This window comes from Pollicipes pollicipes, unplaced genomic scaffold (assembly GCF_011947565.3).
Source record: "Pollicipes pollicipes isolate AB1234 unplaced genomic scaffold, Ppol_2.1 Scaffold_6052;HRSCAF=7182_pilon_pilon_pilon, whole genome shotgun sequence".
Classification (NCBI taxonomy): domain Eukaryota; kingdom Metazoa; phylum Arthropoda; class Thecostraca; order Pollicipedomorpha; family Pollicipedidae; genus Pollicipes; species Pollicipes pollicipes.
Genome location: NW_023596805.1, coordinates 11,208,122 through 11,273,599, shown reverse-complemented (window position 1 = coordinate 11,273,599; position 65,478 = coordinate 11,208,122). Strand labels below are relative to the sequence as shown.

General features: G+C 51.0%; 3 protein-coding genes across 5 annotated transcripts in view; 1 reads left to right on the top strand and 2 right to left on the bottom strand.

The window, feature by feature from the left end:
• LOC119104786 (elongin-B-like) overlaps positions 1-446 on the top strand; it is a 7,078-nt gene extending 6,632 nt beyond the window's left edge. Inside the window, exon 4 of the mRNA XM_037228509.1 lies at positions 425-446. Within this exon, the coding sequence (XP_037084404.1) occupies positions 425-446 (22 nt within the window). The remainder of the gene's footprint in view (positions 1-424) is intronic.
• Positions 447-6,097: 5,651 nt separating this feature from the next.
• LOC119104785 (tachykinin-like peptides receptor 86C) lies at positions 6,098-43,364 on the bottom strand. Its single transcript, XM_037228508.1, has 11 exons — positions 43,268-43,364; positions 35,253-35,466; positions 30,034-30,168; positions 24,358-24,438; positions 22,644-22,717; positions 20,300-20,376; positions 16,885-17,001; positions 14,262-14,341; positions 9,306-9,409; positions 6,566-6,696; positions 6,098-6,475 (listed from the first exon to the last, which is right to left on the bottom strand). The coding sequence occupies exons 1-11, from the start codon at positions 43,362-43,364 to the stop codon at positions 6,098-6,100; spliced, it is 1,488 nt and encodes a 495-aa protein (XP_037084403.1).
• Positions 43,365-61,607: 18,243 nt separating this feature from the next.
• The window catches only part of LOC119104551 (elongin-B), a 7,036-nt gene continuing 3,165 nt past the window's right edge, over positions 61,608-65,478 (bottom strand). For 2 of the 3 annotated variants that reach the window (XM_037228272.1, XM_037228273.1), the window contains 4 exons: positions 64,603-64,783; positions 63,546-63,621; positions 62,477-62,595; positions 61,608-61,747 (listed from right to left, as the gene is read on the bottom strand). In XM_037228272.1, the coding sequence (XP_037084167.1) occupies positions 62,489-62,595; positions 63,546-63,621; positions 64,603-64,776 (357 nt within the window). In that variant the 5' untranslated portion in view covers positions 64,777-64,783 and the 3' untranslated portion in view covers positions 61,608-61,747; positions 62,477-62,488. The remainder of the gene's footprint in view (positions 61,748-62,476; positions 62,596-63,545; positions 63,622-64,602; positions 64,784-65,478) is intronic. The other variant, XM_037228271.1, reaches the window with a different exon arrangement.

Here is a 65,478-nt window from a genome sequence, read left to right as displayed (position 1 = left end):
GAGTTTGGTGACCAGGCAAATCGCCTTTATTTGAAATATCAGACAATACCATGAACACGAAGAACACGAAGAGCCCAAAGGTGATTCATAAGTAACAAGACTCGTAAAAAGCCGAGTGAACATGCGCGGCACGCAGGTGAAGGAACTGTTTAAGGCACCAGGGTAAACCTGGTGCCTTAGACCTGGTGAGTTGGTGCCGTAAACCTGGTGAGCTGGTTCCGTAAACCTGGTGAGCTTCTAATCAATGTTAGAAGCTCATTGGTGCGTTAGGTACTGTACCTATTAACGGTCGTGGGGTTTGTTGGTCAGTTCATAGCGCGTAGATGTACTGTCAATGGGGCTGGGACTCGCTCGTGCAAACTTACCCTCCCCCCGTCGCAAACCCTGGCTACGCCCCTGACCCTCACCCCCTCCGCCCGTGTAGCATGGATGACTGCCACTTGTGAACAGGATTATGTAAGCATGTATGTTGCAAAAAGATTATGGTCGGAAAATTTCGCTTGAATCTCGTCTACAAACTGCGCAGAGCGGCATGGATTATGCACGCATTAGTGACTGATTCGGGCTCAAAGATTTCTGCATAAAACGGACGGAATTTTCCTTTTAAACACACGCATACTCATTTCGGCGTGCCGGCGATGTCCAGTCGCATAGAAGGAACTGAACTTGGTCGAAGGCGTGGTTTAACATTGGGCATGAGACTGGCCTTAACTAGATGATCATAATCATAATTATAATCTTGAAAATGATCACATCACATCACCGCAGTCTCCGCATTTATAGTGCTAGTTCAAGAGCAATGGTGCACTCATGTTTTCAGGACAATTGGATCGTTTTTTGAAGAAGTAAAAAATGTCTTTATTGTGTCGTTTCACATTCCTGCAAAAGGCCACCTCACAGGATGGCATCTTGATGCCAACAAACTGCCTTTGATGCCACACACCACTTCAAAATGTTCTCATACGCGACATAACAACTCGCACTGAGGCCACACAATACAGACTTGATGCTACACTGCACGATATCACGATATTACATTTGATACATTACATTGGTATTACACGGCTTTGACGATAATAAACAAGACCAACCACAGCATTTCTGCATGACGATTGCTTTCCGCGTGACGCAGTCGACGTCGCAATGCAACGCCGCGACGCAGGCCATTGCGACTTTGTGACGTCACCGCCTAACGTTAACTAGGCGCCAGCCCGACCAATTTCGCAAGCTGCGATGATGGCCCCTGAACCAGCCCGTTACTTCAGCACCGATTTCTCGTCAGCTAAGTAACTATTCCGCTTTGTTGCCAAGTGCCCGTTCTGGTGATGAGACTCCTGACTTCAGTCGCCTTCCCAGAAACATCGGGACTCTTTCAGCGTCATAGATGGAACAGCGCAGTGGAGCAATGGCTTCATCATTCCGCGAAAGAGTCTTCAGTAAAATGCATATACAGTAAAATCTTCAGTAAAATGCATATACAGACCAAAGGGCTCAGGGCTGGGGCATTAAGGTCATGTAAAGGTTAAGTGTTGTTTACCGACAGCCTTGCTAAGTTATCCAGTGGTGGTCGCTGTGGTTTGGGGAAATGTAAATGACTTGTAATTTGCCGCTGCTATTTGCGAATCTTGGAAGACATAGCTTGTTCGGCTATGACAGCTATGACCCGATCGCTATGACAGCGACAGACAGCCTCTGGCCGACACTTTAGCTTTGTACGCAGTGGCCGTGCCGTAGAATTGCAGAGCAAAATATCGAATATAGACACCAGCTAAATAGGCCGTGCCACTGATGTGCTAAGTTTTGAGCCAACCAACTTAAAAAACAGAGCCAAAAAGCAGGGCGTGCGCGTGCGCGTGCGTGTGCGTGTGCGTGTGTGAGTGTGTGCGTGTACGTGTGCGGGTGGTGCGTGTACATGTGCGTGTGCGTGTGCGTGTGCGTGCGCGTGTGTGCGCGTGCGTGTGTGTGTGTGTGTTGTATGTGTGTGTGTGTGTGTATGGTGTGTGTGTGTTGTGTGTGTTGTGTGTGTGTGTGTGTGTGTGTGTGTGGGTGTTGTGTGTGTGTGTGTGTGTGTTTGTGTGTGTGTGTGTGTGTGTGTGTGTGTTTGTGTGTGTGTGTGTGTGTGTGTGTGTGTGTGTGTGTGTGTGTGTGGTGTGTGTGTGTGTGTGTGTGTGTGTGTGTGGTGTGTGTGTGTTGTGTGGGTGTGTGTGTGTGTGTGTGTGTGTGTGTGTGTGTGTGTGTGTGTGTGGGTGTGTGTGTGTGTGTGTGTGTGTGTGTGTGTGTGTGTGTGTGTGTGTGTGTGTGTGTGTGTGTGTGTGTGTGTGTGTGTGTGTGTGTGTGTGTGTGTGTGTGTGTGTGTGTGTGTGTGTGTGTTGTGTGTGTGTGTGTGTGTGTGTGTGTGTGTGATTCGGGCTTAACGCCGCACTCATCTGCTGAGGCTATATGGCATCGCCCGCCTCTCACCCCGACAGGAAGGGCGGGCAGCGTGGCAATCGAACCACCGATACGGCTGCCTCATTGATCCCCCAGTCTGTTTATCCAAGTGTGCCGACTGCCAGGACATGGACATGGCAAATTCACACCATGAGTCGCGATTATCGATGAAAAGCATTACGATGGATGGGATTTGAGCCCGCGCTCTGCATTCGGCGGGCCCCGACTTGCCTGGCGGCTTGTGTCTTTCACTCTCGCAGTTGTGAATCTCAAATGAGCTCTACAAGACACGGTTTGCTGGAGAAAGTTTATTTCATTACACCGACCTGCAGGGCCCGGGCGTCGCCCACCCAACATGACAATCCACTTGGCGATCCAACATGGCGGTCCCGATCCAACATGGCGTCTCCTCAGGCAGCGTGGTCGCGGTGTGTCGGCGCCGACCGAGGCAGCATCGGTCTCCCCACGACGTTGTTTTCGGATCGACGTCGGTACACTGAGCGCCCTCACATTCTCCTGCGCGGCAACACTCGCCGAAGACGCGACACTGCGTCGTGACGTCACACAACACGACGCGGCCGCAGCGTGACGTCACAGAAAGAGCGGCTCACTCGGCACACCGAAAAGCGATACAGATGCCTTTATGAATGGAGATCATTAACGTATCACTGGAAGATGGAGTGCACATCCGCAGTCGGTAACAAAGTAACGGGGAAGACACGTGGGCACGGCTTGAGAACATCGGGAAAGTGGAGTGATTAGTCGCCTGGTCTCTTGAGTGCAAGACGTCGTGACGTCATCGATTGTCGAGGATACGTTTAACAACATTGGTGACCTTTATGGGTATAACACATGTGACGTATTCAAAACAAATGAAGAGCAGAACTACCAGCTATCAATAAATGCGGACACCTATTCACACGATTGAAATGTACCATCAACCCTGCACGTTGAACTAGATGGAGATGTGAAAAAATGGCATTCAACGTGACATAACTGGATGGCACTTTGCGCATCACCTCGCTCATAAAGGGACCGGCAAAATTTGCAGGCACAAAGGTTCATGGAAGCGTACTTCATTTCCTAATCATTTTATGAACGGCATAAAAACACCCCGCGCCATGACACCTTAGCTGGGATTGAGCCTATAAGCGTCGGTAATTCCCACAGTGCTTAGAAATAGAACATAATAATAGCTGTAGTAAGAGGTTTCCAACCAGAAACAAATCCCAGCACTGGAGACCTTTCCTTCTTTCTGCTTCGGGTGGTACGTGGCTCTCATTATTCTCATGCTAAGCCCTAAATGTGCATATTTATCCCAGGGTAAATATCAAACGGTTGACAAATGAAAATACGATTATAAGAAACAGAAGAATATGCCAAGATTTTTCAATCATTTCGCCCATTTTGTGAGGTTAAGGTGACGCGGGATTTTTAAAGCGACCTCTCAAAATAGTTTTTATTCAAACGGCTGAACATGACGATACTCAATTCCCCCCAATTATAAACGTGTAATTTGTGTGGGCGTTCACCTCTTACACCGCGATAACCTCAACAGGCTGCCGACTTAAAAACAGGTTGCCTATGACAGGACCAATGATCCTTTCAAACATGGCAGCAATTTGGGGATGCAACCTTCAAGTGTGGTTAGTACCACTGGCCGCAGTGTTACGGCGAGGGCAACCAAACGGAACAGTACAGAAGGGACAACCTTTTGTTGCTCTGGACCTGGTTGGGCACAAGTAATTTTTGGATCCTTTTTTCGGCCTCGTTTCGGGACAATCAAGTTAAAAAAATTTCTGGCAGGTGATATCCATTTACCTGTATAAAGTCAAAAACATCCAATTAAGCTCTCATCCTTTTTCTCGCTCTCCTTGTTCTTGTTTCCTAACACAACCAGTTGTTTTTTCAAAGGCCTTCTTCGCAGCGTCTTTTCGCGAGGTACGCAAGATTTTCGCTTGATGCTTTGGTTTTATGCTGAGTGTCTTGGCTTCATCCCCAATATTTTGTTTTCCTGCCGAATGCTTTGGTTTCATGCTTAACGTTTTGTTTTCGTGGCTTGTTTAACGGGCAAACCACGAAAAGAATGAGCACTGTCTTTCAAAGTGAGCTCGGTCTATGCCAGAAAAACAAAACAAGGCCTCATGTGATCACGAGTAAATGGGCAAAACCTGTAAGAGGTGGTGAGAAAATCAGAGAATGCTGGCTTTGCTCCTAAACTAATCACGACGGATCTCTACAAGCCTCTGAGGTAACAAAATGCTTTGACCCTTCCGTGGAAATAATGACTGCTTCCTGCCAGTGCGCTGCACAAGATTCTGCACGTCCACGGACTACGCAAAAAGTTTGAGCTTATCGAGGGGTAATGGTTGGCATGAGCACTATTCGAGCGACTTCTTGAAATCCCTGTCGCCTTGCAAGGCGTCCGCGTTTTGCCAGATATACTGGTCGACGCTAAGGTGCAACGGGCGTGTAACTCACCATAGGCGCGCGCCTCGGCCTGCCGCCCGGTCCGACCGAAGCTGAACCACACAGCGCCAGCTGTTAACGCGATCGGCGCGCCCCAAAACCCAAATCATCATCGCTGGGTCACGCTTCAGACATTCCACTTGCGCGCAGGAAAGCAGGCAACAAACGGGAAAGGAGGTAACAAACAATTCTCCCGTATAGCCCGGCCATGTTTAGCTTGAACGCTCCTAGAGAGGTACAGTCTCTCGCAGGATACAGTACAGTCTCTCGCAGGATACAGTACAGTCTCTCTCGTCGAGGCAGGGTAACTTCTCCCCGCGCAGCGGTAGCCTGTTATGGATATGGGAGCCCAATGATATTCCACAGGTTCTGGTTCAGGTTCAGTCAAGACCCCACCACCGCGATGATAATTTACAGATCCACACCAGGGAGCATGGTGGTAGCCGTGGGTCTAGGCCTACAACTGTCACAATGGTCCACATGGGTAGATAATGATGTATGGGAAGAGTGGCAGTCACCACAGCAACTTCCACCAAAATTAGCATCATTTGTAACATTTTACAACTGTAAGAGATCCTTTGCGGTAGCTTCACCGCTCAAACCGCTCCCTGCATTTTCCGCCGGTCCCTGGGTCCAGACCACAGACTTCAATAATAGCGTGTGGGTCCACGAATGGTCACAACAGCCCGTCGGCCTAAATAAGAGACCTTGACAACGTGCGGATGCGGGTGACAAGCCTGTGAGTTTGGGAACGGTCCATGCACTGGCACAATGAACTGTCGAAGTGGTCTAAAGGCCTGCACCACGATCTTTGATGACGGTTCGCAGGTCCTCGACCACTGAACCCTGCACTGGGTTCGCAGGGCTTTGAACCTCGATGACGATTCACGGGCCCGGACCGTGATATTGGTTCGCAGGTCTGAATCAGATACGGCGAAGGTGAGCGAGAGCATCACAGAACATGTCAGGGCAGAGTCTGGACCTCAAAGGTGCTATCAGCGACCAGCGCGAAGGACACAGTCACCCGTACTTCCACCAAACAGTGAGGGACAAGAAGTGATCGTCCACAACGAATCCAACAACGCAACACGATCCTCACCCGACTCTGTGTTCCACACATGAAAAGGTGGCGCCGCTCAAACGTACAGCCGCGTGCTCGGTGCCGACGCCGCTCACTGCACGCCCGTCCCACGCAGCATCACGGCCGGGCGTCGAAGAAAGCCTCGCTGAGATTGCTGAACGAGTCAGAAGCGCAGTGAGCAAGCCCGTTTGTCGCGACCTCAGCTGTGGATTCCGCCCAGCTGCTGTGGGAGTCGGCCGACGTGTCGTCCAATTCCTTCGCCTCCGCCGGGACCATGGGCTCCTCCTCCCCGCTGACATTTCCGGCCTTACTCAGCTCGTCCCTCCCAACGTCGCCACCCCCGCCGTGCCCACCACGAGCCCCCTCACCGCCTCCCACCGCCGCCGCCGCCGGCGGCGGGGGCCTCAGCAGGAGGCGGACCTGCGCCGCCGGTCGGCATGGATCGGGGCTCGACTCGGGCGTGGCGTACGAGCCGCTGACGTCCGACTCGCGCCGCTGCCAGAGCACCACCGGCCGCTCCCCGGGCGCGCGCGACGAGCGGCGCGTCAGCGACGGGATGGCCAGCAGCCGGAGCGGACCGCCGGCGCCGGCGACGGCGCGCAGCTCCGGAGGCGGCTGCTGCAAGATGGGCGACGCTGCCGAGCCGATCATGGTCGAAGAGGTGCGTTCGAGCCGCGTGCGCTCGGAGGCCACGTGCGAGCGTCGTGACTGGCGACCTGGCGACGGGGCGGGGCGGAGTTCAAGCAGGGGAGTGTGGGGACGGGGGTGGAGTTAGAGCAGGGGAATGAGGGGGCGGGAGCGGAATTAAAACAGGGGGAATGGAAAGCGGCGTTAGAGGTGATGGAGTGGGAGAGTTAGAGCACGGTGAATGGCGGGGGGGGGGGGCGGAGTTAGAGTAGGGAGAGTGGGGGTGGCGTTACAGATGGGGAGTGGAGAGGGTGAAGTTATAGCGGGGGAGTGGGGGATGGAGAAAGAGAAAGGGAGTGGGGGGAGGCGGAGTTAAAGCAGGGGAGTGGGGGGGGGGGGGGGGTGAGTTAGAGCAGGAAGTAGAGCAGGGAACGTGGGGAGGTGGAGTTAGAGCAGGGGGAGTGGGGGCGGCGCTGGCGGTGGGGGAGTGGGGTGGAGCGGGGCTAGAACAGGGGAAGGGGGGCGAGTTAGAGCAGGGAGAGTGTGGGTGCGGGGCGGCGTTAGAGGCGGGGGAATGGGTTGTGACGGAGCTAAAGCAGGGGAGGTGGGGGTGCAGTGGACTTAGAGCAGGGAAATGGGGAACAGAATTAGAGATGGGGAGTGGGAGGGCGGAGTTAGAGCACGTAGAGCGGGACCGGAGTAAAAGTGAGTGGAGAGGGGCAGAACGAGAGGAGAGGGGCAGGAGAAAAGCAAGCAGGCAGGCCATGACATGGGAAAAGCCGACCAGATTATGGCAAGACAGCGGGTCGGGGTCCAGACCAGGCGGCGTCAGGTCGATACAGCGCAACAATGCTAAGTCCATGGGACATGCCAGTCGGGCAAAGATAACGCGGAGTGGGCGGCCAGGACAGGTCAGCGAATGACCGAGAGAGGGAGAGCCAGGGCTGCCGCAGCGGAAAATCAGGGCATGACAGCTGGCATGCCGGAAATCGGCCGGCAATCAGCCAGCAATCAAGGCATGGTGGCAGTGGCTGCCGCAGCGAAGAATCAGGGCAAGAGGAAATGCGAGCGTAGCAGGGTCAGGGCGGGGACGGGCAGGGCCAGAGCACAGTCAGGAGACTCTGAGGAGCCCTCTGACAAAGTCAGGAGACTCTGAGGAGCCCTCTGACAAAGTCAGGACACTCTGAGGAGCCTTCTGACAAAGTCAGGAGTCTCAGACGCAGGCCAGGCAGGGGGAACATTACACCGCAGTACATGAGACCATCACATCTCAGAACATGGAACCAGCACAGCTCAGACTGCAACCATCGACGGAGGTAGAACGGCAGGTAAGACGTTGCAAATCATAACACCATATCACAGCAGATCAAAATAAAACCTCATCGCAGCCCAAAATGCGGTGCAATGGGAATGAAACGTCAGCTCCGACATACAGCAGACGAAGTCCACACACGGGATACAGCAGACCGCGATCCAGGACCTGGACCATTCAGCAGGCCCTAGTCCTGCCTCCCTCTCACAGCCCATGGGGCCTCCCCCTCCCACAGCTTGCAGGTCCTCGCTCTCACGCATCACAGCTCATCGTTCCTCTCTCACGCAGCTCACGGCGCCTCCCTCCCACAGCTCACGGGGCCTCCTCCTCACAACTCACCGGGTCTCCTTCTCACAGCTCAAGGGTCTCCCTCTCACAGCTCACGGGCCTCCTTTTCACACCTCGCGGGGCCTTCCTCTCACACCTCACAGCTCATAAGGCCTTTCTTACACAGTCCACGGCGCCTCCCCTACCCAGCTCACGGGCCTCCTTCTCACAGCTCAAGGGGCCTCCTTCTCACAGCTTACGGGTCTCCCTCTTACAGCTCGGGGGCCTTCTTCTCACAGTTCACAACTCATGGTGGCCCCCCTCACACCGTCCACAGCGCCTCCCTCTCACAGCTCACAGCTCACTGGACCTCCCTCTCACAGCTCACAGCTCACTGGACCTCCCTCTCACAACTCACACCTCGCGGGATCGCCTCGGGATCGGCCCGCCGCAGACGCCAGCGGACGTCGGCCGTATCGGAGGCCATACCTGCGCGGCCCGGCCTCTCCGGGCAAACGCCGCGAATATTAGCGGGGCGATAGCCACCTAGCGCGGGTTATTCGAAGCCTGTTGGCGCGCCGCGACGCCCATATGGCGATCCAGCTACGCGTGGCATGCGGCGATTCGCGGACGTGGGATTGGGTTCGCTGCGATGGAGGGACAGCGGTGGCGCTCCAGAGGAAGACGGAAAGGGACGACGCATTAACTGGTTTGGTGCGCGTGTGCGCGTTTACTGGTTTCGGTGTTTATTTGAGGATCACTAGCGGATAACAGACACTGGGCAGTGTTTGGGCTTATGTGTCATCGCCAAAACTCAATAAAATACAAGTGCGCAAGACTCTTTGCATGGGATGCTTCATCTACTTCCGTTCATTTTAACCACAGAAAAACGTGCAGCCTATTCGAAAAATCGTTTATTCTAAAATCGTATACACCATGCTTTTTTACTTTTAGTTTCGAGATTATTGTATTAATTGATTACATGATTCATGCATTCTTTTATTTGTATCAGATATATTAATATATTTCAAAATATGAATAAACACGGATGTAATGCATTTGTCGGATATAACAGAACGAAAGCTTTCCACACACTATTTGCACGCGCTGGCCTCTTACTTCGGAATCCATTAGTCATATACTGCCGCGGCTCTGTGACGAAGCACTCGAGACTCCTTTTGCTGGCACAGCAGCGGAACAGCTGGCGAAGATAGGCCCGGAACCTGGTGTATGAAATTAACGTCAGTCGGGGATCACGGGTCACGAGATCATTGGGTCAAGGCGTCACTGGTCAGGGGTCACGGGTCACGCGGTCACGGATCACGGGACATGGGATCAATGGGTGACGGGACCACGGGTCACGGAGTCACGGATCACGGGGGCACGGGATCACGGGGTCACGGGCCCCGGTCCACCATGTCCCACCTGGCCGGCAGCCAGGGGCGCATGCCAGACATAGAGCAGCGTGGTCTCGGAAGCCGAGCCTTCCACTAATCTTCCCTGTTTCGTCAGCCGTTGCAAGGCAACGCGTAACAGCCTTCCCGGGAAAACCCTCAGCCAAAATCTACACATCGACCTCGCGTCGACCATCGTCATCGACCTTCGCCTTGGCGCAACTCTAACGCTAGTCGGAAAAGTACGAGCAAAAAGAGATGACCGTTTTGCGTGAGGGTTTGATGTTTTATCAGCTGCTAACGCGTGACGAAAAGTGATTTCAAATACGCGTGTACTCTGGCGACGGCGGGTTCCTACACGCACCTTATATTTTGCGGAGGAGTAACATAATTCCCGCTATTCCTTGAAGCAGATGGCAAGCACGTTTTTAATCATGACCGTGCCATCTCTGAATCAATACGCATATGGACACAGTGAGATGTATGATACTTAACCCAGCAAGTATGTCCACATCCGCCGAGCTCAGTGACGTACAATATGTTCTCAGCCCTCAAGCCGGGGGTCTGTCGATGCTAACTGCACCGCTTTGTTTGCCGAGCGGCAAGACTGTTGAGCCATTATTGTCATTGGTGTGCAACTGCTCGCTTAGCAGTTGCTTCTGCCGAAGCGAAGATGTCAGGTCTGTCAGGATCCGCAAGGGACCCGCTAATTTGGCGCAATGCTGTTCCATAGTCGGCAGGCGATCTTCTCTATACAAAAAATCTCTTGGGCTTAATCGTAGCTGCCTAGATAGCATATCCCAAGTGACATAATGTTGAGCAGAAAGCTTTGGGGATCGTAAAAAGCGTGTGAACATCTCCTGCAAGTGCTAAGCCAAGCTGCTATGCACTACTAAACTACGGAGAAAATTTCCAACAGTTGGTTACCGGAAGGGAGCCTGTGCACAGACTGGAGCGTCACGTGATGGGTGTGGTCGGGTCCGGGTCGGGTCGGGTTCGGGTCGGGTCGTGGGGCCGGGTTGGGTTGAGTCGGATCGGGGGGTCGGATCGGGGATCGGTTCGGGTCGGGTCAGGTCAGGGTCAGGTCCGGGTCAGGTCCGGGTCGGGTCGGGTCGGATCAGGTCCGGGTCAGGTCCGGGTCAGGTCGGGTCGGGTCGGGTCGTGGGGCCGGGTTGGGTCGAGTTGGATCGGGGGGTCGGATCGGGGATCGGTTCGGGTCGGGTCAGGTCCGGGTCAGGTCCGGGTCAGGTCCGGATCAGGTCGGGTCGGGTCGGGTCGTGGGGCTGGGTTGGATCGAGTCGGATCGGAGGGTCGGATCGGGGATCGGTTCGGGTCGGGTCAGGTCCGGGTCAGGTCCGGGTCCGGGTCGGGTTCGGGTCGGGTCGTGGGGCCGGGTTGGGTTGAGTCGGATCGGGGTCGGATCGGGGGGTCGGATCGGGTCGGGTCAGGTCCGGGTCAGGTCCGGGTCAGGTCGGGCCGGGTCGGGTCGTGGGGCCTGGTTGGTCGAGTCGGATCGGGGAATCGAATCGGGGGTTGGATCGGGGCGGGTCAGGTCCGAGTCAGGTCTGGGTCAGGTCCAGGTCAGGTCGGGTCAGGTCCGGGTCAGGTTGGGTCAGGTCGGGTAGCGCGGATCTAATACGGCCCTCGGTCAGTTGAAGAACCACAAGGGCAAGCTCCTGACGCGTGAGTCCACTCGATACGCCTCGTTTGCTCATTGAGGGGCTTTGTAAAAGGTTCAAAATTATATTTCACTTTTAATAGCGAACACCAGCTGGCATTATGCATACTAGCGCAGAAAGGGAGCGAGCAAGATCCACCGGTACAGACAGTTTTGACCGCGTGCGCCGGCGCCATTCGAACGTGTTGCAACATATTACGGCTATCGAGGTCTACGTCACTTTAAAATGACGTTAGCGCATGTGTTGTTTATTCCGCCTCAATTCCACGGGTTACACCGGCGCGGTTTTGCCAACCATTTCGGCTCTGCACCGCATGGGATAGGTTAGAGCTGGGTGTTATCTGGGTCTTAGTTAGATTTGTCTGCGCGCAGAATCACCGGGGGACGAACATGATGTTCAACATTCTTTTGGAAACCGTCAAGGGTATCACTTTCAAAATCGTCGGGGGGGGGGGGGCTCAGCCGAAAATGTTGAGTCCAAAACCTTGTTTCTGCCCGGTTTTCGGCCACTTATATCTGCGTCCTTAGAATTAAGATAATTTTTTGTTTGAGATATTTCGTAACTTAAAAATTGTTTTTGGACTGCCTATTTTAAGTTCATGTGAGCTGGCATTTTGTGAAAAACTTAGAGTGGGGTGTAATTCACCGACAAAATCTTGGTGAATCTCAGAAACCTGATCACTGATGATTACCACGATCACTGATCGTGTTGTGTAACTACCAAAGCAACGAGCATCCGACAAATACACCTGACGCTGTTTGAGTAAACATGCGTTAACTCTTAGTTGGGCCACCCTGTACTTTTAAAAATTGCTGCATACTGAAGTCATTGTTTTGTATCCCAGTACAGGCGTTATCATTTGAAAAAAATGATATTGCCAAACATTTCTAGATTGACTTTCATCTGAAGGGAAAATAATACTAGGTACCTAGAAAAATGAATTTGGTACAAATCGTTATGTTAAAAATAGCGATATACATATTTGCCTACTACCTATCATAACAATAATTAACGTAATTGCTCTGCATTGAGTAGGCCCAGATTTTTTCTCTACGTTCATATGTATTGAGAGGGCTCAGAGGAGTATTCGGGGGTCTCAAGTCAGCATTGGGGGGGGAGGGGGGGAGGGGGGGACAGGGGCTCATGCCACTGGAAGTACACAAAGCGGTGCCTCAGGAAACTGTCGTGTACTCTCAGAAACTCGTCCGTGACACACATTAGGGTATCGCAGGACAATCTCACTGCAAACGGCAATTCATTCTTTCCAAAAAGGATGCATCTCGGCCATTGAGGTGTTGTCATGTACAATTAAGACCAAAATCGCTTAAAACTGGCGAAGACTACATCACATTTTCTAAAGATATAATGACATAAAATAATATAAAAAGCTCTACAGATGCTTTGCTTGAACTGATCGTTTTTATTGCATTGGCTACAGTGTCCTGTCTGGTGACAATGTTTCCACCTTGTGCGGCATGCTGCAGTGGGTTCTGCTCTGCAGGTCCATGCGTAATCCTCCTGCAGCTGTCGGCGCAGCCTCGTGCTTACATCGGAGTCGTCAACAGTAAGTGCTCTGAGGGGTGCGGGAGCGCGAAGGCGCGCAGCTTTAAGGAGAACTCCACGCCCCGATTAAGAGACTCAAGTGGTTCATGAGTGCAGGCGTCGGCTCGAGCACCTTATGGCGTAAGCAAACGAGATGCTTCAGAGCATCAGGTTTTTCCATATAACATGCCCTCCAACAAAAAAAGCTGGAAGAGATAGGTAGTCTGCATGCTCAACTGGTACCTTTGCACGTTATTAGCAACGGCGCCCGCATCCCCTTGCCAATCTGTCGCGGATGTCATATTTTTACTGGAATACAAGCCTTTCAATGAGGCTTTGCTGCATCCTCCTGCCACCTGGACTTCCAAATTGTAAAGATTCGTGTTTCGTTCATACAAATTCTGAACGTGTGTCAAGTGGAAGAAAGCTCATTCAAGTGGCACGACACGTATCGAATGCCGAAGCAGTCTTCATATAGCATGAATTCCAAGTGCCGTGGGAGTGCTCTTATAATCAGTGTTGGTCACAGCCCCATCACAGCAGGCACACATTATTACCAGTCCCAGGAGCATCGCACTGTCCTGTCCGCAGCTTACACCAAGATGGAGAGAACGCTCCACATTTAAAGATACTGATATAAGCGTTGGATATGATGAAATAAGCCCACCTATGACTATTGCTTTACCTACTAAGTGAAAAACTACGCTAGACAGCACATCCTCTGCTTGGTAAGCATGTTCCACAATGCGTCATCGTTTGGTTACGTCATCATACCTTGCGCAACATTGATTGAGAGCCAATTGATGGCCGTTTATTCTGGAAATCGTGCTCAGGAACGCCAGATATGAGTGACTTGACAGTGATATTCATATTGACCTTGGTCGCCACACGGCCAGTGGAATGACAACATTTGAATGACGTTGTTATGGCGTCATGGATATATGGATGACATCGAAAAAGTTTGACATTTTTACAGGCGTATAGCTCAGAAACTATAGGGGTTTAGGTCTTAAAAAGGCCAGAGCTGTAAACTGCACCCAGTGATCTTTAAGGTGACTGTTTTAATTCAAAACTCAATACAAATGTGGAACGCTCCCTTTAAGTTAACCGAAATGATAACGCTGGAAATGAGTAGTTTTCTGTCAGGAGATTGCTGGGGGTCACCGTCAAATCACTGGTGTCTGGAAATTTCTGTTTTCACTTTCGAAATACGAAATCAAGAATCATGCACTCCTGGACTATTGATATTATCTTTTTCTTTAGCGCATGCTATGGTCGCTGGTCGAAACCATGATGTTTCGACATGCGACGTCCGTGGACGTTTCTGAGTGACACGCGAAATGGGCGGCAAACGGTTGGCGCCTTTATCACAGCGCAGAATGTGGACACTATTGACGCGAGTCTTCCACACACTCATTGACCTCTCCGTGATATACAATGCCCATCTCTCAAGAACTGACCTCTTGTTCATCCAGAAGTAGATGAGAGGATTAACCATGGCGTATGACATGGCTAGCCAGTAGAACGCGAGGAACAGGTGCTGAAACACATACGCACAAGTACCGTCACGTTACGTAAACCTCAGCAGCAATCCATGACAGCAGCCAGCGCGCAATTCCGCACTTGAGAGAGGTGCGGCAAAGGCGACAGTGATGAAACGTGCGCTTGCAAGGACCATCATACATCTGGGCGGCTTGCAGCACACCATCTGATCGTGCCACCGCCCGGCGGCACAGCCTAGCTTCCAGGCTGCGCTCGACCGGCCACCGGCCTCAGCTCTGACTCGTAATTGGCTGCGCCCGACGGCACGTGCGTCGTCATCGATTCCTGATTGGCCGCTTCGCTTTTATGCGTGTGTGCTGTGATGCGACTGTTTGTGTTTAGACTGGCATCAGTATTCTCTGTAAGCTCGCCGGCCATGCAATGCTGCTGGTGACGGCGACGTCTCGTTCTAACCGCCGCACCACACAAGTTGTTCTTAAGACAAGACATTTCAAAATAATTTGAAAAGGTATTACATTATTACATGCATTGCATGTTACATGTAACACAAGATACTACTTTTAAAAAAACTTAGGCTGTGTCAAGGTGACATATTTTGTTGACAACGGTTTTCTGGAAATGTGGAAATGCGCGCTACGCTAATGCTCTAAAGTCATGCAAACTTTGTCATGTAATTTCAGACAAAATGCCTTCACGAATCACCAATTTTACAACCCAAGCCTTTAGAAAGCTTTTAAAAGTGATGCTGTGGTTTTCGACACCCTACATTCGACCCAAACTTGACTGACAACCGCCCCGCTGACAACAAAAAACCTCAGCAGCTCACTCTGGGCCAACGAATACTGCCCATGGCCCGTGACTCTACCGAGCCATGTACCGTGCCTGACGGCTCTGAGTATAAGTGGTGTCACCCCCGAACGCTTTTTACGCCGACATAAGCTACCTGCCAGGTCACACTTTCAACGGTGAAGGATACCGATTCAGTAGCGGTAGAACTGAACTGAAGCTATTGCAGGGGCCTTTCAGCAAACAGGGAGACTCGTGGCCTCTTTGATCTCCCGATATTTGACTTCGCAGTGATTACGTTTCCAAAGGCCGGCACACCCACACCTAACAGCCCGAGGGAAGGATGATTAAGGATAAAGCAGCTAGGTCGCGTTCTGCTAGAAAACGAATGCTGCACTGAGCAAGTCTTTACTGACGTCACACCAACAACACTCAGGCCGTCTATTGTAAGGGGGAGGCAAAATGGGTACTAAAGAGGGCCAATGAGAAGCAATGTCGTATAACTGGATGCTGCAAGTGTCGGAAAAATCTTTGGCAACTTGCCAATTACCACAAGGTAGACAGAACAGTAGAAGATGTCGCCCAATTTACCTATCTTCACCTTCAATCGGCTTTGTGCCGCCTCTCCCTACTCAGTCACAAAATCAAGCTCTTAAATGCAGCCGCGAGCTCCAAAAAACACCGCAAAAACCACCGCGTGTGCTAATAAACACATCCGGAGCTGTTGCCGGGGAATACTCGGCCGTTTCATCTACGTCACGTCAGCCCGTGAAACACCGAAGTCAAGAGCACGCCCTCCTCTGTAGCGGGCTGCGGCAAAGCTGGCGTGCATTCTCCGTGGCAACGACCGACTCCCGTTACCAGCCCCGGAGCCGAGCGGCTGCGGACTGGAACGAGCAGCAGGGCGAAGAAATGATCCAATTCGAGCTGGATTTAGGCGCCACCGAGCCGGATATCAAAACGCACAGCCACGCTCAAGTGCGTTGGCGCCCAGCAGCAGTGGTCGAGGCCGGGCGCAATCAACTCGTAGCCTTAATATAACCGACGCTGTGCGAGACGGCACGGGCGGGATCGTCCCTTGTGCCGTACGTCTGGGTCACGTCAGTGGGATGACTCATAAGTGAAAGCTGAAATTTCCAGTCATGGGGTCAAGCACTTTTCTTAAGAATGTTGAGGCAAATCCCAGTAGCTTTTGCCAATTTTAGTGTTAGCTATTGATGAAAAGGAGGAGCCGGCGAATCTAAGTCATCGGCGGTCCCCATGTCAATTCGCCTAAATTTAAATGCCAAAGCACAGTTTCCAGTCATGAAACTGGCTGACAGTTTATTCAATCCATGCATAAGATGCCTGATTTCAGGTGGGAACGTACAGAACTGAGCGAGAGCAGTGCATCTAATATTTTGGTGGGCACCAGTAGGCAGTCCACTACATTCGACGTGAGTTAGAATCATGCATGTCATGATGATACCACATGATGGGGCCTTATCAGGGGGCGAGGAGACCTTTGACGTCGCAGACGTCGTAGAAACTCAAAAGCTTGCGACGTAAAAAACGGACTGCAGAACAGAACGAAAGCCGGACTGACGGTAACGAGAATTTGTAGAAGCTTCGGCTGCACTGAAATTTTTGGAATCAGCGCCAAGATCAGTGGCAGCCATAGCATTCCTGACCAATATTCGTATCGCAAATAGTCGGCGCCAGGTTTCAATGGGAGACACTACATACATAGCACACTATTTTTTATCCGCTCGTGACAGACCTTCGCCGTGAAGGTGTGATAGCAGAGGTACGTACCTGCACGAAGTCAGCCCGCGCAAGGGAGGAGTCATGGTACACGTACACGAAATATGCTTGGTAGGGCAGCCAACACACCGCGAACGTGGTGACCACGATGATGAACATTCTCACAATCTGAAACAGGATTGTCGGCTGAGAGCGTCGGCGCAGATGCGGGAGCGTGATAGTCATCTAGCGAGCATCTTCACCGAGAGGGTCGCTGTTGAGAAAATACACGTGTTTTAGGCTCACATTGCACTGATGTCCTTGGGAATATGCTTGAGTTAGGACACAGTTTGTGTAACAAAATATTTAAACAGGCTTTTTTGAACATTGCATTTCGGCATTATTTATATCCCTTCCTCATACCTTTTCAAATATATGACAAATAGATTTAGACAGTCATAAGGAAAAACCTGAAAAAGTCGCACAGTTTAAAACATCCATCCCCTGAGGCCGCTTTAGTAACAAAGACGACCAGTTTACACTTCGGGCATACAAAGCACAATTTTACACACATATCGTACTCGCCAATTACTCTATAAGTACATATATCATGATGATGTTAGACGTGTTGATGGTACTGATGGTGATTATGATGCTTTTGTTGTTGATGTTCAGCGTTTTCGCTTTTAGCTTAAGTCAACGATATTTTGCATAGAATAAAAACCGATGGAACCATAGGCCCACCCCGCCAAACTCTGCAGCAACATTAATTCTGCCTTATCAGCGAGGGTGACATTCGTGTAGTGACAATTTGACAACACTCCCCTGAAACGCACCATCCGTTTTCGCATGCGCAAATAAGCAGGACATTCAGCGGCAGCTTTTCAAATGCAGACGCTGAAGCGCTTCAGCACTGCACAACTGAGGCGGACTTGGTATAAAGGGGAAATATCTTGGGTTTATTACTCAGAAGTAACAGTATTGGGACTTTCTGGCACCTGGTCTGCACGGCCATATAACGCCCATAACGTTGGGGTTTTTCTCGGCATTATGAGTTGGCAGGGGTTTGCAGCTCTTACACCGACAATAAGTCACTTCAGTGTATGTGAGGTGGCACTGCTTGAGCGATGCTATCAACCAAACATAGGTTCAACCACAAAAATACGCCGTTTCAACCTGCGCTCATCGCCATAAATGATCATGAAACAACACGAAATAAATGCTTCCCAACGAGAGCTGCGAGAAAATCAGAGACCAGCTTATCATTTAGCGAATCGAAAGCACAGATCCTTCAACAGCACTCCTTCATCTCCCAATCATAAGTGGCTATTTGGAAATGGCTATGATGGAATGAAATGAATGAATGAAATGAAAAATGAATGTAATAAAAATGGCAGAAATGACAAAGTTTTGCTACTTTGATTCAGGAAAGTCGCCTTCGAGCAAATTCAAATAGTTTAGTGGACCTTTCGCGTGGAATCCCTAATTACGGAAAGTTTTACCACTAACCGGTCATGGGCTGAATACATACAGATCCATCGCATAAATATTTAAGGATTTTATTGCGAATACCATATTAAAGGTCCTGGTGGCTATCATGACCCGGGTTCACGACGGCAACAGTGTCGAAGAACCCAAAGATAGGATGGCGGGGAAAGCCGGCAGGACGGGCATCGTTCATCGAAAAAGCGTGGAAACAATTACCCTTTCTAGAAAACCAGGCATGGACGCTGGTCCATTTGCACACACCGTGCTCTCCACTCATGACTACCAGTAAACTGTTAAGTGTGTTTACGTAAGTTGTTCAGTGCATTAGCGAGGAACATCATTGACATAAACAGAAGTATTAGCCTCATGGCTCGGATAAAAGCCAGGAGAATGGAAACATAGTTGGTTGATATTTCGGCAACATGTCTTTATCGAAACGATAGCAGAAGTGCTATTGTTTCGATAAAGGCATGTTGCCGAAATATCAACCCAAATATATCTCCATTCTCGTGTTTATTCATCCGGGGAATGAGGCTAGTACTTCTGTCTTATCTATGTCAGGTGTATTTCTCTGAGACTGATTTAGTACTCTCCATATGTGTGACCCTGTTCAGCAAGAGTCAGAAAAGCCGCCGGAAACTACATCGCTGCGAAGGTTGCGGACCAGGGCGAGTATTGCCAAGACCGATTGCACCACAACGTGACAACCTGGCAGGAACTGAAGTTGTCCCAACTTGATTTATTTCCTGCATACCTTTGTGTGGTGATTTTCCGTCCTTACAAAACGAAAGATAATTCTAAAAAAATTCCCCACAAGACTACTTTGAGGTACATTGGAATACAAATTTATTTTGTTTATTACCAATTACATTACATTTATTACCTTGCATTTAATCACAACTTACATTTTTATTACAAATCACATTTTTATCACAACTTACATTTTTATTACAAATTACATTTTTACTACAAATTACAAATTATTTTTTTTAAGCTGCGGTGCCTTTACCGTGAAAGTGTTCGGAGGTACAATGGACATTTGAGATTACCGCAGTCTTCAGTTAAGAAGGGTATGAAAATAGCCAATGGGATGCTTTTTTAGGGAAACAACTGACTTTTGGACTCTCAGACCGGCTTTCAGACCTTGAATTTTTAACCAAACTATTGATAAGCTAAGTACGCACACTGAAAGATTACGTAAGCATGTGAGTAACTGATCGGGAGCAAAATCGCACTGATACGCACTTGTTTGATTATCAGCTCTTGCATACTGAAACAATCAATCGCCCTTGACCGCAACGGTGAACTCCCCTGCATTAGTGCAGTTGCTAGCTAACTAATTTCAGCGGACGGACCGGCGCTCTGTTCGAACTCCGTGACTGGTATCAATGTCCTGCTAGCCGTCTGAGCGTTTGAGCAAGCTCAGTTACAGCGAAAGCGTGCCGATAATAAGGTACTTAGCCAACCAACGTGTCGTTGATCTTAATGCGGTCGACAGTTACGTCATCCCGAGCATGACCGAGCCACAGGCCGGTTTCAAAACCATTTTCATTCCATTTGAAATGTAATGAAACAATAGGTGTAAGTAACAGAGTAGCAGGTGTATGCGCATGAATGTTCAGCGCCACACGCTGTCGCGCACTCTGCTGTGCGAAGGCACCCGCTGCGGCGGTTGCATTAGCATACAGAAACAATGGCCCAAACGGGATTGGAACCCAGGCTCGTTCAGTTACTTAATTGCTTAGTTCGGAGTCCGCAGGGCAAGCTTCTTGGCGAGCACTTCCTTCGGGTTCGAGGTGCCGTGTGCGAATCCTTGCATCTATTGCTGTGTTTTTCTTAAGATAAGGCATTTTATAAACAATCTGAAAATGCAAAGCGTTGCGCGTTGAAACCGAGCACATGCACAGGTGATGCATGAGGCTGACAACGATCTTCTGGAACTGCAGAAGGCCTCTTGGCCGGTTTCCTTATGCTGATGTTGCAACGTTCTCTCCCTCACCTTCCGTTTTGATCTCACAGAAGCCAGCTGACGATCGGTCTGTATGCCGATGCTGCGGCTGCCCCAAAGCTCTCGACCTGTCAAAAAGGGATTTGTCGAGCGCGCCTGGACAGATAAAAGCATATGACGGCTGTTAGCCAGACTTTGTAGCGCGGCAACGGCACCGATAAATCGGAAAACGCACTGATTTCGGGCCATTGGAAAACTCTATGCGTATAGCTGGCACACTTTGTACACATATGTGGAGCTCCACAGCAAAGCCACCAGGGGTCAAACACCTCCAGACCTCATGTTTGTTTACAAAATGAATGACAAACCACAAGCCGGATAATTTGTGCTTTACAGTCAAAGAAAGTTCGGCCGGACGTGATGAAATGTCAGCCTATAGGTAAGTAACCAATGTATCACTTACGCACGAAAATATTTGTACTATAAACTGTAAAACATTTTTAAAAGTCAAGACAAAATTGTAAAAATTGTAAAAATTGTAAAGAGTTGTAGTATGAATTGTAAAAAAATCGCACGTTTCTGAATTCTATGAATGCATAACCCAAATATTGCATACACCATACATCAGCAGCAGTCAAGCGCTGGCGCTGAAAGTGTCACTGATGTAAAATAGGCCTATATAGACATGGCAGCTCATGCAGTAAAACGGAGGATGACTCAGCTGAATCTCAATCCGTCAGGACTCTGTGAGGTCTGTAAAAGCGTGTGTAGAATAAGGTCTGTAAAAGGGCGTGTAAAATGTGGTCTGTAAAAGCATGTGTAATTAAGGTCTGTAAGAACGTGCGTAAAATGACGTCTGTAAAGATGTGTGTCAAATATGATCTGCAACAATTTGATAAGAAGGAGTCTGTAATGGCGTGCGTAAAGTAAGGTCATGAAAAGCGATTTATATCATGCTTGATTGGTCTTGGCTCGGACATTTCATTGACGTTTTTAAGGCAAATGGAGCTGTCAAACATTTAAAAGAAATGCCGCCACGTGAAGACATTTATGTTAGAGCTTTAAACGGTTTGCATTTGCGATCGCTCAACCATTGGTCGACATATGCTCATTCGGCTCATTCGACTCATTTGTCTCACATTGTCATCCTTCGCTTTCATGGGCCGCGTTTCTCAGCATAATCCTGCATCAGATGGTTTCCGGGGTACAGTTTTGTGGAAATAAGCACGGCGCATGCGCAACTTGCGCGCCACGCCCCACTGCAGCCGCTCGTTTCGTTCTGTTCGGCGCACTATCGCACGTGCGCCGTTTCCCGCCACGTACCTCCGCATTTTTGTGGACACCCTCGAAACACTAAGAACATTTTCGTGTCATTTTCGTTACTAGGGCCGAACTTAGCGTGACCTGTAAGCCACATCTTCTCGCTGCGAGGCCAAACCACTGGCCTACGGTAACGCACACAAAAGTCTGCTTGGCGATAATACGGAGAACTAGTGCTGCCACGCGTGCTTAGCCTGTTAGTGACGTGGTTTCAGCCTACATGTTGTCAATTTTCGCGACCCTTGGTGAGACGAATTGATGTCAAATCCCAGCGAGGTCAAATCTTAAAAATGACGTCAAATCAGCCTTGAAACCAGTGAAGCCCAACACTATGCACAAAAGTGGCTGAGATTTGTTAGTGCTGTATCAAGAAGTCATCCACAGTCAAAGCCATACCGTAGCAAACCCTGAAACATTGTCATGATATAAAACAAGCGGGAATGCTGCTGACACATATTTTGCAGTGTGTAATGTGCCAGTTCCATCGTCCATCAAGACAGCAAACGCGAAGCTATTTCGAGTCAAGGTAACGATAGCTCGTGGAATGAGCCCAGGTGGACTCATATTTCCCTTTTGAAGCAAATGGTAGTGTGCCTTGTGTTTCAGCTTTACTCTGCGGACCTGTAGAAATTTGCGCAGGGGCGGCAAAAATGTCTGGAAGCGAAAGCTGAACAGAGCTAGTCTGACCGCCTTTGACCTGAACCAATAAGCCGGCCACAGGAGATATTGCGAAGTTTTCTAATGCTACTGCTTGCTTTAGCAAGTCTAAGGAGGAGCTTAGATCCGCATCTCATGCCAATTAGGCGGTCCAATGTGGCGATAGATCTAGCACCGGCGAAGTTAGTGTTTTTTTAGAGGCACATTCAGCGTATCGAGAACATCAAAGCCTTAGGAAATCCCCTGGTTAATGACGTCCTAGGGGCGTCCCTTGGTCTGGCTCTACTCGCGGCCTGCTGGTGCAGACGCGCGAGCTGCCGCTGCAGGAAGGGGAGAGATTCTCTGCGCAAAAACTGCCGGGTGACTTTTTGCGCGTGCATCGAGCGGGTCTGCCAAAACTCCATATCACCGTGCTTACCGATGATGCAGTATGATACCGCCATAGCTAGCATTGGAAACACGTAGGTGGTGGTGAGAAATACCATGTTGTACCTGCAACACCAGGAAGGATATGCTCAGCAGCAGTATGTAGCTATTTAGAACAGCAAACGGCAGAATCACACGCGATCACAAGCCATGCCGAACCGTCATACACAGGTTCAACACGTCATACACGGGTCAGCACTTCATGCACAGGTGTAACACCTCATACACAGGGTAAACACGTCATACACAGAGTAAACACGTCATACGCAGGGTCAACACGTCATACACAGAGTTAACATGTCATACGTAGGGCAAACACGTCATACACAGGGTTAACATGTCATACGTAGGGTAAACACGTCATACGCAGGGTAAACACATCATGCACAGAGTAAACATGTCATACACAGGGTTAACACTTCATACACGGGGAAAAAACGTTATACACGGGGTTAACACGTTATACACAGGCTGACGTGTTTGCTGACGCTAGCTGTTTTAAGTCTTTTCTTAGCAGCGTTGATATGCAATTAAATGATTCGTTTTATTCAAATACATAGATGTTCATCTTCAAGGCCAATGTCTAAATGCCATCAGTCTGCCTGTGCGCGCTTTGATGTGTATGTGTTTTCCCTCTGACATTCTCAGGGTCCTGCTTTGATGTTTCTTGTTTGACGTTGGAACACCTATTTCACCGAACATCGTCTCAGCGTACAACATATCCAAGAACGCCATTTCGATTGTAACTCCAATAAATTCAGCGCACGTTATACCAAAGCAAATTTTCTCGACGCACATGTCCAAGCTCACTATTTCAAGGTGAATAGTTCCCCTGTAAAGTGACTAGGCAAATAGACTTAGTTCTTTTGTAACATATTCAGAACGCTGCGTCGCATTCTTCTGGCTCATAACGTTTCTTTCATTTCGCCAGCTTTCCATTACGAGGCAATAGTTCTGCAAGGTTTTGGAATTGACACAGGCCCAATGTTAACAGGCAGATGCAAGGGAATGCGGATGACGTAATGGTAATCATTATAATGGCCACAGCTTGGGCCAAAGTATTACAGCAAAAGTGTAAAAAGTAGCACTATCTCAGCTGCTGGGAATGCTTAGTGTTGAAAAGCCGCATTGTAGCATCATAATGCTCTACAACTTGAAGGAAAAAGAACAGTTCATCAGTTCACAGATTTTGGCATGGAAAAACAGAATGGTTTGCTCCAGGTACAAATCTGAACTCATTCCTTACACCAAGCCTTTAAGGGCTATCAGATTAACACGAGCCATACCTAGACCGCGAATGTGGGACTATTCATACCGCTTGCTTCCATTGAAAGGTGCTGGAAATAGTATACGTATGGGAAATGAAATAAAATGTTCGTTCGCCATCCTGCGCCAAACCATGCATTGCGTCAGATGCTGATGCATATGCGTCAGAATCGTCGACCGGCAACGGCGATTAGTGGCCAGGTGGCCGGCCGTTCTTGTCATTTCTGACTTCGTGACATTCCCTCTTTCTACTGAATGTGCTAGAATAGTCCAGCAGAAGAACTGTGTTCGATTTCATAAACTGGAAGGTCTTAGGCCTAAATGATGTTGTAAACGTGCATATTGATTTGTGTCCTGCAATCTGGTTCCCTTAATTAAAAAACTCCGCACAGCGATGAGGCATTCGTTTCAGCGCCGATGGTACTGCCAGCTTCACTCACACGTAGTCTGTGAAGGAGATCATGGGTGGTCCATCATCCCACACGAGAACGCAGCCGTGCCTCACGTTCCCGCCGCTGTACCTGCCGGGCAAGATCGCCGCAGGTCAGGTCAGGTCATGGGTATCCAGGTTAGGACAGATCTGATACCATGTCAGGTCAGGGCAGTAAGAACAACCCCGGCACCAGGTCGGGTCAGGACTGTCAGGGTGAACCTGGCGCCGGGTCAGGGCGAGGCAGACCTGACACCGGGTCAGGTTAGATCACGATTGACGACGCTAGACAAACCAGACCTGTTACCCGTCGGGTCACGTGGTCAGGTCGCATCAGACAAGTACGGGTTAGGCTAGGTTATGATTACATGACCCGGGTTATGCCAAGGACGCTGGATCAGGTCCCCATCCAGACAGGTAAAACCGGGCCATGGAACTTGTTAGGCTAAAAGGGGCCAGGCCGGGGTGGGCTGGAGTGAGATATCGCGGTAAACCTAAACCAAGTCAGTTCATGATCCGCGCCAGGTTAGGCCATACCAACCTTGATCACGACAGGCTCCCATCAAGTACGATCAAATCGGAAAGATCGCCCACCGAATCAGGTTAAATCACGAGTAGTCCTCGAGCAGATCAGGCCAGATCACTGCGACAGCGACAGTGATCATTCGGTGAAGCGATGTCCCGATACACAGCCGCTACCCAGCCGCCGTCAGTCTGGATTAAAAGCCACGATGGGTCCAGAGCGGCAACGACGCTACTGCCTGCCTCCACACCAATATCTGAGCTTCCACGCACGGGAGCACTTCGCACGTTCACCATTCAGCAACATGGATGTGTTATACGAATGGATCGAAACGAGGCGTTGGAAGGACGGGTGGAATATTTGTTTGAACATCGCCTTCCAGTCCTCTCGTACATACAATCACATCAGACTATAGTCAGAACAACCAGCCCATCGGTGACACATGGAGGCTGTGTTTCGCTACGGTAACGTCCTGTTACACATGCGCTGCAGTCTAGTGGCACTAAAACGCACGAACCTTTGAATCAGAGTGTAACTTCATGTGAGCCATGAGCTGGTCGGTGTTACGACCAGCCTTTACAACCTGTTAATTTGAAGCTCGAGGTACATCGCGATCTTCAAGCTTGAACATAAGGGATGCATTGCCAGCCACATGGTCTGTCGACGACTGTCGCTGTTTTGGTCATTGTTGGTCGGGGCGTATCGGTCAGAGGATCCCGTTAATCGCAAATGCGATCCCGGTGCCGAATGCCCTTGTTTTCTATTGGCCGCCGGAGAAATGGCTGAGCCAATGGGGCACCGAAGCTGTTGATAATACTCTGAACGCAAGAGTGCCCCAGCTAAAATACAGTGGTGCTGTGCCAGCTGGGATTTATGTCTTATGTGGAAAGCTAAGCATCTCAAACGGAGTGTCCCACATGTGTATGGGTTTTTGAACTGGAATAGTTATCTTAAAGATCATTCGGTGCAGTTCACAAGCCTGCCCATCTTGAGACCCAAAACCCCCAAGCTTTTGGGCAACGCACCCGCAAAGACGTGCAAACTATTCCGCGCAGACTATTTCGAGGTTTCCCAGTCATCGATGGCGCAAAAATGACGTCATTCACATCCTGCCATTCCCCTGACGGTGCGGCGCTCAGGGTTAATAAAAATATATTTGTCGAGTCGTTGATATCTAGCGTTCATGGGCATGATTTCCAGAAATAAAGGCCACCACTTGGGTCGCAACCCATGGTGTACAAGCTGTGTGAGATTCTAGCATGAATTACGTTTTGTGCTATATAATACAAGAAGTTATACATTTTTCCTAGTTATAACGGGAAAAAGACTTGCAACCGAGCAGCTTAAGAATAACGCAATAACCGTGCATGTGAATGCAAGTAGCCTCCTTAAACTCACGGATAAATACGCAAAAACACCGCGAGAAAAGACGAAAACACGAGAGCCTAACGATATTTGATTCACCACACATCCAGCGCTGCCGCGGGCCACGAGATATTGTTGTCGGGAGAGTGTTGGAGATTGAAAGTCTAAAAGTGAATGTTGTACACGCGCTCCATGGTGCAATAAAACAATAACGCATTGAGCAGCCTATTTGCCTAAAAAATGGGATTTTGTTGTCTGGAACTTTTTTTCCTGCTTGAAATTACACCAATAGCTATCAGTGAGCTTATTTCATAATGTCGGATGTTTGCTTTAATATCTTCGAATGTGGGATATTCCCTTTTAAATGTCAAAAGTTGAGGGGGGAGGGGGGTCGAGACGGGGTCGCCTCAATGGCCAACGTCAACCACAGAGTGGTAAAATTGTACTTTTTGTCGCTGACCGAATTTTTGCAGTCAAAATTATCGCCAGCAGCGTAGAGCGATACCAGATGACATAAAATGGTATGAAGTCCACTTCCAATAGCGTCATCAAGATTCAACCTTTTACCGAGAGCCTCTGTCATCACCACAATTTTCAACATTATGCACGCAACGAAAACGTCCAAGTATACGATGTCATTCAGCTAGTGACAGGATAATTGCTGCTGCTGGGAAAACGGGCGCACCGGCCCTAGTCTATGGACTGGCCCAATCACAACACTTTTCTTCCACCATCAAGATTTTGCTTGGGCCTCAGGTTTAAACTTGATCGACGGCTGGATTTGCTTCTTTGGCCGCAAAAAAACCAAAGACATGCGTAGCCAAGGCAGCTGAGTACCACGTGGCAGAATTTGAACCAGTGGAGTAGTAGTAGAAGTGGTAGTGGTAGTAATAGTAGTAGTAATAGTAGTAGTAGTGGTAGTAATAGTAGTAGTAATAGTAGTAGTAGTAGTAGTGGTAGTAGTAGCAATAGAGGTAGTAGTAGTAGTAGTAGTAGTAGTAGTAGTAGTAGTAGTAGTAGTAGTAGTAGTAGTAGTAGTAGTAGTAGTAGTAGTAGTAGTAGTAGTAGTAGTAGTAGTAGTAGTAGTAGTAGTAGCAGTAGTAGTAGTAGCAGTACTGGAGGATGACGTCCAATATGCGGGCGTCCTCGAGGCCTTCCCCTGATGAAAATCACGGTTGCGCTCCGAGCCCCATTTCACCGTCATGAAACTATCTACCATACCTCGGGCAAGCTACAAGCCTGACGTATGATTTGCGTGGTGGGGTTTTTCGCAGTGCCCCAAAAAAGTAAATTGTGATGTTATTTGTTAGTAGCTTCACATCAGGCTGCTAGTTCTTCCGGAACAACATGCTCGCTCTGACAGGAGGGCGAGGGGGTCGATGCGGCACGCCCCCCCCCCCCTCAAGGTTTTCTGAGGATACCAGTCCAGCATATTGTGCAGTCGCGCTCAAATTTTTGGTAGCCCCTGCGGCATCCATTGCGCGTGTGTGCTTCACAACTAGTATTTATTGTGTGCAGCAATTATGCTAAGGATTTCATCAGGACAATTGTTTCAACTCAACGCTAGCAAAAGTAATAATGATATTGCATCTAGGCAAATGTCTTGCTAAGAAAGGCCAACAAATATGAATGAGCATGAACACAACAGGATGGTTCATTTCCAGAGCTTGCTTGCTGCAGTAAGAGTGTTATTATCAGCAAATGGCCAACATCGTCCTTGCCTGAAAAGCCGCAGTGACGCTTGCAAAGTCGCAGTGTATTGAAAGTCACCACCCATCCCATATCAGTCGCATTGCAACGATTAAAGCATGTTCCTGCTGCCAGAGGAATCACCACATCCAGATCTTTCTCCAGTATTTCATGCCATTAGTTCGGGACACTGAGGGCCGGCTGTTAAAAGCAGCGAATCGGCTGACCGGCAGGACCATAGGAAATGCACCGATTTGTCGCCGACCTGTCACCAAGGCGAACGACCAACCAAAAATCATAGGATATTTTTGTCGCCGGGATGGAATGAAACCAAAAAAGATACCATGGTGTCGTAGGGCTCGGTGAAATTCCTTACGGAAAGGTTTGGTTGTGTTATTTGACGGAACGTGTTACCATGCAGGCACAATATCTATGTATGGAGGCCTCATGCTAGGTTTTGCAGAATGCGCCGTATCATTTATTTTATTTATCATTTATTTATCATATATTTTATCGCTTGGCGCTTCGTGGTGTGAGTTCATATAGATCATTGACGCACAAGCAGCTGCATCGATCAGATATCGTGTATTGATGTTCAGTTGGAGGAGAATCGGGGATACCCTAGCGCCACCGAAAATGCGAGGTAACCACGCGCGCGCGAACCCTTGACTGTGGTGAGGAAAGCGATCACATTTCGTACCAAATTAAAAGTTTCTCTTTACGGCAAAAGACCTAGCTACGTACCACTACCTGTACATGATAAACTTAGCTGCACACACTGAACAATGAGAAAATCTCAGAAATACTTGTTCAACCTACAGGCATGCGTCGGTATTCCGCGCCTTCGTCAAATTGGACAGCTGCGTTCGCCAAAGGCTAATACCGGTGCTGGAAGCGACGCATTTGCTATGCAGATGCCGTGCAGTTTTCATCAGCCAAGCTCGTTCTAAGTCCAAACATGCGAGAATGCTTCAAGCGAGGAATGAACTGCGGTAAGCATCTGTTTACCTAGCAATTGGTCTCTTTCTATTGCCTTTGACAATGTAAATGAAAAGCCTCCACAGTGAGCATGGAATGAAATTAAACTAAACTTGCATGGTTTCGGAACAAAGGGGGTGCACTTGGGTGTGCTCTATGACGTTTATCGTCCAGACTGTAGTCGGTAAGCACAGACTAGTAGGAACGTCCTCAAACTGCCCCATGCGGGCCAAACCCGCATATGAAGTCGGCTCTTCCAGCAATTCCAGGAAAGGTGTGTGGGCATGTTCTCCCCAGCCTTCCTTCGTCCTACTTCACCCTTTGAGTGGTATAGGACAAGATGAAAGAAGGGGACCTACTACGACCTGCTATCTCGCGTCACTGGTTGATCAACACCAGACGTTAGTTTGTCTTCTCCGCTAAGTCGCGTCATTTTCATGACACCGTGCGCATTACCCTTGTTTATCTGATGGCGTTGCTGCGTCTTGTTTGGTTTGTGACCACGCGGCAAAATAGCACCGGATCGAACGGTTTACATCCAAGTGTCCAAGCATTTATATGTCGCAACGTTTAAATAATTGACGTTTTGTTGTTTCCCAGCTGCGACCAATGCGATAAAACCCTGTGCACAAGTAAGCATATAAGCTTCTGGAAAACATGGCGATGGGCCCCGGCTAGTGTTTGAAAAAGTTGAAAAGCTTTCCGTGGTTCTGATAAGGCTGGGTCGGTCAGCGGGCACGCCTTGGACCAGCACCAGCACCAGCACCAGCCACATCACCACCAGCACCAGCCACATGACCTAATGCGCTCACGTTTGTAACGTGGTGTTACATGATCTGCCGAGTGTAACACGGCCACGTGCAGTCTACTGACGTGTGCGACAAATCGGATAACGAGCACTCAACCTGCGAGAGAATCAGAAACCGAGCACTCACACCAGCGAGAAAATCAGATAACGAGCGCTCAACCTGCGAGAGAATCAGAAACCGAACACTCACACCAGCGAGAAAATCAGATGACAAATGCTCGCGCCTGTGAGGTGCCCTTGGGGAGCAAAGTCACGTGCGCAGGAGAATATTGTCCAATTAAGCGAGGCCACGTGTGCCAGACGGACTGGCTGCCAGCACTCACGTGTGCGAGATGACCTGCGAGTAGAGGATGCAGGGCAGAGAAAGCAGAGTGCTGCCGGTCCAGATACCGACAATGCCCACGATGGCTCCACGCTTACTGAGCCGCCGTCGCAGCGGGTGCAGGATGACCAGATACCTGCGGGGAAAACAGAGCGTGTCGGTCTGCCGCAGCACACACGCGAGCGTGCATACACCCCGAGGCGCGGGAGGACCCGAGGTACCTGGCTGCAGAGGTTATCATCCTCCGGCCGCTGACGAATGTCCCGCAGCACATACACACACACACACGCGCGCGCGCACACACGCTCACGGGCACAAAGGGATGCAGGGCGGCAGATGCACACGTGCCTCCTTCGCGTGAAAGGCGGACCCGGCCAGGCGTGGCGGCTGCCTGGCCCAACGCGCAACAGGCATACGGGACTTCAGGAGGACCAAACACGTCTGACACCGCACAAAAACATCTACACTGTTCATCGCTGCTTGCTTGGCGGAGTGCGCTGCTCACCGCTGCTTATGTGATACTGCATACAGCTCACCGCTGATTGAGTGCATCCTCACCGCTAACCCGCACTCAACAACTCCGCACCCAAGTATCCCGGCCCAGCATAAAGCGTAATACATGACCCAATACACGATACACAGTATAACACACGATCCAGTACCCGTCTTAGCACCTGGCCCAATGCACGACCCAACACGACCCCAACACCCGGTCCAACACACGACCCAACAGATGTCCAACACACAACCCCATACCTGCCTCCCTCGAACGCCCCTCCCCCTCCACATACACATGCACGCCGCCCCGGGCTGAGGCCACGCCTCCACGAACAGTTGCCAGGGCTGGTCGAGACGACCCCGCGAAGTGCCCCGAGGCCGGTCAGGATTATTCGGTGCAGACGCTGGAGCAGTCAGCGAATCAATGCTCGGGGGAGCGACAAGCGCTTTCATGGCGGCTCAGAGCAAGCGGCCGCCGGTGAAGTTGGCAGGCTTCCGGCAGTCCTGCCGCCGGGGAACGTGGAGCCATGGGAAGTTCGGGGATGGGCAGGGGAAGTTCGGGGAAGCGCTGATGGGCGGCACTTTGTCGGCCCTCCTCGTGGGCCGGCGGACACAGGGGAGGATCGACAGGACGTGTCTGAGCCATGTTTGCCTGGATGTCGCACACGTGTTCCCGGGTCGAGGACTCGGGTCAAGTCGTGGCAGGTTTTATCGGGCTCGAGGTCCACTCTGGGTGCAGGCTCATCTTTGGGACTGATATGGTCTGACCTGATCTGATCTAAGCCTGATCTGAACCGGATCTGATCTGACTGACCTGAATGACCTGAAACTGATCTGATCTGACCCTGCGCGATGCTGGACGTTACTACCTAAGCCCGAGCGATCCTGAACTGAACTGATCCGCACTGATCGGAGCTGAATCTGAACTGATCTGAGCCTGTGTGACACTGAACGTTTTAAGCGATTATACCTGATATGAGCCCCTGCTCGATCTGAACCTGTTCTGCTATAATCACTGATCGAATCTGATCTGATCCTGATCTGAATCCGATCTGAACCTGATTCGATCTGATCTTATCTAACCTGATCTTATTTAGCCCGATCTTATCTAACCTGATCACCTAAACTGACCTTATCTAGCCTGAATTGATCTAACCTGATCAGATCGGAATCTCATCTGATTAGACCTCATCTGATCTGATCTGATTTAACCTGATCTGAATCTGGTCTACCTGGCAGGCCGGCAGACACAGGCGCGGATCGACAGGGGACTGTAGGCACATGTGAGCCACGTTGACCTGGATGTCACACCGTGTCCCGGAAAAGGGCGGAATAGGGCCCCGGGCCAGGTCGCGGAAGGCTCTTGTTGGACCCGAGGCTCACTCTGGGTGCAGGCTCATCTCTGAAACTGGCCACGTCTACCAGATCAGGAAACCCTTCGTCCCGCCATCAGTCGGGGTGGGGAGGGGAGACGGGAGGGGGGGGGGGGGAGTGCTGCCGTCCCACCCTTACCTGGAAAGGTTAAATGATAAGGTTAACCATACCGCATCTCGAGCAAGAAAGCTGCCTGAACACGTGCTTGCCCACTTGTTGCCTGGCTGTCATTCTCCTGGTTTTTCTCCGAGGAATAAGGCTAATACTACTATCTGCGCGCGGATAGTAGTATTAGCGCGCGGCGGGCACAATTTTTCTGTTCAATGTTCAGCCTGGTCCCGTCATTGCGGACCCCGCGCACGCCCCTGACGCCAGTGCGAAGTGCGCAGCAGCGACGTCATCGCAGCATCTGCCTGCGGGCCCGCAGCAGCTGCTGCCGGCGGTCGCCCAGCCGTATTACCGTCGCTGTCCGTGGCGATGTGTCGCGAGCGTGTTCAGCCTTCAAAGGAGCCGCGCCGACCGCCGCCCTCCCTCGGGCGCCGCCGGCAGGTCACGTGGTGAGGAAGTAGCCGGCAGGAGCGCCGGGCGGCCGAGGTCGGCTCCAACATGAGGCGGGGCAGGTGTGAAATTCCGATGAGAAGAATCCGGCGTAATGGCATGCGCTGGAATGCCCATAGAATGTCGCCGGGCGGGCTTCCTTCGCCACCGGGGTCAAAGGTCATTTTGCCTTGCAGGCTTACGAGCAAGCGTCGATATTGGTTCTTCGGACCATGCTCATGGGTGCAATTGTGAACTTCCTTCACAAAGCCGACGACGTTACAGCAACTGAACTGCAGTTGCTTTTGCTACCCATTGATTTTGTGACCTTTCTTCCATCGCCCGTAAGGCTGCAAAGTATTCCTTGCTCAACCAGGTTTCCGATCCCCACCTGCCTAGTGATACTTGGGTGTCAGCTGCGGCCCTGACCCACTGTGTCGCTCCGTCTCTGCTCCGGTTCTGCTCCCGTGCAACTCCGGCGTTACCGCAGCACTGCCCAGGTGCTGTTATGGTGCTGAAATGGCGACGGCCTGATGGCGCTGCAGCGACGGTCTGGTGCTGCTTGGTGCTGCTCCGGTGCTGTTCCGGCACTGCTCTGGTGTTGCGGTGCTGCCCCGGTGCTGCTCCAGTGTAACTCAGGCGTTCCTCTGGTGCTGTTCTGGTGCTGCTGCGGTGCTGATGTAGCCCTGCTCTGGTGCTGCTCTGGTTCTGCTCTGGTGGCAGTCCAATGTTGCTCCAGTTTTGCCCAGGTGCACCCCCGGTGCTATTCTATTACTGATTATACACTATTCTGGTGCTCCTCTGGTGCTACTCCGGTGCTACTCCGGTGTTGCCCCGGGGTGCTATCCATTGCGGTTCCGATACGAACCCAGCGTCGCCTCGTTGTCGCTGGTTAAGCCCTGGTTATTGTTGGCTTAAAGCCTCATTTGCCCCGTTCCGCCGTGGAGTCGTAGCATTTTGGTCTCGGAATTCTCCGGCATTACCTCCGTGCTGTCAAATAACCGCCACGCTGGACGTTCTTGACGGCTGCCAAACAACCACGCCCTTGACCTCCACAATAAACTTACCCAAAATACTGAAGCCAGACTGAGAGGTGAAATGGTACGTGCTTGTCCAGCGCTTCGTCCATGGCAACACTGCACCCGTGTCCGACAGAGATATATGGGGAGGGAATTCATCAAAAACTACCGTAGTGCATCACAATTTCCATAACACATGACATGCAGCTCTCAGCCAGCAGGACATGCTGGGACAAATTGGCTTTTAAGCTTGACTCCCGACATTTCATAACGTGGGCTAGCGCCCGTGAGCTCGGTGAGTCCACAGCTCGCTCCGGTCGGCCAGCTGGGATTAGTGCCCCTCGACCGCTTAAGGTCATCTCGCTTCCACACCGTCCGCGCCATCAGAGCTCGCGCTCCTACACCGCCGCTGGGAGCATTCCCAAATGTGGCTTCATTCCGTGCCAGCCCCAAGATGGGGTACGTGGCGAGCCAGCCAACGCGCCCCGCGGGTCATCTTTCGCCCGGGGTGGCTCGTGCTCTCACCCCGGCCGGCACATTACTGCCCGCGCCTCTGTCATTGGCACCAGAGCATGACGGCATCGGCATGTGCATTTTCGCACGCTGGGTAATCAGCCGGTTAGCCGAGACCGGTCAATAGGCCAGGCGGTAGACTGAACCAATGGTAGCGTCTCTCAGTCAGATGCTCATGAACATACGAACGCGCTGCACGTGACCCCCAGCAAGGGTCATGACCGTTTCCTGCCGGGGGATCCGTGAGGGCGAAAGGTCATGTCGTTTTCCCGTACGCTCAGTGCGTATTTTGACCAGGGAACTTCCTCCCAGGGAAAACCGCATGGGGGAAGTCACTTCTCGTCGCCGACAGTTGGCTTGGGCGCGTAGTGTCAACCGCGTGTTTGTGAATATCAGGCGAAATTCGCACAGGGTGTCAAACCAACGCCAGGGCTATCAAATCAATGCTGGGAGTTATCATATCAATGTCGGCGGTTATCGAATCAATGCCGGGTGGACTGGCTGATCGGCGCGAGGCCTTAACCCTAAAGACAGGACATCCAGGCATTGCATCAGATCGGTGGTTCTGAAGCGATCAGATCAGATCGCTTCAGAACCACAGATCGAATGATGTATCAGATCGGTGATTCTGAAGCGACTCTGCATGATGGTGAAAAAATTGCCTTGCCTCTCGTCATTTGCAGAAGTCGGATATTTGCGTCGAATATAGCGCAGGATGACTTGCTTACATTGGCCACTTGCCAGCATTTGGAGACTCCAATTAATTATCAGATCGGGGGAGCCCATCATTCATGGGTTATTGCATCATACCATGCTGATGTTCCTTCTGTCAGGCGCACTCGCACGAGCGGATGGAAATTCTGGCCGTTTTTTAAAGGTGGCAAGCTTGGGTAAATTTTAGTGTCTTATTGAACTTTATCGGTGTTGAGCACAGCCAATGCTAGCTGTGAGTACGGTTACTTTGGCCAGATGGAAGAACTTCACTTTTTACAGTCTTAGGGTATGCTCAGCAACAGCAACAGATGAATGCCGAAAGCCTGTGTCCGAACACGACTGAGCTGGTACGAAACTCATGGCTTCACTGCTTTCAGTTAAACAAATCCTGGAAAGTAATAAGAGAAAGCCGGAACAGCAAGAAGAAAAGCCATTTAACCAAAGCGCATCCCTCTCGGTTCGCCATGACAGGTCTCACAATCCTCGCATTCTCCATCTTTGCACCAGACAGAGCACAGCGGGTCGATGCCGCGTCCAACCAGGCTGCTGCAAGACTCCAACTAACCTCTCCAGGGCGATGGCCATCAAGGTGAGAACGCTGGCGGCCACCGTCAAGTTGGCCATGAAGTTGTTCAGCACGCAGTAACTGGCGCCGAACGGCCAGTTGGCGTTCAGCATGTACACGAAGTTGAAGGAGCAGTTGAGGCAGGACATCAAGAGGTTGGCGACGCTCAAGTTCACCAGGAAGTAGTTCGCCACAGTCCGCATCTGGCGATGTGCTGAAACAGCGGCAGAACAAATTGCTTCACGCCTAGTCCAGTTCTGCTTGGTTCTGTTCGGTTTGGTTTATTTCCCGGTTTTGATTCAGCGCGATTTGGTTCAGCTCGGTTTGTTTCAGTTTCATTTGATTCAGTTCGGTTTGGTTCAGTTTGGTTTGGTTCACCTCGGTGTGGTTTAGCTCGGTCTTGTTCAGCTCGATTTGGTTCAGCTTAGGTCAGTTCATGCAATTACATTCGGATTTGGTTCCGTCCAGATCAGCTTATGCAATTACAATCAATTCCACACCTGAGTGCCAAAGAGAAGATGATTATGATTATGATGGCCAATGCCGACAGGCAATGAACATATTTACAGACAGATGAATTGCATTTCTCAATCCGGGTAGGGTCTGCGACTGCTCATCTGGATTGAGCAATCAATTAGGGGTTTATGGATTTCTCCGTGCTTGTTTCAGGTGACGACTAAATTTTCATCTGGATTGACTATACTCTACGGTATACGGTCCATCCTCATTAGCAGTACCACGTGTGCCATCACACATCATGGGGCACCATCCGCTGCCATCGGGTACTATGGCGATAACTAGTGCCACCTCCGATGTTAGGGAAACCCTGGGCCAAGTGCCAAACGAATTGAAAGGAACATGCAGCCTCCTTGGAGCTGAAATGCAACGAGCTGGTGGCATACCTCTGACATGGCGTCGATCTCACGGCAGCGACCGGTGGCTTTTTACAAAGACATTTTTTGTTGTGAATAGCGGCTGTTTTCAAGGCTTTTTTCATGGCCGCCACTCAGGGATCGTCTGATCCGCCTCCTCATAGCAATTTCCACCAGAGGGCTTGATGAAAAACCCCACCTACCTCCAACAAGTTCTAGCGGCAGGAAGTGGTGCAAAGTACAAAGCTATACTTCTATTTCCTATTTCCTACCTATTTCTATCTATCTTCTTCTGTTTCCTACCTATTTTTGGTGAGGGGCTGACCTTAGTGGTGCGAAGTACAAACCTGCATGTATTTCTTGGTAGAAGCAGATTTCACTTTTGCCGGCCTTAGCACAAATAAGCTTCGTTTTTGGCTAAGGCTTAGAAGACATAAGCCTAGAATTAGGCTAAGATGGTGCAACATTCAATTTTCAAACGGACACAAACGGAGGACCATCAAATTCATTCACTGACCAAAAGACAGATCAAAATTACATCTGGTATTTATTCTTCATGTGTTAGAGTCATTTCAGCTACTCAAGGGAATGACGGCGAGAAAAAACCTGGTGGGACAGGAATGGACCACTCCAAGGAGAGACGAAGTTTCAGCTGCGCAAAGCAGCAAAGACCAGGCGAAACATCGCATCCAGTTTTCCAAGTCAGTCATCTGGAATAGTTTGGAACAGTGCCGGAGAATTCCCGCATGATTGCTGCACAGTTGCTTCGAGAGAGATATTTGAGCGCGAAGTCCTGCCGAGGCCATGCGATTTGACATTTGGCTCAACTCGTGTTCCGTTCAGCAAAGGTCAGGCGAACGGTTATTGGACAAGGATTGATGGTTTGCTCCCCGGCAGTGGCAGCAGGATAGGCGCTTTACCTAACATGAGCTAGCCCATGAGCCATCCTGCCAGGTGTTCAGATGACGCACTTATGCCCACATGTTCGCCGCACGGGCCTTCATGGCTTGTCAGGTGGGCTCATGTGGGCTAGATTTCTCGTGAAGGGAGCATACTGATCGCTCAGCTTGTTAAATGCCACAACTCTTTTAAATGCCAGGATTTCGATAAATAACAGAATGCCAGTAAATGCCAAAACACCGACAAATGCCAGAATACTCGTAAAAGGCACTCGTCTGGCATATCAAATGCCAGAATATTCGTAGTACAGGAAAAAGTGTATAAGTCCTGTATCGTAACTACCACAAACTTATCAGTTTTACCTTTTTAACACTTCACTAGCGTAGTTTTACGGAAAGATTGAAACGGAGCACCAGCACCACAGAAAAAAAGCTAAGTGATGCATAATTATTGCATCTTTGTAATGAGAAATTCGAATAACTGTTCGGACTATGGCCCTCGGTGTGACAGCTGAGAAAAGCGCGAACACAGCCGAGTGATAATGTCCTGAAGACGGCATGTTCACAAAGGCGATCACCCTTTATGTAAGGGGTCTACGTGCACGATATCCACGTTTCTGAGCTCGTTGGAGTCTCATTCACACGCATTGGAACCAACCCTAGCCGCGGCACAGCTTCGTTTTCTGACAAATGAACCCGAATCCAGCTCGAACGTCCTCCGCTTTCATCCATTCGTGACCGGTGATCCTCGATCAAGGGCCTTGCCACCGGAGATGGGACTGCAGAGGACCAGCAGGCTTCGCTGACCAGCCACCATCTTGATCACGGAGTTCGGCCTCAGCGGCTTCAGCGGCTTCAGCAGCACAATCAGTCGGAGGTGGCTACCCGCCCATGCCAGGTGCAGTCGACTACCTGTCCACACCAGGTGAAGTTCCCCAGGCAGAGGTGGCCAACTGTCCACAACAGGCGTAGGAGTTTGTCCACCCGTCCACTGTCCACCCGTCCACACCAAATAGAGGTAGCTACCTGTCCATACCAGGTGGAAGAGGCCACCTGTTCCACCAGGTGGAGGTGGCCCCCTGCAATGCGAGATTCGAAGCTGGCTGATACCCCAACGCTCAGCGGGAGAACATGCCAATAAGAGGTCAATCGATGGTGGGTGGCCCAGCCAGTTTGCAATAAGCAAGGGCAGACGCGACAAGTTTTGTGGCATTGCGTGCTGAATGCTTGCACTCGCTATTCTCGGCTTTTCGAGTGGCGCGCCACATTATGGCTGTTGCGGATGTCGGGCGTATATTGCATACTGATATGACCCGTAAAACATTTTGGAAACGCACTAATTAACTGTTCCAAGAACAAGAAATCTGCTACATGTTCTCCACGCTTGGATGGAGAACTGTGATGAAAACAGGAATTTCCCTTACTTTGATGCCTGGAATTCTTTGACGATGTTCGGGACACGACGAAGCGGGGCTATTTGGGTTACACTTTTGAAAGAGTAAGATCCCAGTTTGCCACCAGGGAGGGGAATACCCCTGGCCTCCACTGATCACGAACTGGGGTTATTTGGATCGTACCGTTGAAAGAGTAGGGTCGCAGTTGCACGGGGGGTGTGAGGAACACCCATGGCCTCCTCTGATCACGCTCCTCAGTTGGACGTATTCTCCCCGATTTTCATGTTTTCTCTGCTTCTCAAAGGACCGCAAAATAACATGGCGACATTTACGTCTCATTCCTGTTCGCGTACCCGCAGTTCATTCCAAGTGAATGAGATAACATCTGTTTAGAGCTAAAATTACATGAGGTACGACTCGCGAAGAAGATAACCAAATTGAAATCACGAACCTCGACGTTGCGGTCGGAACACGAAATTAAACAAAGAAGCCGTAAGTCCAAATGCTCATTTAATTTCGTCATGCGCACAGCTCGGCTTGCAGAAGCCGTGGCGATATCGGGCGGTGCCGGAACCGAGCTGCCAGGTATGCAAATGCCCTGCGTCACTCTGACAGCCGGATGCGAGCATGCTAAGGCGCTGACCTCCTCTTGACGCGCTCACACAGGGCGGCACGATCGCAGCACAGCGACCGGATCGCCGGTCGGCCGATCGCAAAGCGCGCGGGGTAAAGGTCGTCACGGGCCCTGAAAGTGGTAACGTCATCCCAATGCTCCACACAGCCACGCTTCAGCCCCAGTGACCATTGATTACACGGTGATTGGGTCACCTTTGTAGACGTAGGCCTAGATGGCCGTTCCGAGAGTTTCGAGAGCTAGATTTCCGTGCTCGTGTGTCGGAAGCAATCGCGGTGTTCAAGTGGTCTCAGTCCAGTATCTCCACAACCGGTGAGGGATGGTGCCAACACTATGCGCACGCCCCCGAGCCAAGTCTGGCTACCAACTGAACCACCTGTTGAACTCAGTGGATGTGCCAGGCAGCGCCCCAACCCCCCTCAAGGCTGAGAGAAAGCGCAGGACATGAAGGGAGTCAATGTACCTTCCGGTTTTGGGTGTAAAATGTCGGAAACCCTTTTAGAGATAGGAATCAGCGGAGTCGTATGCTTTTACCAAGCCTGATGTGTGTTTTTAGTTTCTACCGACAAGAATGTATGACCGTTGGCGAAGTTCAACGGCTTTGTGGCAGACGAACAACGCGGTACATGGTCGGAAATGTTAACATGCAAGGATGACGTTTTTCTTGACGACCTTGTGCCCACCGAGCGTGGCAAGGCTGTTTCTGGCTGGTTTAAAGTTCGAGGAGTGGCGGCTGAATAGTATTAGACAGCAAAATGGGTTTCCTTCTATCGGACATTTTTGATGGATACTTGATCAGGACGATCAGGACTTGCTAAGCGCAGACAACGAAGCGGTCATCAATTGTTCAAGTGGTCGTGGTCATCTTGGCATCCTGTGCCGGCGCCATGGTTATCCGTCGGCATGGGATACCAAGGAACCGTGCGGCAGGCGTGATGAGAGGTCGTAGGCGAATATTTCAAAGACAATAGGGCACAACAAAGATCCCTGAGTGACACCGTGAAGAAACAGAAGCTGAGAACCACTCTGGCGCTAAGTTAAGAGCCTCCTGACACTGTCCATCGAGGTAACTCCGGATGAGTGGCGGACCGCCGCCATGCCGCCGGAGCCCCGTTCCAAAGGCGCCGTGGTCGACGCCGTCAAACGCATTATCGATGTCGATGCAGGTGACAACAGCGACACGCTCCGTATTGACGCGACGCGTCAGCGCTCGATGGACTGAAACGGGCCTAGTTTACTAGCATATTTTAGAGGGCAAGCAACAGGGATGCGTTAGATTACTAGCAGTGTCACGAGATCCCGGCTTCTCAGCCTGAAGAACCAAAGCCACCTTTCAAGAGCAGGGGGAACAGGAGACCATTGAGGCGTTTGCTCATTTTGCGGGGCTAAGCAAACGAGCTCCTATGACAGCGAAGCATTGTTTCAGTGCGTTCGGTGGTAAGGCATCAAGCCCAACGACTTTTGAAGAGGATAGATCACTCATTGCCTTTAAAAACTTGGACGAAGCCGCCAGACGCCACGTAAAGCTGGGGTTTTGACGTGCGACGGTAGCCCCTCCCCCGAAGGGGGGCCTACCGGTGCTGCCCACCGCATGCTCTGCCATAAAATTTGCATCCGATCATGTTTTCTTGGTCGAGGAGATAGGTCTGAAAGTGCAGTTCGACCCTTGGCCATGTCCACAAAAAGACCAGGAGCAGAAGTGTCAGTTGTAAATAAAAGACAGCCGGCGCACAGTGCTATGCTAGAGGACCCGGCCTGTTAAGCGGTTAAGACACCCTGTGCCTAATACAAGCCATGGAACTATTAGATACTTTGAAAAAACATAGCTGCATAAAAGCCTGACATAGCGTATTGACAATTAGTGCAGCATGTAAAAAGATCCTTACGTCCTACGACCACTCTTTCTTCAGCAAACGACTAAATCACTGAATAGACCGATTGCCTATCAACAATAGCATAGCAACAGCCTACATATTTCTTCTTAGCTCGCTGTTTGTCAACTTGGTGATCTTCTAACACCCACCTGTTGCCCCTACCGCATGGCGCCAATGCATACTTTGCTCTCGTCCATCACTACGGATTTTTCGTAGCCGTTCGCCAATGCTGATGATCTGCGCTCAACATTTGCGTCCAATTTTGCGCCCGAGAATCCGCGGCCGTTGGAGAGCGCCGCCGGTGCGGGGTGTTGAGCCGCCCGTGCCCGGCACCTGCGCGCGCTAATTAGACGAGCCGAGATGAGGATCGTTAAGGCGAGGGGGAGAGCGCCAGCTGTGCTTACCCCCAGCACTTCCGGGACGGCGGCGAGATGGCCACCAGGGATTGCCCAACAAACCGTCGGGGGTTTTGCCCGGGGTGCGTGGGGTGGGTAGGGGAGGGGACGGTGCGTCCAGCCCACTTGAGGCTTCGGATTGATTGTCAGTGATACCCATGTGCTGTGCATATGTCCCATACCTATGTGCTATGCATAGCGTATGTGCCATGTGCTGGCAGTTGGAACCGGCGAACTCACTCAGATTCCGCCCGAGCTGCAGGGCTAGCCCACGTTACTCTACAACGGTGCTGAAAAAACTTAAAGCTCCCGTCACAAACAAGATAAACATATTTTGCCAAAACGGACACGCCTTGACCGAGCTGTTGAAGAACAGCAGAGACCGTCCTTGGACTGTCCAGTGTCTCGTGGGGTGCAACAGCATGGTGAAGGGCCGGCCGAGGAGATTTCATTCGCTTTGGCCGTTAGTTGCCCTTGGACATTTTGGTGAGATAATTATCTGGGCCTTCTCAGCTCGTGGGGAGGCATATTGACTGACCGCCGTGAGAAAGGGAGGACAGGAGGTTCAGGAGGGTTGGGGGGAGTGGGGTGAGAGGAGCGAAGTGTTGTGGATGTGCCGTGACCACGATTCATAACCAAATGTGCCTGTAAAAGTACGATGTCCGCACTAGGTCGTGTGGATTATGCACCGAAGTAAAAGGTGTAAAATCCGAAATCACACGTACCTGGATATTGTGACACCAAAGTGTTGTCGGGTCATGCCAAATTGATGTTCACGATACCAAAACAAGTAAAAATTACAAGATGAAATCACAAAAAAACGAGAATGTTGAAACATGCCAGTTATTTAGATGCCTCCTATGCCCGTGTGCACGAAGCGAACTGTGCAATAAACTGGAAAAGACAAAAGGGCTGGTTTTGCCAAATTGATGTTAACAATATCAAACCAGACGTCAGCGCTTTGAAAAGCGCTTTTCTGATGAAATGGAAAGAGCCGGGAGAGAATGGGAGGGTACGATCCGCTTCCTAACTCGTAAGAAATGAGCACGAAAAGCTGTCAGACAAAGCCTCTGAAAACAGAGTACCACCGACAGCTACCTACTAGCGAGCAGTGTCTTGAACATCACCAATGTCCTACCACCAACAGTGTCTTGTCTACAGCTACCACCACAGTGTCTACAGCGTCAACAGTGCCAACAACTGCTATCAACAGTGGTCCGGCGAACCGCTGGATTGATCATTTCCAGGTATGCATTATCATATCACTCTTATGATTTTATTTATTACATTACGTGTTTCCAGTTGATCATTATCTGGTTAGACTTCTTATATCTTAATTGCACTTTCTTTGATCATAGCAATGCATCGCCGATGGCCCCGATTTCATGATTACTTTTGCCGGTTCCTCCGAACCCATAGGCTTTACCTGCGGGGTACACTCGATTATCTGAAAACTGAGCTGCCATCATTTACGGAACCATTCAGGGCCTACAACATGTGACTAGAGCACATGCAACGAATGAACTGACGTGATGACGTACAGCGATCAAAATCAACGCTAATGCAATACGATATAGAAACATCCTTACCTCACCAAAATGTCCTGCCTCGACTCGCATTGTAGGGCGGATTATTTTTCCAAATAATCGGTCGGAAATGACTCTAAGATTTCCGTTCCGAGGACAAATACGTGGATAAAGGGGGGCTCTGCGATTAACGTGCCGACGATGTCTCCGGAGTAGGCTACGTGAGAACGTCTTATAGGTTACCACAACGATGACGACTCTCGAGCTGCCTCATCAAGGACTACTCTCATGCAACTTCAAAGACGTCGCTTCCAAAGATTGCTCACCAATAACAACTTCTAACAGACATGCCAAGGACGCCTTTCGCAATAATGAACTGAGCAAAATCCTACCTCACGGCACGTCTCTGGATTCAACTCACCGAGGATGATCCAGCAGACGATGATGTTGCCGCCGATAGCCACCAGCAGCATCAGAACGAAAGCCGTCATCCACACTGCCCACGGCAGCCAAGCCATCTCAAAAGGCCTCATATCACCGCCGCACGCCACGTCACCGTCCATGACGTCAGCGTCGTCTGCCGTGACGTCAGAGCAGTTGGTGACGTTCCCACAGCAGCCGGCTGCCGCCATCTTGGTTTGAGGATTTTTGATGGCGAGCGGAAGCCGCGCGAGGAATGTTGACGTAGGCGACGCTCGCCAAGCCAGGCGCGTGGAAGCTGCCCTGAAGCTCTAGGACGAGAGACTGCAAGTCCTGGTGGCTGTAGCTCCTGGTGGCTGTAGCTCCTGGTGGCTGTAGCTCCTGGTGGCTGATCGTGGCTGAGAACGTGCGTCCCGCCGCAGGTCGAAAGGTGCGAGGAGGCGTCGCGGCAGACTGAGCCTGGGAACGAGTGGGCAGCGGAGTCATCAGCGGATGAACTTGACGTTGTAGCGGAAAGAACGTCATGCTTAACGTTATGTTATGGTGACAGTGAGCGGTGTGACTACGTTTCCTGTCAGCAGGTCCGTAGCGGCAGTACTGATGCTACCCAAAGCTTCTGCAGTAGTCAGCCGTCAATGCTCACTTCAGCATTTGCCGTTTTTGACGCGCTGCAAAAGCCGAAGGATGAGTGCAACAATTGCAGGTGCTTAAGGTGTCGCTCTGTTTCGGATATCTGTACACACAAAAAAACTGATACAGATATTGCGTGGTGCTGCAAGAAACAACATGTCTCGACAGTTTTTATTTCTCAGCTGTCCTTCGATGGCCAGGAGCATGCATGTCTGCTAGGCCAGGTAATAGAATGGTGGAGATGATTTTCGCATAGTTTTGGCTTGGACGGGAGCCCTAGAGTAGGTGCGCTGTATCACCAAGGCGGCGAATCGCCCAAAGAGCAACCTTGAAGCACAGTGTGCCGAAACCTGTCAGGCATTAATGACAATTTTGGCATCCTTTGTTTCTTTGTTTGCATCAGGTAATGGCACTGCTGTGTGATGCACTGCTCGGACGATTATCGTAGGAGTGTAGACCCACCACTCGGCACCTACTCCCCGAAAGAGAGAAAGCAAGTGAATTCATCTGTCATCCGCACCAACAGACGAGACGAACACCATCACCCGATGTATGTCTGTCAATGCGTTAGGCCGCACTTCCGCTCCACTTATGCGCACCCACACATACATACGGTCGCGCATGCGCACATGACGCGAACCACTCCGTGATCCCGGCGGTTTTCGACGCGATAAGTCGTGCTTCAGTGCGCGACCAAGCCTAGCAGAGGGCGGTCGCACCAGGGCACGGGGGGGGGGAGTTATGCTGTGCAGCGGCTCAGTCATCTAAACGCTTCCCTCGCACCTTCGTGTGTGACCTTGGGACGAGCAGATCTTCATTCTGGCATGGGTGGCGGTCTCTGGTTTAAGAAAGCACCTAGAACTCACTGGCCAGCGTTTCCGGCTCACCGGAACGCAGCGTCTTGCGGAGAAGCGTCAACACGTGGAATTCGGCCAGATCTTTCGCAGAGAGCCAGCCGGGATTACACCTCTATACCAGAATCAACGTTATTTCGCGAGGAGGCGTAACCTGTATCGTTGTGGGTCGCCAAGAGGGCAGTTTAGTCGCACTTCAACTCTATACAAACAGCTAATAACCTCTACAGCGTACGCACGAGGTGGAAGGAACCCCGCGTCGCTCGCTTTGACGCCTGAGGCGTATTAGACCTTGTAAGGCTTCCACAGCCAAGTGGTAGCTGGCCGTTGGCGCATGTTCTTTAGCTGAGCCGCGTACCCCGCTGGGGAAATTGATGGGGCTGCGCCGGAATAAGCAGCGGCGGCGGCGCCAGTTCTGTCTCCATTTGGCGCGCTCGTCTGGAGGTGAGCGACCACTCAGAGCGGCGGTGCCAGGCCATTAGCGGGGGCCTCTGTCGGAAGGCACCTAGATTCCTACGAGCGGGATTGCGTCGGTGGGGTCGATGCATTCCACAAGGTGCCTCGATGTGCTGACGAGTCGAGCTTTTTCGAGCCGAGATTCGACATTTGATTCTATTCGAGATTCGAGCACCAAGATTCGTATCGAGGTCACGGTTCGGAGGGCTGGCTGACCAGATGTTGGCTTTTTAGTTTGCTTCTAAGTTGGGTGATGGGTGGAGTGATAAGTTGGTTCGTTCGTTGATTAATTGTTTGACCATTTATTTTCTTGGTTGGTTTGTCGGTTGGTTGGTTAGTCGGCTGGTTGTTCGGCCGTTAGGTTGACTGAATGGTTGGCTGGTTGATTGAATGGTTGGTTGGTTGGTTATTGACTGGCTGGTTGGTTACGTAGGTGAATGGTTGGTTGGTTGGTTGGGTGGTTAGTTGCTGTTTGCTTGGTTTAGTTGCAGATACCAATAACCCCTGCTTGCAAGGATTATCAGTTAATTCTCAGACCATTATCGTCAGCTGGATTACAATGTAGACCTCAATTCAGGAAGAATGATTGCAATCCTCAATGCAAGTTTTGCACAGTTTTGCAATGGTAACAAATCATGGTTAAAAGCAAACGTTGTTACAACTTAAATGCCCTCACTATAGATGATTATGGTTTGGACGAACGTAACCCAACTGATGGCTGGTGTCTACGCTTTTTTGTCACCCCAGGATAGCGTCTCGAAAATGTGCCTCTATGAGAACAATCTCCCAGCTTCTGAAACTTCCGTCGTTATCTTCTGGGATGGCGCTCTGATTACTTCAAATGGACTTTGAACATTGACCTCTCATTGACCTTGAGCTTGAACTTGACCTTGACCTTTATATTTATTTTGCGCATTGACCTTTCAGAGGCGAAGCACCGTCAGCTTGTTGTGTGATTTCGACCATGATCGTTCATTGGACACCAGAACTGGGGATAACCACTGAAGGCGCTGGAAGATATCCCCTGTGACGATGCGCCCTAGTAGCACTGGCCAGCTGCCCGGTATCCAATGAGCGTCTCAGTGGGCCAGAGAACGAGGTCACATGACACGATGCTGATGTCGATAACGACGGGATGAGCCTTATCAAAGATATTGGGTTCTGCGGACAAGTACACTGATGGCCTCGTGCCGATGAGAACAACCGGGCAAAGCTGAATAACACTATACGTATAGATACAGAAAGAGTGTGCATTTCTAAGGGTAGAGTAGAATCGAGCGTGGACGGTAAAATTTAGGATTACTTCAGTGTACTAAGCAAGCATATTTCCATTAAAACTGTTTATGACGTCACGTACAATCCTCACAAAATGAGCGCAATCCGAGCTCTGCAATTGTGACATTTCATTTTCACTTAACCAGGCGGGTTGTTTAGTGCTGCACATCGAAGCAAACCCATTCTTCGTCTAGCACCACAGACACGGTCCGCCGCCAAGAGCCGACCAAAAGGTTCTGCGCTCTCCCCGCCCCTCACGACTCCCTCGACCCGGGCCCGCCTTCTTAATGGTGATCCACTTCACTTGGAATTCGGCCGAAGAATTGTGCAAGATCGGCGAGATGGCATCTCACGCCCAGTGCCGAGCCAACCAAGTCTGTGGTCAGCAAGAGCAAACAATGCGAAGGCGGCAGAGCCACCTCGTGTGTTAGATGCAACCTCAGCCTTTCGACCTTGCGACCCCAGCCACAAAAAGTTAACAAGTTCCAGGACCGCGACCAGGGCGGACAAACGAGCCTCAGCGAGACAGACGCAGGGCTCAATGCCTACGGACAGAGCGCACGATCTCGCGTGCTCCACCGCTGGCCCGCGGCCCGACGGGTCAGCGTGCTGGGCTCCGGACGAGCGACCAGCTCCACCCAGCGCCGCGACCAGCGCGCTGCCCGCTCTCGCCACCCGCGGCGGGCGGCGGCCGGAGAACGTCGGCCCGGTCCGACGCACCGGAATTGGTCGCTAGAGCAGGGAGAGATCACTGGTGCAGGGAGAGGTCACGGACGCCGGGAGAGGTCACTGGCGCAGGGGGAGGTCACGGACGCCGGAAGAGATCACTGGCGCAGGGAGAGGTCACGGACGTCGAGAGAGGTCACCAGTGCAGGGAGAGGTCATTGACACGGAGAGAGGTCACTGGCGCAGGGAAAGGTCACGGACGCCGGGAGAGGTCACTAGTGCAGAGAGAGGTCACTGGCGCAGGGAAAGGTCACTGGCGCAGGGAAAGGTCACTGACGCGGAGAGAGGTCACTGGCGCAGGGAGAGGACACTGACGCGGAGAGAGGTCACTGACGCAGGGAGAGGTCACTGACGCGGAGAGAGGTCACTGACACAGGGAGAGGTCACTGGCGCAGGGAGAGGTCGCGGACGCCGGGAGAGGTCACTGGCGTAGGGAGAGGTCGCTGACGCGGAGAGAGATCACTGGTGCAGGGAGAGGTCATTGACGCGGAGAGAGGTGACTGGCGCAGGGATAGGTCACTGATGCGGAGAGAGGTCACTGACGCAGGGAGAGGTCGCCGGCGAAGGGAGAGGTCACGGACGCCGGGAGATGTCACGGACGCCGGGAGAGGTCACGGACGCCAGGAGAGGTCACGGACGCCGGGAGAGGTCACTGGTGCAGGGAGAGGTCGCTGTCGCGGAGAGAGGTCACTGGCACAGGGAGAGGTCACGGACGCCGGGAGAGGCCACTGGCGCAGGGAGAGGTCGCTGACGCGGAGAGAGGTCACGGACGCCGGGAGAGGTCACTGGCGCAGGGAGAGGTCACTGACGCGGAGAGAGGTCACGGACGCCGGGAGAGGTCACTGGCGCAGGGAGAGGTCACTGACGCGGAGAGAGGTCACGGATGCCGGGAGGGGTCACTGGCGCAGGGAGAGGTCACTGACGCGGAGAGAGGTCACTGGCGCAGGGAGAGGCCATTGGCGCAGGTGGCACACCTCAGGCACCGGAACAGCTCAACGATGACCAGGCGGGCTGCGATGACGCAGAGGTCATGTCGCTCTCGCAATGAACATGTCGGAGAGAAATCGAATTTGCTGCGGGGGCATGTCGGTCGAAAGTAAGGTGATACTTGGCATGTTAAACAAAGTACCGACAAGATGGCCGAAAATGAGGCACTGGCAGCCCGGCAAATAATGTACTGTGTTGGAAATTGATGTTATATTTGAGGATGGCTGACACCATTTAATGGCGGTTAGTCTAAGCAATGGTAATGGAAGCCATTCAATAAAAAATGAAAGCAGCCAATGACAGCTGGAACCATTCGATGACGATCAAAACTATTCGATAACAATTAAAACCATTCGATACCAATTAAAGCAAATTCATTGCCCAATGAAATGATTTAATTGCAACTGAAACCATAGGGTAATAATGCAGGCCAGGTAAGTGCCATTGAAATAAGCCAATAACAATCCATGTGACGGTTTTAAGACTGCTCATGATGGCTCTTTTTTCCCAGGGGGAAAACGGAAACACTTCCTGTAAGAGTATGACCAGCCCCGAAAAGTTCGTTATTGCGCTCCAAAATTTCAAGCCTAAAGACGACAAATATTGAGTCTCAGTATTTTGCAAGAGGTACAGCTCCATTGGTTCCTGTACCCGCCTTTCCCAACAGGGAGAAGTGATAGCAATGCTGTGGATGGAAACCAAGTAATTAATTATAAAGTAACCAATAAATTACATTTGAGATGCGGACAAGAGCAAACAAAGGGACGGACGGTTGAGCTGGGGGCGGGGGAGGGGGCTTCAGCAGTGAAGCGATACACTTTGTGAGTTCAAGGGCGGGATCTCCAATCCTTTGTGCTACATTGCCCGTGAACTTTTGCCTCAGGCATTGAACACCTCAAGTGGGAGTCGCTTCAAGGAACTGTTTCACTTTTTATGGTGTTTTGAACTGGGGTGGCCATTGCAAAGATAATTCCCTGCAGTGCACGTCTAGGCCCCTTCAAGACTTCGAATCATCTGGTTTCTTAGATAAGCGCACGCAAAATTGTGCAGACTGTTTCGCGCAGACTACTTGAAAACCAGTCAGGCCCCATAGAAGTCATCCCATCATTCTAGTCATCTCGAGATGTATGACGGCATAGAAATGTCACATGAATTCTGCATCCCTAATAGCCGTATTGTCTCCAAGGTCAAGAAAATTACAACCATTGATGTCTTCGTGTCTGGGGTACGTCAGAACGAATCATCGCATCAACAAACAACAGCTGGTTTACTACGAGCTTTACGCGTTAAATGCATGCTTCGAATATGAACCGTGTCTGTGATACATAATACAGGCATTCGGGCAGATGTATTCGTTGTAACGGAAATGAGGTTGGGAAAATACATAGGAACACTACGAGACGGTCAAAACACGCGCACATAGCGATAGCCAGCTTAGTTCACATTCATGAATCAACAATCCACCTGCCGGCGGTTTGAAGTACTACAAGGGAGTGAGCTCGTCCGCTACAGTGGCAATTTTGACACGGACAGTCTGGCAGCGAGTACGACATTATAAAAAGGTTCGATGACGTGATCAGGCGACGGTGTATTGAAGAGCACGTGTATCAAGTACTTATATTTTTATCTAAAGCAGTCTTTTGCACTTAAAAGAATATCAATAGTTAGAAGTGAGCTTTTCCACCATACCTGATGTCTGCCCCAATGCGTTCAAATCTGGAGCATTCCCCTGAGCCCTAATGACGCTAAAACTAAATCACGCCTTCCAGTAGTGATATAGGACGACGGAATGTATTGCATATATTGCATATATAATTGTATATATTGTATAAATAATATACAATATAGGACGACGGAACGGCTCGAACCTCGTGGCATGAGCGAATGGTGGCCAAGAGAATGGGCGCACTGGTTTGCGGTGATGAAGCCGTAGGAAAGATATCAATCCCCTCCTGAACACAACCGCTCGGCTAGACCGACGCCCAGCGTCCTGCACCGAACCGTGCCCCCACGTTTACCAATCAGAGTCCAGCTAGTGGCCTGCTGTCTCAACTGTGTCACGATCCTGGAATGTCACTGGTTCTCTGGCACTGTCCACTTACAATTAAAAACTCCGTAACGCCAGTGGTGGTTTCACGCTCCCTGACCGACACCATCAGCATGCTCCTATTCGACCCGAAGAAGAAGAACCATCATAAACGGGGTCCTCGGACAGGCGTACCCCATCCAGACAATCATCAACACATAAGCTAGCTAGCAGCTCCAAGGAACGTAGCATCGATGCACGCCGGCCGCCGGAATTCCAGCTCTCCCGCGTCTTGCGTTGCTCTTGTATCTGCAAGGCGCGCCGGCCCCAATAAAGCGCTGGTCGAAGTGAGTTCGCCATACTTGCCAGGGCGAGCACGCTGAATCGAGAGCTGAAGCTCCTCAGGCCGCCGCAGCACTTGCAGCCAGCTCCATTATTATGTCTACGGATTCAATTTGCCGTGCAGGGAGCTGACTGTCAGGAGCAATCAAAACAAGACGCTCGGATCAACGGCTTGCAGGGAAGCGGATGCGGTGCTTTTTCCAGGCTAAAGACTTTTGAAGGACGTGATGTTTGGGCTACGATCGCAGTGAGACGAACATGTCCGGGGAAATCCATATGCCATTTGTTTAGGGCGCGTAAGTCTATCTGTCTGTCTGTCCCGTTTTGCGTAACGCCGCCCACGGGCCGCACGGCAGGTCGCTGGATGGCAAAATTTGGAGACGACGCGCGGGCACACAAGGTGATTTTCCACGGGTAGTTTGCAATCGCAAATTCTGAAAAATAGAAACTTTCCTTGTTTCCACGGTTTTCCAGCGTGAGTCCCTAAGGTCCAGGGTTCGGGCGTGGCACGTGGCGGAAGCGCCGTTCTTGCCCCAGCGGTTTTGCACGGGCGGCCCGAGCAAGTGGCCGACGACAAAGCCGACGAGCGGCCGTTCGAAACTGTGGCCATCTCTCGACAACCAGGGGTCGGAGCGACAAACACTTGACACACACAGGTATATAATGGAAAGGGACATCGCCTGGTGCCAGATATGTGGTCGAACGTGTCATAAGTCCCGTGCTTGGAATGAATTTGGCCAGTTTTTACGGTTTTCACGTCTTATGCTGGATCTCGGTGACGGTTGTGCCGATATTCTTTGAGCAAGCCGGGAATGTGGGCATTATGTACATTGTTCTTCCAGTACATCAACTTTACCTAGACGGTCGCAGCTTCATATTTTCGCGTCGCCAAAATACCGCCGGTTGATCGCCCCGTTGCCGGCGGCCAGTATTTCGCAGCTTCATATTTTCGCGTCGCCAAAATACCGCCGGTTGATCGCCCCGTTGCCGGCGGCCAGGATTTTAAGTAAAAACGACGAAACATAAATAAAACAGAAGTATTAGCCGTATTCCTCGGACAAAATCAGTAATTATGCAATTAATCAGCGATTGATGCAAATGCAAAAATGCTTCTGTCTTATCTATGTGAAAAATGTTCCTCGCTAATGCACTGAACAACTTACGGAAAACGACGAAACGCTCACGCGCCGTATGTTGCCGGCGTCCGGTGGCTGTCGCTCGTTCATTCATCCGCGGCGGAGAGAAAGGCGCATAAGAACATTGCGACGATTAAATACATTATCCAAGCCCCTTGCTTGTGTATCACATATAATATCACAGAAACCACGCGCACCATGTGAAGAATGATTTGCAACGGGTGCAATAGGAGCACCCATAAAACGCAGCGGGTGCTCGGCGGAGCCTACTGCCAATGCAAAAGAGTACTCCCGTTGGCTTCGCGGGGTGTGTTTCTGCATCACGTAAGAGTCTGACAACATAAAAACATTGCAGCAGCATTGCCAAGTGACAGCGGCCAAATTATGCAGATCTGGCATTTGCAGCTGTAGGAAGTGCAGTTTGCTTGAACTTTTGAAATACATAGCAATGCTTCGACCGCAGTGGAAATCTGAGGAGCAGGGTTGGACATCCTGGTGGTCATCACATGACGCCCGGCTTCCCTCAGGCATCTCAGCTGCCAGGGCTCGGGTCGGCCAGGGAATCCCGTGAAATGTGCTGAAAGTGCACCAAATAATGCAAACACAAACCATCCATTGACTCTGCGTCGCTTAGTGAAGCAAACTCGCAAGCACGTGTGCCTGTCAATTTCCGAGACTGGACGGTCTCAAAAGAAGTCACGGGAAATTTATTTTTTATTATTTTCCGTTAGTGTGATAAACGTAGTCACGGGAAATTTATTTTTTATTATTTTCCGTTAGTGTGATAAAATTGGCAATATCTCAATATATAACAAGAAAAGGGCGGTGATAACCGAGGATACATTAAGTGACAACCTACGTTCTGGTATATATAGGACTAGTTTCCGTCCTGCTCACACACACACACACACACAACACACCCACACACACACACACACACACACAACACACACACACACACACACACACACACACACACCACACACACACACACACACACACACACACACCACACACAACACACACACACACACACACACACACACACACACACACACACACACACACACACACACACACACACACCACACACACACACACACACACACACACACCACACACACACACAACATATATATATAATATATATATATATATATATATATATATATATATATATATATTTATATATATATTTATATTTAATGTATGCCTAAAATATTATTATATATATATATATATATATATATATATATATATATATATTTCATGTATGCCTAAAACAATATTGGAGAAATCAAGAGCTTTGTCGTGCCTGTTCCCCAATGGCGACTTTTAAGATTTTATCGCCCCAGTCATTTTGAGAAATCGACAGCCATGCTGATGCCTTTGGAAAGAATTGATGTTTTCAGCGCGGGACGTATTGATCAAGTGTCAAGTGTGACACTTCCTGGCATAAGACACGCTTCGTGCCTGAATGGCCTCCACGTTTTTTAATACTGCGAACCGATCAGCTCGCCCAATCGGTTCTCAGTTCGCAATAGTCACACACCCAGTCGCAGTGCGTGACTACCAACGAGACCGGACCATCTCAGGTCCCTCAATGGTCGGTGGGAATTCCTGACCGTGAACTGAAGTCTGCTGGACACCTGGGCGGCCCTGCCGCTATATAAAAGACCCCCGTCCCGATCCCGTGCCCCGCTCTCGTTTTCCCGTTCCCGCTGTCCCGTTCCCGTTGTCCCGTTCTCGTTGTCCTGTTCTTGTTGTTTAGTTCTTATGATTCCTTTCCTATTGTCCCGCTCTCGTTTTCCCGTTCCCGTTTTCCTGTCACGGTTTCCCGTTCCCGTTTTCCCGTTTTACGTTGTCCCGTCCCAGTTGCCTCGTTCTGTGAGAGGCCAACAACCCTGTCCTTAACAGGACGAGTATGGGAGCACTTGGCCATGATCTAAGGGCGATTAATGTCATAATGATGTTCATGTCATGTCATGTCATGACCCGAATCATGACCAAGTAGTCCTCTGGTCCCTGGCGATAGTCTGTGGGAACGCCATCTGAAAGGGGACGATGGAAGCTCGTCAAAAGCAGGGTGAGATTTCGTTTGTACTTCTCTGATTTCTATTATTCAGATTTGCTGATCGCGTTGAGCACGGGACATTCATCGCCTACAAATCCACCGAAATCAGTCAGATTTCAGGCAGTTTGCATTGGTGCACTGCATAATTTAGCTGTTAATATCACTTATACGACGAGCGACTTACTACGATTCGGTGAGCGCAGCAAGTTTGTAACTTGTTTATGGCTTTTATCAGCCCTCTGCAGCAAATTGCACAATAAAAGTCGCGACATCTTTACTCCAGTTCAGGCCATGCAATAAACCTTCCATTTCATCCCGCCAAGGGACGATGTCAATATCTAATTTACCGCGTTGGCCCTCCCCTCCAAGTTTAAAAGGCGGACGATGCGGTGTAGGCTGAATGCGTTGTGTAAAGCCCCAATGCCACCGAATTTGGGACCGCATGTCGATATATATATATATATATATATATATATATATATATATATATACGCGGCCCCAAAACGTCGCGTGCCGAGATATAACACCTCATGTTTGTTCGACAAACTCTACGGACTTCATGAATCCTACTGGTTTCTAGGTCCATACAATCGTCATTTATTTTCACTACACTTTCAATCAGTGTAGCTTAGAGATTGCATCCGCCAGGAAGAAAACTAACAAAGCAACATACGTATCTGCCGAAATATCACTCATAGAGGTCGTCCATGGGAACGCGTTCGACATCTTTGCATCAGCACTAGTTTGTGCCCTGTTCACACAGGAACACTATTCACGACATGCATTTACCAGTAACAGCAATGCCAGAAGAGCAATACCGATAAAAACGGAAAATTATAATAAATAAAAAATTATTAAAATTATAAAAATTATAATTTAAAAAAAAATTATAATAAATAAAAAATTATGAGCCGACATCATTAACACGCAATTTGATCGCAATATTTTAAGGTTCGATTCTAAAGCATTGCTCCTTGGTCGCTGGCTCCAGAAAAGGCAAATCAAAATGCGACCATTTTGCGGGATGAACGTCACAAACTCAAATTCCAAAAGGTGAGATCTTGTGCTAAACAAGATGCTGTATTTGGGTGACGCCGAACCGACTACAGCAGTCAAAAACGTTTCGACTTTCTCAAGCATCTGACAATAGGCATTGAGGTGCTTAGGGTGTAACTCATTCTAATTATGACAGCGCGGCCTCAAGCCGGGCATGCCTTCAAGTTGAGTGTCTCCTGCGGTCCGCAGGTCATATCAGGTCAGGTCTTCCTAGGTCAGTCACGCTTTTGAGGTTAATGGCTTTGTAACAACACCGACCGTACTTCCGAGCGGTTGTGGGTGACTCGTAACACAAGTGCCTGAAACATGTACTTTGATATTTTCGAGGTACTTGTGGAAAGCGTTTGATCGACAATATTTTTCAGCGTTGAAAAATAATGAATATTAAACATCGTCAACTCGATTGAAAGAGGAAACCAACACCTGAAAGGGGCGAAAAGATGAAGGACTGCGAAACCCGTCCGGGTCTCCACAGCCCCAGTCCACAACGGCACAATAACAACAACGCTTCACAGAGGAGGAAAAGGCAGTGTAATGACGTCAGTAATTGTCGATGTGAAAGCGACTGCTCACACACAATGAGCGCAAGGTGGTCACCATCCGACGATTATTATTATCATCATCACCATCATCACTGGCGGTCTGGGTGTCCTTATATTCTTTCATCCGACATCTATATAAGCCTCTGCGTTGGACTCATGCAGGCCAGAGAAGGTTAAGCCATCGCACTAACCGCATGATAAAGCCGAGGGCGTCGTCTAGAGGTCACTGAGTGAAATCATCAAAAGGCCAACTCATAGCGACGTAAGTCCGGTAAGTAGGCAGAATCGCCTCTTTTGAAGTGCTGTCTCACGTATCAAACGTTAGAGTACGAGAGGGTATTGGTTCAGCGAATCAGGGCACCCGCAAGTCTATTTCATGAGCACCGAAGGTGTAAGTTTTCGCGAGAATTTCGTCACAGGCACGTCCGACGCACACCATTTCACTTCACTCGTTTGGACGCCTGAAATTGCCAAACCAGGCCGAGAGCATAAACAGGCCGGTTGTCAAGCAATGCGCTCGTACCAACATGATGGCATGTGTCCAATCCGACGTTTTCACTGCGCTCCCCAAAAATTGAAAAAAAACACGCCGTCGAAGGTTAAACATAATGAAAGCAGATAATGACAAATGTGGTTTACATTGTCGTAAACAGCACATTCATCACTTCTGTTTTGTGGTGGTTATGATTCTACATCTTCAAAATATCGTATTGCAAAGTTGTTCATCTTCGACGTTCTTTTTAAGCTGTCTAGAACCGTTCCGCGGCCCAAGCGTTGTCAGGTACTTAACAAAAAAGCGAATCATTACACCGCTTTGTCACGTGCGCTACGAAGAGGTCCAAAACAGTCGAATAAAGGAATTTCTGTCAGCTGAGTCCATTACTGGCGCACTACTCGCTCTGATCTTGGCGTCCCTGAGTTCATCTCGCTTAGATCTTAGCGTTCATCGGATAACATCAGCCAGCCTCATCTCATCCAATCTGATAACATCAGCCAGCCTTATCTCATCCCATCGGATAACATCAGCCAGCCTCATCTCATCCCATCGGATAACATCAGCCAGCCTCATCTCATCCCACGGGCTTTTGAATGCGCGGAATGGGACAGGCAACAACGCCATCTGCAAATGTGCACACGGCCGTTACATGTAATGAATGCTCTTGTCATGAATTCCGAAGACGACCAGCCTCATTCGCTTAGGATTGCTATCACGTACCTGCTAATGAAGGCTTAGCACCGAGACCGCATTACTACTGTCATATATGAACGTCCATAGCTGCGCTGCCGTTAGCGCAGGCGGCCAGCACTGTCTCGCAGGCTCGAGGAAAACCCGTGGGCCGCTTTGGAGAAGGGTCAATGCCAATGCAGCAAGCCGTGTTTAGCGAGTAGAGCTTGATACTTGACTTAGGCGCTGGATCAGTGCAGCAGTGTTCATGTGGCAAATTTCTTTAACGCAATGTGGGTGTGTTGTGGGCGTTTCCTAGGAGGTGCCCAGTGAAGGAACTGAAAAAGGTTTGGACGTTTTACTTTTTATAACACAAATTCGACAGGGATAATGTTCGCAGTAGCAAAGTAGAGTCAGAAAAGGCGAATGGCCTAAATCTCCGAAGGGAGTAAATGTAACCAGGTATCTGTTGGATGAGAAGAAAGTCGCATGACAAAAGTCGGAATGAATAAAATTCGATAATAATTAAAAGCCCGAGCGATTAAAACCTGAGGGGGAACGATTTGGACTGGCAAGAACAAAAAGGCGATAGGGACCGAAATAAAAATGGGAAAAGACAAACTATTAAAAGTCAGAAAGGACAGGAGCCTGCAGGGAGAAAATGAAAATGAGAACAAATCAAAAACAAAGTCAAGAGTAATCTGCGTATGTGTGAACCTTGCTGTAAACACGATATGAATTTGCAGTTAAGACCACACTACATTACAAATAATATGGTCCGAAACGTTGTTTCCTACTCAACATATGATACGCCCATATAATATAAAAATACAAGCGCACAATTTTATCAGATGGTATTGGCAACCCCCAACAGATGATCAACGAAGTGGCCGCACACGCTCTGAGTGAAAGCTTTCGACGCTCACCACTGTGATGGCTTTGCTAGCGCACAGGTTCTCTTTATCCCGTGGCTATTATTACTGCAGTTCTTCACCGTATTTTCCATTTGCACCAAAGTCCACTGCCCATGTTCCTATCAGATCGAGTCGCCATCATTGAAGCGGCCGATGTCCGTCATCGCCACCACTCATCGCCATCGCCATCGCCATCGCCATCGCCATCGCCATCAGCGCGCTCGGGGCGGGACAATGGCGCTGTTTTACGAGAGAAGCGGCCCAACCGTACCCACTGTCCGCACAACCCACCGCTGAGATCGTGCAAAGTACCGAATCGAGTTTGTCGCCTGTCCGGCCGTGGACGATAGAGCTGTCCTACGAAAGGAACGGCCCAGCCGTACGGCCACCTCGATCCCGCTGTCCGTAGAAACCTCTGTTGAGATCGTGCAAGGCTCGGAAACCAAGCTCGTCGCCGGTCCGGGCCGCGCCGCCTCGATGCTCCGCCGCCGCCTCCGCCGCCACTCTGGCTCACCTTCCGATCCGGCTTCGCGCTGACGCCCGCCGCCGCCGGGGCCGCCGCACGGTCTGGCTGGTCGCGTCGCGTCGCTGACGACGGCCAGCACTCCCCGGCCGTGCGCCGACGAGGGGGGGGGGGGCACCTGTGGCCGGCGACCGTGCCCACGCGGAGGAGAGTGCGGCGTGGATGGAGTGGCAGCCCCGCGGCAGCCGGGCGGCGCTGGGCGCGATGCTCGCGGGCCAGCGTCCGTGAGCAGAAACACTATAATGCGAGATAGTAAATAGTTCTCCCTCAGGCTGTTTTACATCGAGTGACCCAGGGATTGTCTTCATTAAAACGAGAATAAATGATTTTGTTTCGATGAATATGCGTGAAGTAGGTCTTAACAAGCCCCTTTTTGACAACTTAAATTCCCCGGCAAAGAAATATGTGAGCAAACAAGCAGGTCTATATAGGGCAGTTTCAGCTGCACACTGGATCAAGACATAGCTGGTTTGCCAACGGAAGAAAAAATACAAACATACATGCCCAATATTTCGAGATCATTATGCAAATCACGACATTACAGATGTTTGCAGGTTGTGCAATCCAGAGAAGTGTGAATAATGATGATCAGCAATGTACTGCTCTGAACAGACCCGAGATGCCATTCTTGAACAGGCCACTCCCTCGACTCAGTTTCCGAATGTGATAATGAACCCGGATACATGACTGATCAAACGCTATGCTTTCCGGGCTTTTCCATGTGCTATTCCGAGAAGGGGCATGCAGTTTATCCACCTTTCTCATGGAAAGAGGCTACATGTCTTTCTTTTTAAATCACACGGAAAACCCCAAACATGACGTCTTAACGTTACAGGGTCCAGGTTCAAGTATGACTTTTAAGACGTCACATAAGTGATAATTTCCTAATCTCAGTACGGTTAAGTCTGCTCGACCAAGTGAGAGGACCAGGATATTGAAAGTGTAACGAGTGTCTGCCATGCGACATGTGTCTGTCTGCCATGTGTGTCATGTGTCATGTCATGACATGTGCCATGTCTGCCACGTCATGACATGTAGGGGCTCTCAGGCTGGCCAGGGGGATGCATTTTGAAGGCCTGCTCTGGCTTGGTTTTATACCGACGACTTCCTCAAGGGCTAAGCAATTTGATTGGAATGGGGTCCATGAAAAGTGTCTGTCTCTTCTACGGCACACCTTTGATGTTGGTAAGGGACTGGAATTGTTTTCCAACACTTTCCAAACGGAAAGCTAGAGGGTTTCATTTAAGGAAGCAGGAAGTGTCGACAAATAGTGAAAAAGCAATCAAATAGTCAGTAGTTAAAAAAGGAAAGAAGGAACAGAAAAATGTGAAGTTCTCACGTCGATGGCCAGCGCGCCGCACCAGCTGTTTCCGTGAAACACAGGCTGCACCTAGTGGCGACAACCCATACATCGCTGCCCAGTGTCACGCTCGCTTGATCCGCCTGCTTCACGGTGTGGGTGTGCGGGCCCGGCAGAGTGTCTAGTGTTCACCGTAGGGCAACCCCGGCACAGCGTACCAGGAAGGGAAATATATGCTCACTGCGCATGCATATTATGTCCATTGCCTCGTTCAAACAGCATTTGACTTTAACAGGTAACTCGTCAGTTCTAAACACAAACACCCGCCTTAGAACTTGCCTTAACCAATGAGCCAATATCAGACACACATTTTACACAAGCTGAATTTCACTGTGCAGACATTTAGAAACACATGAACGAATTTTCCTCTCCGTAAAGGTCGCAGAATACTGCCCTCATTGGCCGTCGCCCAGAAGCCACCCCAGATGCTACGGCGTGTGATACCCCGAATAGCCCAGCTCCATGGCTTACATCAGACGACGCTGGAATGAAACGATCTTTTCCATTGCACATGCGCACCACAAAGCTGTAGCAACTGGGACATCTGATTCGAAGTTTCCGTAACGCTCCCGCGGCCGGCCTCGGCTTCCCGTCCGGCAGCCGGCCCCGCCATCTTGCGACAAGTTTCCGAATCAGCTGGTCATTGGCGCCGTGTGCGGCCGAGGCCCGTGCCATACAGGAGGAACGCAACCGTCTTCCATTCCTATCACCCGCACCATGTCAACCGCGGAGAACTACGCGAACGCCGCACCGCGGCGCGTGAAAATGTTTAAGCAAGCAGCACGCAATATAAAAAGAATTAAATATCGCGAAAGGAACACAAACAGCTTGGTGGTCTGCTAGAAGACCCAAACATGATCGAAAACAATGATATGATGGCGTAATCATTAGGTCTATGGATAATCGGTATGAATGGAGAGAAGAGTCATTGAGACATTCATTTCCCTCCGAAAAACTTCGAATTTGTGCCGAAACAGTAAAGCCAGCAGAAACGGGAAGCGAACGCGAGAGAGAGAGAGAGAGAGAGAGAGAGAGAGGAGAGAGAAGTGAGAGAGAGAGGAGAGGAGAGAGAGAAGAGGGGCGAGAGGAGAGGAGAGAGAGAGAAGGAGGAGGGAGAGAGAGAGAGAGAGAGAACGGAGACGCGAGAGAGAGCCGCGAGGAGATACGAGGAATGTAATGAGATGAGAGGGGGTGCGATAGAGAGAGATGAGGACGACTGGAGCTAGAACGTCTTGAGCTGGAGAGCCCGGAGAGAGAGGAGAGAGAGACCGAGGGAGAGAGAGTCGGAGTGAGAGAGAAGAGAGAGAGATGAGAGAGAGAGAGAGAGACCTGATGTCTATCTGATTGGAACGTCCAAAATGCGACCAGTTACGTATGATACTTATATGAGCTTTCAGCATTTCTATCACTCCCAGCGAACGCGGGCAGACCCCAGAACGGACTGCGAAGTCAACTCCCTGTCCCATGAGATGATGATTATGAGATATCCCATGAGACCCCATGGCTTCCACGATCTGATTTAGAAACTTTGTCGCGGACGACCCCGAACGAGAGATCCCTCCACAGATCTTACCGATGGTCCTTCCAGGAGATTGGATCATTTCCACTAAGTTTTGCAGGGATCTTTGAAACCAGCAATTGTTTGTTTTCTAAAACCACGGGTTTAGGATCTTTTGGGAGTCTCGACTACTCTCTGAGTCTCGACTACACCTTGAAACCACGCTACCGTCTCTTTCACCCCGTTCAATTTCAAATTGTCACCTGGTGCCCGACGTCTTGCTAGAATGCCACCTGCGAAACTGAGAATGCCTCCGCAGCACTCGCACACCAGTTCGTAGGCGGCCGAGTGCCAATCACACATGATCAACCATGCTCTCCTCCGGAAAATGAAACGCTACTGGAGTTTAAAATATGTATATTATTCATCGATTCTTGCCACAAAGTAAGCGGAGCCTGCACGGGGGAGCGGAGGGGGTGGGGAGGAGGAGGGAGGTGGGGGAGGTGGGGAGGGGGGGGGGGAGCAACTAGAGCGCGCCGCAGCAGAGCAAGCGACCTACGTCTTCACCTACTGCAGGGTTGTCTCCAAGTGTCCGAGCAGCGATCTCCCGCCCGCGTCTCGCGCACGACAGCACACCGGGAGCCGTCGGGACAGCACAGCCCCGCCGTCCGCGAGGGGGCCTGCGGCGCGCGCAGCCTCCGGAGCTGCCGGCAGGCGCCCAGCCGCGCGCGAACACACGCAAACACATCCGACCACAAGTCCGTCGCCGGCCGGCGGCCGACGCCGCCCAGTGACGTCACTGGGACACGGCGGTGACGTCAGCGGTTTCGCAGCGCCGTCAGCGGGACGGACGCGACTGCGGGCGGTGACCTGGGGTGGCGCGCTGACGCGTCAGGTACCTCCGTCCGCGGGCAGCGCTGCAAGGCAACAGGCACTGATGAGAGGACGACGGCGTGGTTTCAATCGCGGCCGGTGAGCGGTGCACTGTGTGCTGTGGCGGTCGGTCTTGCCGGATCCGCTCGACCGCGAGTTAATCTATTGACGCGGGGCTTGTAACGCCATACAGGCTTTGTAGACCGTGAAACGAATATTCGCTGCAAAGCAAAAATAGACCGCCAGCTGTGTTTCAAGCAGTGCAACGTCGCACAGACGAGACTGGGACACTCGACCCAGAGCTCTGCCGCTCCCGACATATCCGTCATAGGCCACATGCACATCTGCAAGCATAACTGGACATTGCAAACCCGAGGCGACAGAGAATGAGGCAACGGAGCACTGATAATGGCCGCGTGGGACCTTGTCAACGTGGAATAACACAACGCCGCCCTTGTGGGGCCTACAGGAGGTGACACACTACTGACACTGATCATGTGGGACCTACACGAGGTGACACACCACTGAAACTGACATGCGGACCTGCATGAGGTGACACACTTCTGATACTGAGCATGTGGGACCTACACGAGGTGACACTACTGAAAATGACCATGTGGAACTACATGAGGTGACACCTTTTGACGCTGATCATGTGGGACCTCATGAGGTGATACACTACCGACACTGACCATGTGGACCTACGCGAGGTGACACACTGCTGACACTGACCGCGTGGAACCCGCGCGAGGTGACACACTGCTGACACTGACCATACGGGAGCTTCACGAGGCGATCTGTTCGGCGGGGGCCGTCTCTTGCTGGGGCCGCATCACGTCCGGAAGCTCAGGCGGCGTCGAGTAGGGCACCACCTCGGGGGCCTCAAACTCGCCTGCGACGTGGGACACGGCGGAGCTTCAGTGCCACTCAAACTCGCCAGCAGCGTCGTGCACGGCGACCGCACGGCGCCAGCCGAAGCGGTCTCGAATGACGGACACAGTCCTGTCTCGAACTCATCCTTGACGTCCGACCAGTGCCGCCGAGCCAACACGAGCGACGTCCAACGAGGTCACACTCAGAGTTACACCCAAGCTCGTGAGGTCACACTCAGGAGTTACATCGTAAGTCACGAGGTGACGCCCAGGAGAGTTACAACGAAGCTCGTGAGGTCGCAACCCAGGGGTTACAACGAAGCTCCCGAGATCACACTCAGGGGTTATAACGGCGCTCGGAAGATCACACTCAGGGGTTATAACGGAGCTCGCGAGGTCACACTCAGAAGAGCTGCACCCAAGTTCGTGAGGTCACACTCACGATAGTTACACCGCTGCCCCCGAAGTCGCCCTCAGGGGGTAACACAGGCCGACACGCTGCACCATTTGCGCATGAGCCGAGCCGACGACGTCCCACAAGGAGAAGCCGCGGCACAACTCGGGGCACCGCGACTGACATTCACCGAAATTAGACACGACACCGACGCTCGGCACAGTTGGGACCGCTGGGACCCGGGACCGGACGGGGTCACGTGTCGAAGCCGGGCACGACTGGGATCGCTGGGACCCGAGGCTGCACGGGGCCACGTGGAGCCGACCCCAGCCGTCAGAGGAGGGCCGCAGCTGCGCACATCACAGGCGGATGGTGCGGCGCGTAGCAAAATCAGACACTGCCACCGAGCCTGAAGCTTGCGTCTGAAGACAACGAAGCGAGCATGTGCAGCGGACCCTGCTGACCGCAGAGCCGGCGTAAGACGCACAGGAGCTGAAGATAAAAGGCGGACTAAGACCTTATTTTGCAGGCGAGGCTGCAGATTGGGGCCAAACCGGAACGGCGTGGCACACTTACCATCCTCTTGCCGGAAGCAAAGGACCAGTGTGGCCGGCTTGTGCGCCTGCGCCGTCGATGACGTCAGGCCGCAGTCCTGCGCGGCGGAGGCGGCGTGTCATTGGCCGGCAGGATAAGAGTGACGCCATCGACATGGCAAACCACACAACGGACTGCATGGGTGGCATCACACTACAGTGACGTTAAAAACACAGGAACGCCGTTGGACGACACAGGAATCGAGGCAGTTTTCTCACGCGCGCGTTACGTAAAAGTCTGGGAAAACAGCTCACATCTGGAAAATCTTACCCATGACCCGCGGTTGAGTCGGCGCCCTGCGTCATGCAGCAGCTTTGAACGATAATATCCTCGATCATGCGGCGGATCAGGAGTGAGAACTGGGGCAAGTTCCCAGCAAGCGAATGAAACAGCCGTCAATACGCCACGCCCCCACCGGGCGATCGCCGCCCGCGAGCACTTCAGACGTCCAAAGAGTTTCCAGTACAGCCCGCCAACGCCACGCGAACGGACGCGGACCTGATGACCTGACGCGGCACTAGGGGCCGGAACCAAGCCTCGTCTTCCGCTGCGAGAGGACTGGACATGGCGGAAGGGGGGGGGGGGGGGAGGGGCAAAGTGCAGCAGAACCGGGAGGGAGGCCCCCATAGGTCTGGCTGTCCCCCAGCAATCAGTGTTGGCTTTGGCCCGCCACCGGCGCGCGGCCAGAAAAGACCACGCCCGGCCCACCAAGGGGGCCCATGGCACGTGCCGACCCGCCTCGAGGGAACATGTGTCTCAACGTCGGCTTCCTTCATGCCGTCACGGATGCCCCCCCCCCCCTCACCACCACCACCCAACCACCCAACCACCCAACCACCCACCCACCACCCCACCCGACGATGGCGACGCAGCTGGCTCAGCGAACAGGGCTGGACTGGAGCACACACGCGAAGCGCGTGCGTCGAGCAGGAAAGACCCAAGAGGGGGGACGGGGGACGGGGAGGCTTTCATGGAGCGCTACAGAGCCCCCCCCCCGCGACCAGAAGGGCGCGGCGAGACTTTGACCGGGCCAGAATACCTGAAGCGTCTTAGTGTCCTCCATCTCGGTCTCGTCCTTGAGCAGCTTCTGGTTCTCGGGCGCCACCTTCAGGATGCCCTCCAGGATTCGCTTCAGCTCCGCCACGGACGTGTTCTCCTTGGCGTCGGTGAAGATGGTGGTCTTCTGGCGCCGGATCATCATGTAAATGTCCATGGCTGGGCTGTTGCGGATAGGGTGCGCGGAGTCAGGCAGGGTCGTGACATGTCATGTCACTGGGGGTCAACGACGCACTCAGCTGCTGAGGCTATATGGCGTCGCCTGCCTCTCACTCTGGCAGGAGGGGCGGGCACCGCGGGGAATCGAGCCCGGTACCTCTGGTTTCCCAGACATGCAGTGGCTATCGCAGACGCGTTAACCACTACATTACTGGCACCCCAGGTAGGGTCGTGCCTGATAGCTTCTTTCACATGGTCAACTGGATTACAAAAGTAGCAAGATACAAGAAGGATCAAAAGTGCCAAAATACAAGAAAAACCTCTACCAGTAACCTGGCGGGTTGTCGGTGATGGTTTCGACGCCAATTTTTCGGACAATATTTGAACTCAATGGCGTGTAGAATGGACGCAAATGCAAATGACTAAAAGCACATACGGATTGCGGTTCTGATGGTGGTAAATTAATCATCCCACTGTGCTGCTGTTTGCAACTGGTGTCCGCATTCGGACGAGTTTCTAATCTCAGCTTGAGTGGGAATAACGCTGGGAATTGAATTCATGACTGACAGAAGAACAAGAGCCTGCGGTCTCATAATGCATTATAGATGATGCACTAGCTGGGGCGCCCAGCGAAGTCCAGATAATGAATTCATTCATGCTAAAGCGGTGCGACCTGCAGTGTTCCATCTGACTCCATACT

What these genes read in the sequence shown, in the direction of transcription:
- LOC119104785 (XM_037228508.1), bottom strand. Translation starts at nt 43,364, where the DNA reads ATGGCTTGGCTGCCGTGGGCAGTGTGGATGACGGCTTTCGTTCTGATG. An exon ending in CGTCTGCTGGATCATCCTCG is followed by an intron (nt 35,467 to 43,267) that starts GTGAGTTGAATC and finishes CCGCTGTTTCAG; the next exon opens with CACATCGCCAGATGCGGACT. An exon ending in GGTATCATACTGCATCATCG is followed by an intron (nt 20,377 to 22,643) that starts GTAAGCACGGTG and finishes CCTTTTTGACAG; the next exon opens with GTCGAGAGCTTTGGGGCAGC.